Source organism: Triticum aestivum, chromosome 1B (assembly GCF_018294505.1).
Source record: "Triticum aestivum cultivar Chinese Spring chromosome 1B, IWGSC CS RefSeq v2.1, whole genome shotgun sequence".
In the NCBI taxonomy this organism is placed as follows: domain Eukaryota; kingdom Viridiplantae; phylum Streptophyta; class Magnoliopsida; order Poales; family Poaceae; genus Triticum; species Triticum aestivum.
In genome coordinates this window covers 35,078,576-35,150,664 of record NC_057795.1, presented here as the reverse complement: position 1 = coordinate 35,150,664, position 72,089 = coordinate 35,078,576, and the positions used below count along the sequence as shown (strand labels likewise).

Sequence of the window (72,089 nt, the reverse complement as noted above, 5' to 3'; positions counted from 1 at the left end):
AGTTTTTGAGGTGAATTTATTCCAAACCCTGCCAGACAAAGAAAACAATTACTTCATATCAGGAAATGAACAAATTGAAGTTGCCGATATGGTGCGATAATGATCGATTTAACTTACTTCTCTAGAATTACAGTCATGTCCGCATACTCCTTGGGATCTTTTCGTCTCGAGTCTAAGACGGTTACTAGTCCCTGCTCAAGCTTAATCTCTAGGAGAATATAGTGGAAGCTGCGCACGCATGCTTAATTCATCAATTACATTACTATAACCTCGACTAATAAGGGAAACCGAATATGCACAAGACAGTAACACTCACTCGAATTCGTAAGGGAAGAGTATTATAGCTTTGTTTTGATTTAATACAAACGATTATAGCAGCTTGGCCTCAGTATCTTTGGCCTGAAATTTAACCATATATGCATCTATGAGATTTGTGTTAATGAACCCAATATCACCGATTTGTCTTTTCTTCAATTCGGCGATCTTCAATCTGCATAATATAGTGAGAATAATTAAAAATACATGCAATGAAAGAGCTGACCTATATATAGAGACTTAATGACAGAAGTGGTACTACTTACAGGCAGTAGCAAGTGATCATTAACTTATCGAGGGCCTTTAGATTGAAAAACTCGAAGAACTCCTCAAATAGAACATTCAACAGTTCAATTCCAACGAGGTCATGCTCCTCTCTAACTCTCAGCGTCAAAATATTCCTCCCCTCAGACTCTCTGCAGGTTTTCATATACCAATCATGGAATCTTCGCATCATCGTTGTTAGAGATTTTTCATCTTTGACGAGAGCCTTCCCGTACACGTATTTGTGTTTGTCCACCTCCAAGAAATCAAAATGTGCATCGTCGGGAAGGTAATCTCCAAGATCATTATAACCGGGCACCGTCCCGCCCGGATGATTCACGACGACGCTAGACACATGGAGCGGGAGCAACGATTGGTTCGCTTGTTCGCCGAGCTGGGCAACTTTTTTCCCAACTGGTCATTCTGCTAACCTTTGACCGCTGAGAGTACTTCCCGACTGCTCCGCTTCGATAAATGACTTTGTAAGAATGTGCTCATAGTTTTCTTTCACCGGAGACTTTGGTGGTTTCGTCAGGGCAGCCAGAGTACGCTTCACTTTTACCGGGTCTATCTTCTCCTTCGGAGGTGGATTTTTCTTTGCTTTGGCCCCTTCAAAGAAGTTGGTCACTTTGGCTTGCACGATCTTCGCGTTTTCCTCCTGGCTCCTCTCGTATGGTAACTTCTCTGGAGTCTTCAGAGAAGGACCATATCTGTATTGCCTGCCTCTGGCTGTATTGCTAGACGCCGGAGCAGACGGAGCGGCTGCGGCTGTCTTTCCATTCTTACGAGGCGGAGGAGAAGGAGGATGCGCCGGAGCAGCCAGAGCGGCTGCGGGTGCTACGTCTTGAGCTAGCGTTGGTTTTCCCCGAAGAGGAGAGGGTGATGCATCAAGTGTAGCGTAAGTATTTCCCTCAGTTTTTGAGAACCAAGGTATCAATCTAGAAAGAAGGCTCCTCAAAAGTCCCACGCGCCTACACAAACAAACTGAGAACTCGCAACCAACGCAATAAAGGGGTTGTCAATCCCTTCATGGCCACTTACGAAAGTGAGATCTGATAGAGATAGTATGGTAAGATAAATTTGGTATTTTATGATATAGATGCAAAAGGTAAAGATGCAAATAAAAGTAGATTGAAAGCAAATATGATAAGAGATAGACCCGGGGGCCATAGGTTTCACTAGAGGCTTCTCTCGAGAGCATAAGTATTATGGTGGGTGAACAAATTACTGTCGAGCAATTGGTAGAAAAGTGCATAGTTATGAGATTATCTAGGCATGATCATGTATATAGGCATCACATCCATAACAAGTAGACCGACTCCTGCCCGCGTCTACTACTATTACTCCACACATCGACCGCTATCTAGCTTGCATCTAGAGTATTAAGTTCATAAGAACAGAGTAACACATTAAGCAAGATGACATGATGTAGAGGGATAAACTCATGCAATATGATATAAACCCCATCTTGTTATCCTCGATGGCAACAATACAATACGTGTATTGCAACCCTTTCTGTCACTGGGTAAGAACACCGCAAGATTGAACCCAAAGCTAAGCACTTCTCCCATGGCAAGAAAGATCAATCTAGTAGGCCAAACCAAACCGATAATTCGAAGAGACTTGCAAAGATAACTCAATCATACATAAAAGAATTCAGAGAAGATTCAATTAATATCCATAGATAAATCTGATCATAAACCCACAATTCATCGGATCTCGACAAACACACCGCAAAAAGAGATTACATCGAATAGATCTCCACAAGAGAGGGGGAGAACATAGTATTGAGATCCAAAAAGAGAGAAGAAGCCATTTAGCTAATAACTATGGACCTGTAGGTCTGTGGTAAACTACTCACAACTCATAGGAGGGGCAAGGATGTTGATGTAGAGGCCCTCCATGGTTGATTCCCCCTCCGACAGAGTGCCGTCAAAGGCTCCAAGATGGGATCTCGCGGATACGGAAGGTTATGGTGGTGGAAATTGTGTTTCGTGGTGCCCCTGGATGTTTTCGGGGTCTGTAGGTATATATAAGAGGAAGAAGTACGTCGGTGAATGCCCGAGGGGCCCACGAGATAGGGGGCGCGCCCTACAGGGGGGCGCGCCCTCCTATCTCGTGGAGGCTCCGGTTGTTTCTTGACTTGCACTCCAAGCTCTCCGGATCTTGTTCGTTCCAAAAATCACGTTCCCGAAGGTTTCATTCCATTTGGACTCCGTTTGATATTCCTTTTCTTCGAAATACTGAAATAGGCAAAAAACCAGCAATATGGGCTGGGCCTCCGGTTAGTAGGTTAGTCCCAAAAATGATAAAGATGTATAAAATAAAGCCCATAAACATCCAAAACAGGTAATATAATAGCATGGAACAATCAAAAATTATAGATACGTTGGAGACGTATCAAGCATCCCCAAGCTTAATTCCTGCTCGTCCTCGAGTAGGTAAATGATAAAAAGAGAATTTTTGATGTGGAATGCTACCTAGCATAATTCTCAATGTAATTTTATTTATTGTGGCATGAATGTTCAGATCCAAATGATTCAAAATAAAAGTTCATATTGATAAAAGAAATAGTAACACTTCAAGCATACTAATCAAAGTAATCATGTCTTCTCAAAATAACATGGCAAAAGAAAGTTCATCCCTACAAAATCATATAGTTAGGCTATGCTTTATTTTCGTCACACAAAGATGTTCCCAACTTCTATACCCCCGATGACAAGCCAAGAAATTGTTTCATACTTAAATAATCTCAAACTTTTTCAACCTTCATGCAATACATGAGCGTGAGCCATGGATATAGCACTATGGGTGGAATAGAATATGATGATGGGGATTGTGTGGAGAAGACAAAAAGGAGAAAGTCTCACATTGACGAGGATAATCAACAGGCTATGGAGATGCCCATTAATTGATGGCAACATGAGGAGTAGGGATTTCCATGCAACGGATGCACTAGAGCTATAAATGAATGCTTAAGAAAAGAAAACTAGTGGGTGTGCATCCAACTTGCTTGCTCACGAAGACCTAGGGCATTTGAGGAAGCCCATCGTAGGAATATACAAGCCAAGTTCTATAATGAAAAATTCCCACTAGTATGAAAAAGATAACTTATGAGACTCACAACATGGTGCTACTTTGAAGCACAATATATGAGACTTATTACATGAGGAACAAGGTGCTACTTTGAAGCACAAGTGTGGAAAAAGAGATAGTAGCATTGCCCCTTTTTTTATTTTCTTCTCTTTTTTCTCTTTTTTTTCTTTTTCTTTTTTTTCTTTTCTTTTTTTGGGACTTTTTTTCTTTTTCTTTTGGCCTTTCTTCTTTCTTTTTCTTTGGGCAATGCTCTAAAAATGATGATCTTCACACTTCTATTGATTACAACATATGAATTACAACTCGAAACTAGAACAAGATATGACTCTATATGAATGCCTCCGGCGTTTTACCGGGATGGTGCAATGAATCAAGAGTGACATGTATGAAAAATAATGCATGGTGGCTTTGCCACAAATACGATATCAACTACATGATCATGCAATGGCAATATGACAAAATGTATGTCATGATGATGATAAACGGAACGGTGGAAAATTGCATGGCAATATATCTCGGAATGGCTATGGGAATGCCATAATAGGTAGGTATGGTGGCTGTTTTGAGGAAGATATAAGGAGGTTTATATGTGATAGAGCGTATCGTATCACAGGGTTTGGATGCACCGGCGAAGTTTGCACCAACTCTCAAGGTGAGAAAGGGCAATGCACGGTACCGAAGAGACTAGCAATGGCGAAAAGGTAAAAGTGCGTATAATCCATGGACTCAACATTAGTCAAAAGAACTCATATACTTATTGCAAAAATTTAGAAGTCATCAAAAACCAAGTACTAGCGCATGCTCCTAGGGGGATAGATTGGTAGGAAAAGACCATCGCTCGTCCCCGGCCGCCACTCATAAGGATGCACAAGCCAGGTACACTTCATGTTTCAAATTTGTTACATAACTTTAACCATACGTACATGTGATGACTCACAAGTGTAGGGGATCTATCGTAGTCCTTTCGATAAGTAAGAGTGTCGAACCCAACGAGGGGCAGAAGGAAATGATAAGCGGTTTTTAGTAAGGTTTTCTCTGCAAGAACTGAAATAGTAGGTGATAGATAGTTTTGTGATAAGATAAATAGTAACGAGTAACAAGTAAGCAAAGTAAATAAGGTGCAGCAAGGTGGCCCAATCCTTTATGTAGCAAAGGATAAGCCTGGACAAATTCTAATAATAATAAAGGAGCTCCCGAGGACACATTGGGAATTATCGCCAAGCTAGTTTTCATCACGCTCATATGATTCTCGTTCGGTACATTGATAATTTGATATGTGGGTGGACCGGCACTTGGGTACTGCCCTAACTTGGAAAAGCATCCCACTTATGATTAACCCCTATTGCAAGCGTCCAAAACTACAAAAAGGAGTATTAAGGTAAACCTAACCACATCATTAAACATATGGGCCCATATGAACCCCAAACGAAGCAACGCATAAACTAGGGTTTAAGCTTCTGTCACTCTAGCAACCCATCATCTACTTACTACTTCCCTATGCCTTCCTCTAGGCCCAAATAATGGTGAAGTGTCATGTAGTCGACGTTCACATAACACCACCAGAGGAGAGACAACATACATCTCATCAAAATATTGAACGAATACTAAATTCACATGACTACTAATAGCAAGACTTCACCCATGTCCTCAGGAACTAAAGTAACTACTCACAAAGCATAATCATGTTCATAATTAGAGGTGTAATATTATGCATTAAGGATCTGAACATATGATCTTCCACCAAGTAAACCAATAAGTATCAACTACAAGGAGTAATCAACACTACTAGCAACCCACAGGTACCAATTTGTGGTTTTGGATACAAGATTGGATACAAGAGATGAACTAGGGTTTCAAAGGAGATGGAGCTGGTGAAGATGTTGATGGAGATTGACCCCCTCCCGATGAGAGGATCGTTGGTGATGACGTTGATGATGATTTTCCCCTCCCGGAGGGAAGTGTCCCCGGCAGAACAGCTCCGCCAGAGCCCTAGATTGATTCCACCAAGGATCCGCCTCGTGGCGGTGGAGTTTCGTCCCATAAGCTTGCCCACGATTTTTTATAGGGTAAAAGTGATGATATAGCAGAAGATGGACGCCGGAGGCCCACCAGGGGGCCCATGAGATAGGGGGCGCGCCCTATAGGGGGGGGGGGCACGCCCCCTGTCTCCTGGATAGGGTGTGGGCCCCCTGGCCTATTTCTTTCGCTCATAAATTCTTAATAAATTCAAAAAGTGGGTTCGTGGAGTTTCAGGCTTTTGGAGTTGTGCAGAATAGGTTTCCAACGTTTGCTCCTTTTCCAACCAGAATTCTAGCTGCCGGCATTCCCCCTCTTCATGTTAAACCTTGTAAAATAAGAGAGAATAGCCATAAATATTGAGATATAAAGTGTAATGACAGCCCATAATGCAATAAATATTGATATAAAGGCATGATGCAAAATGGACGTATCAACTCCCCCAAGCTTAGACCTTGCTTGTCCTCAAGCGGAAACCGAGATCGAGAAATATGTCCACATGTTTAGAGATAGAGGTGTCGATAAAAATAAAATACGGACATGAGGGCATCATGATCATTCTAATAACAACAACATATATAGATTTTGTCATATGATTTCTTATGCTCAAGTAATAAGCAATTCACAATGTCAAGTATGGTTCATAAACTTCATTGGGAACTAACAGACTATAATCTCAATCATTGAAGCAATTGCAATTTATCGTAACATCAGAAAGAGTCAGTAACAGAGCTTTTCAGCAAGTTCACATACTCAACTATCTCGTAGTCTCCTATAATTGTTAACACTCACTCAATACCTGTGGTTATAGAGTTTCAGCCGGACACTGAGAAAGATAGGGGCTTATTGTGTTGCCTCCTAACGTATTCACCTTTAGGTGATGTCAACAATAATAGCCTATGCCAACTTACATCCAATTGGATGTATGTATCATGATCTTTCAAACACGAGGAGCTTGCCAAAGGATAAAATGAAAAAGTGGGAAGGTGAGGATCACCTCGACTCAAGCATAAAGTAAACACATAAAGTAAAAGATAGGCCCTTCGCAGAGGGAAGCAGAGGTTGTCATGCGCGTTTAGGGTTGATGCACGAAATCTTAATGCAAAGGAACGTCACTTTATATTGCCCCTTGTATGTGGACCTTTATTATGCAATCGGTCGCTTTTATTACTTCCACAACAAGTTCGTACAAAGCTTATTTTCTCTGCACTAATAAGTCATACATATTTAGAGAGAAATTTTTATTGCTTGCACCGATGACAACTTACTTGAAGGATCTTACTCAATCCATAGGTAGGTATGCTGGACTCTCATGGCAAAACTGGGTTTGAGGGTATTTGTAAGCACAAGTAGTATCTCTACTTGGTGCAAGGAATTTTGGCTAGCAAGAGGGGGAAAGGCAAGCTCAACATGTTTGGAAGGTCAATGACAATATACTTTAACTGAGATGTCGGAAAACATAAACCATTACGTTGTCTTCCTTGTCCAACATCAACTCTTTTAGCATGTCATACTTAATGAGTGCTTCACAATCATAAAAGATGTCCAAGATAATATATCTATATGTGAACCCCTCTTTCCTTATCACTTCCTATTAATTGCAACGATGACCAAGGCTACGTTCATCAACTCTCAACAATTTTTATGCCTCATACTTTCTATGTGTGAAGTTATCACTATCCATAAGATCAGTATGAACTCTTTTGTTCTTTCTACTTTCTCAAGATCATAGCAACATAGCAAAGCCCATGACTGACCACTAATCTTTATTATAGATAGCACACAGACTCGCTTACATAAAGAGATCACAAAGCAAAACTCAAAACTACTTGATATCAAAACTTCAATCTACTAGATCAAGATACTACTAAAAGGATCGAACTAAATAAAGCAGTAAAGATAGGAGTGTGATGGTGATACGATACTGGGGCACCTCCCCCAAGCTTGGAGGTTGCCAAGGGGAGTGCCCATACCCATGTGATTATTTCTTCGGAGGTGATGGAGGTGGTGATGATGATGGTGGATAATCGCACATTGAGCATAAAAGCTCCTCCAACTTGCGGATAATGCCCTTGAGCCCAGCAATATGATCCTTCAACAAAATATTCTCATGTGTAAGATACTTGTTTTTTATGCGGGCTAACTCAATCATCTTGAAAGCTTCAATCTTTGTTGTAGTAAAAAGGTTAGGTAAAGGGTGAGGGATGTCTTCTTCTTTCACCACCGGAGCTTGAACCTCCACGGCCTTCTTGATCCCTTCATACTTGTTGATCTCTTCTAGTTCCTCTCTTTTCAACTCTATCTTCAATATCCAGGCATCCTTGTCTTCGTTGTTGTAGGAGGGAGAAGTCATGGTGCTCTAAATCTGCAATAGGAACGGCTCGAAATGAAAACAGAAGATATTTGCGTGATACGGTGGTCAAAACCTTCGGGAGTATATATAATGAATTTTTACCGACCAAAATACGTAACATACAAGAAAACGGAGTCCGGGAGGCACACGAGGTGCCCACGAGACAGGGGGCGCGCCCTACAGGGGGGCGCGCCCTCCTCTCTCAGGGAGCCTCGTGTCCCTTTTGGACTACTTCTGTCTTCCTAAAATTCTTAAATAATCCAAAATTGATAAAAATTGCCATTAGAGTTATTTTGGAGTTGGTATACTTACATACCACATACCTATGCCTTTTTGGAGTCTGGAACGTTCTGGAAAGTGTCTCTTATGTATTCCTATGGGGTTATGGTTTCAATAATATTTGTTTCAACATTGATAGGATTACCTGAAATATAATGCTTAATTCTTTGACCATTAATCACCCTCGGATTTGTGCCTTCGAAGTTGTTAATTTTTATAGCACCGGAACGATAGACCTCCTCGATAACGTAGGGACCTTCCCATTTTGAGAGAAGTTTTCCTGCAAAAAATCTTAAACGAGAGTTGAATAATAACACATAATGTCCTACGTTAAACTCATGCTTTTGTATCCTCTTATCATGCCAGCGTTTGACTTTTTCTTTGAAGAGCTTGGCATTCTCATAAGCTTGGGTTCTCCATTCATCAAGTGAGCTAATATCAAACAACCTCTTCTCACCGGCAAGTTTGAAGTCATAACTGAGCTCTTTAATAGCCCAATATGCTTTATGTTCAACTTCAGGAGGTAAATGACATGCTTTTCCATAAACCATCTTATATGGAGACATACCCATAGGATTTTTGTATGCAGTTCTATAGGCCCATAATGCATCATCAAGTTTTTTGGACCAATTCTTTCTAGATCTATTCACAGTCTTTTGCAAAATTAATTTGACCTCTCTATTGCTCAACGCTACTTGACCACTAGACTGCGGGTGATAAGGAGATGAAATTCTATGATTGACATCATACTTAGCAAGCATCTTATGGAAAGTGCCATGAATAAAGTGTGAACCACCATCAGTCATAAGATATCTAGGGACTCCAAACCTCGGAAAAATAACTTCTTTAAGCATTTTAATAGAAGTGTTATGATCAGCACTACTAGTTGGAATAGCTTCTACCCACTTAGTAACGTAATCAACAACAACTAAAATATGTGTATAGCCATTGGAGGCAGGAAAAGGTCCCATATAATCAAAGCCCCAAACATCAAACAGTTCAATAACAAGAGAGTAATTCATAGGCATTTCTTGACGTTTGCTAATGTTACCTATTATTTCACATTCATCACAAGATAATACAAATTTACGAGCATCTTTGAAGAGAGTAGGCCAATAAAACCAGATTGTAATACCTTGTGTGCAGTTCTATCTCCCGTGTGGTGTCCTCCATAAGATTCAGAGTGACACTTGTGTAGGATTTGTTCCTGTTCATGCTCAGGCACACAACGTCTAATAATACCATCTACTCCTTCTTTATAAAGGTGCGGATCATCCCAGAAGTAATGTCTTAAATCATAAAAGAACTTTTTCTTTTGCTGGTATGTGAAACTAGGCGGTATATATTTAGCAACAATATAATTAGCATAATCAGCATACCAAGGAGCAGTACGAGAAGCATTCACAATCGCTAATTGTTCATCAGGAAAACTATCATTAATAGGCAGTGGCTCATCAAGAACATTCTCTAACCTAGATAAATTATCTGCAACTGGGTTCTCAGCTCCCTTTCTATCAGTAATATGCAAGTCAAATTCTTGGAGCAAGAGAACCCATCTAATGAGTCTAGGATTAGCATCTTTCTTTTCCATGAGATATTTAATAGCAGCATGATCAGCGTGAATAGTAACTTTGGAATCAACAATATAAGGTCTAAACTTATCACATGCAAACACAACTACTAAGAACACTTTTTCAGTAGTAGCATAATTTCTTTGGGCAGTATCAAGAGTCTTACTAGCATACTGGATAACATTCAATTTCTTATCGACTCTTTTCCCTAAAACAGCACCTACAGCATAATCACTAGCATCGCACATAATTTCAAAAGGTAAGTTCCAATCAGGTGGCTGAACAATAGGTGCAGTGGTCAAAGCTTTCTTAAGTGTTTCAAATGCTTCTACACAATCATCATCAAAGACAAAAGGAATATATTTTTGCAATAAATTAGTCAGAGGCCTAGAGATTTTAGAAAAGTCCTTAATGAACCTCCTATAAAAACCGGCATGACCAAGAAAACTTCTTATACCTTTTATGTCCTTGGGACATGGCATTTTTTCAATAGCATCAACTTTGGCTTTATCAACTTCAATACCTCTCTCGGAGATCTTGTGCCCCAAGACAATGCCTTCATTAACCATAAAGTGACACTTTTCCCAATTCAGGACGAGACTAGTGTCTTCGCATCTCTGCAAAACTCGATCAAGATTGCCCAAACAATCATCAAAAGAGGATCCATAGACGGAGAAGTCATCCATGAATACCTCATAAATCTTTTCACAAAAATCAGAAAATATAGCCATCATGCATCTTTGAAAGGTAGCAGGTGCATTACATAAACCAAAAGGCATACGTCTATAAGCAAAAGTACCAAAAGGGCAAGTAAAAGTAGTTTTAGATTGATCTCGCATGGACACAGGTATTTGAGAGAAGCTAGAATAACCATCTAGAAAGCAAAACTGTGTGTGTTTGGATAGCCTTTCTAGCATTTGATCAATAAAAGGTAAGGGGTAATGATCTTTCTTGGTAGCTTTATTTAACTTACGGAAATCAATTACCATCCTATAGCCTGTAATAATTCTTTGTGGGATCAATTCATCTTTATCATTAGGAACAACGGTAATACCTCCCTTTTTAGGGACACAATGGACAGGGCTTACCCATTCACTATCAGCAACGGGATAAATAATACCTGCCTCAAGGAGTTTTAGAATCTTCTTTCTTACCACTTCCTTCATTTTGGGGTTTAATCGTCTTTAAGGATATCTAACTGGTTTGGCATCTTTCTCCATTGAAATTTTGTGTTGACATAATGTGGGACTAATGCCCTTAAGATCATCCAGAGTATAACCAATAGCAGCCCGGTGCTTCTTCAAAGTTTTCAATAATCTTTCTTCTTCTTTCTCTGAAATGTTAGCACTAATAATAACAGGATATATTTCTTTTTCATCAAGATAAGCATACTTGAGATTATCAGGTAAGGGTTTGAGTTCAAACACGGGATCACCCTTGGGTGGAGGGGGATCCCCAAGAATTTCAATGGGAAGGTTATGTTTTAGCATAGGTTCTTGTTTAAGGAACACTTCGTCTATTTCTTCCCTTTCCTTCATAAACATATCATTTTCATGGTCTAACAAATATTGTTCTAACGGATCAGTTGGGGGAACAACAATGGAAGCAAGACCAATAATTTGATCCTTACTAGGTGGTTCCCTTTCACGAGGTTGTCTACTAAACTTAGCGAAATTAAACTCATGAGACATACCATCTATGCCAACAGTGACAATATTCCTTTCACAATTAATCTTAGCGCTAGCAGTATCCAAAAAGGGTCAACCAAAAATAATGGGACAAAAATTATCTTGTGGGGAAGCAAGAACGAGGAAATCAGCAGGGTATTTAATCTTTCCACACAAGACTTCAACATCTCTAACAATCCCAATAGGTTTAATGGTGTCCCTGTTAGCAAGCTTAATAGTAACATCAATGTCCTCTAATTCAACAGGTGCAATATCGTGCATAATTTCTTTATAAAGATCATAAGGTATCACATTAGCACTAGCTCCTATATCACATAAGCCATGATAACAATGATCTCCTATTTTAACAGAAATAACAGGCGTGCCTACAACAGGTCTACGTGTCTTAGTATCGGGTCTAGCAATATTAGCAGTTTCATCCACGAAAGAAATAACATGCCCATCTAAGTCTTCATCCAAGAGATCTTTAATCATAGCAATACTAGGTTCAACATTAATTTGCTCAGGAGGTGTATAAGTCCTAGTATTACTCTTATGAACAACAATCAAAGCTTTAACATGATCTTTTATCCTAACAGGAAAAGGAGGTTTTTCGACATAAGCAGTAGGAATAATAGGATCACTATATGTAATAGTCTTTTCTTCGACTATAATAGGTGCAACTACTTTCACTTCAACAGGAGGATTATATTTAAACCACTTCTCTTTAGGGAGATCAATGTGAGTAGCAAAAGTTTCACAAAAAGTAGCTACTATCTTAGAGTCAAGTCCATACTTAGAGCTAAATCCACGGAAAGCATCGGTATCCATAAAATATTTAACACAATCGAACTTAGGTGTCATACCTGACTCCTTGCCATCGTCGGAACCCCAATCTTCAGAGTTGCGTTTAATTCTTTCCAACAAGTCCCATTTGAAATCAATAGTCTTCAGCATATAGGAACCAGCACAGGAAGTATCGAGCAGGTTGCGATTGTCAAGAGAAAGCCGAGCATAAAAAATCTGAATAATCATTTCCTGAGAGAGCTCCTGATTGGGGCATGAATATAACATGGATTTAAGCCTCCTCCAAGCTTGAGCGATGCTTTCTCCTTCACGAGGCCAGAAATTATATATGTAATTACGATCACGATGAACAAGATGCATAGGGTAGAACTTCTGGTGAAATTCCAACTTCAGTCGCTTATAATTCCAAAATCTCGTATCATCACATAGCCTATACCATGTCATTGCATCTCCCTTCAAAGATAAAGGGAAGACATTCCTTTTAACAACATCATCGGGGATACCTGCAAGCTTAAATAATCCACAAACTCCATCCACAAAGATAAGGTGTAAGTCGGGATGCAAAGTTCCATCTCCTGCAAAAGGATTAGCTAGCAGTTTTTCTATCATACCCGAAGGAATCTTAAAGCGAATATTTTCATAAGGTTCAGTAGGTTGAGGAGAATCTGTTTGATCTTCTGGTTGGGGTGAAGATACCCCAAACAAGCCCCTCAAAGGATTAGTTTCCATACTGACAAGTAACAAAAAATTTCAGCACACTAAATAAATATTTACTTACCAAGTTCCACTCACCAAAAGAGCTACACTCCCCGGCAACGGCGCCAGAAAAGAGTCTTGATGACCCACAAGTGTAGGGGATCTATCGTAGTCCTTTCAATAAGTAAGAGTGTCGAACCCAACAAGGAGCAGAAGGAAATGATAAGCGGTTTTCAGTAAGGTTTTCTCTGCAAGCACTGAAATAGTAGGTGATAGATAGTTTTGTGATAAGATAAATAGTAATGAGTAACAAGTAAGCAAAGTAAATAAGGTACATCAAGGTGTCCCAATCCTTTATGTAGCAAAGGATAAGCCTGGAAAAATTCTAATAATAATAAAGGAGCTCCCGAGGACACATTGGGAATTATCGCCAAGCTAGTTTTCATCACGCTCATATGATTCTCGTTCGGTACTTTGATAATTTGATATGTGGGTGGACCGGCACTTGGGTACTGCCCTAACTTGGACAAGCATCCCACTTATGATTAACCCCTATTGCAAGCGTCCGCAACTACAAAAAGGACTATTAAGGTAAACCTAACCACAGCATTAAACATATGGGCCCATATGAACCCCTAACGAAGCAACGCATAAACTAGGGTTTAACCTTCTGTCACTCTAGCAACCCATCATCTACTTATTACTTCCCTATGCCCTCCTCTAGGCCCAAATAATGGTGAAGTGTCATGTAGTCGATGTTCACATAACACCACTAGAGGAGAGACAACATACATCTTATAAAAATATCGAACGAATACCAAATTCACATGACTACTAATAGCAAGACTTAACCCATGTCCTCAGAAGCTAAAGTAACTACTCACAAAGCATAATCATGTTCATAATTAGAGGTGTAATAATATGCATTAAGGATCTGAACATATGATCTTCCACCAAGTAAACGAATAAGTATCAATTACAAGGAGTAATCAACACTACTAGCAACCCACAGGTACCAATTTGTGGTTTTGAATACAAGAGATGAACTAGGATTTGAGAGGAGATGGTGCTGGTGAAGATGTTGATGGAGATTGACCCCCTCCTGATGAGAGGATCATTGGTGATGACGTTGGTGATGATTTCCCCCTCCCGGAGGGAAGCGTCCCCAGCAGAACAGCTACGCCAGAGCCCTAGATTAACACTACTAGAAAAGCTATTATTAACGATGACGGACAAAAACTCTTGGTCGTTGAAATGCAGTCCCATCCGAGTCAGCCCCGTGCGACGGAAATCAGCTACCCAAGCAGAACCATGGGTGCGCTCATTATTTTTCTCATCTCCTATTTGTACGTAATAGCTTTATAACAAACAGAATCTCTCACCTTTATCTCACCCCGTAAACAGAAGATTAAAAGAGTAAAAAAATTGTTGGCGGTTCCCGAGAACATTTGCACTAAAGTCTCTTAAAGCAAACCAAGTCATGCAGATCCTCAATCCTCGTACAACTAGGCCACCTGCTCACGACATCCACCTCCAAGAATATATGGCCATTCTCCCCATCTCTGGTCGTTGCCGCTGACAAGCCCATTAAAATCGTCCGGTTGTGCCTCCTTTTCATCTCCTCGCCATCTCTTGTTAATCCTCGGCGATCCAGAAGATCTAGGAGGAGCAGAAAGAAAACGAATCTGGTAGGATCCATCTCCTTGCACCTCCTTTTCCTCTCCTCCCCTACTTTTTTTTAATCTGGGCGCCTCCATTGATCCCATCTCCCTGCTCTTGTCATACGACTAACGACCCTGGCGCTACTGCGCTGCAGCCTGCACCTCGCCGACTACCGACCCCGGCGCATACATGTCGCAGTCTACTCCTCGCAGCCGTCCTTGAACCCAGCGTGCACACGCTGTGGCGTGCACATCGCCGGCCGGTCACCTCGTCCTCGGCGCGCTCGAGCTGCATCCTGTATAGTCCACACTACCAGTTTCCACCATGGACGCTATTCCACTACAGGTTCATTGTTAGTCCTCATTCCTCTGTTTTTTGGTTGCTGGGCCTTTAACAACTATTGTTGATTCGTACCCAGTTCATGATTATTAAACACGTAGGTGCAATTTTATTTGCTTTATTTTGGTTTACAAATTTACTATGCCATGTTGAATACCATCCATTCATGTGTAGCTCTTATATGATCTGGTTTGTTTATAATTTGCTATGCCTTACATTGAACAAAAATGCAGGGCCACGACCATGATATCTCGGTCTCACATGGCTCCAACGCCCAGTGTCTGTACATCACAGGAACCCTCCGATTCTATCTATCCTTTATTTGTTTGTTGATTCAACAAGTGTATTGGCGCCGCCTCTCGCAGCGCCGCTTCTTCTTCTACCTTGGTGCTGCCTCTCACAGCTCCCTCTCTCTTTCTCTGGTTGTTTCTCTCTATCTTCTTCTCACAAGAACACACACACCCACATATGAAACTCTACACACACACGCAACCAAGGAGAAGACCAGCTGGTGCTTTGCCAAGAGGCTCTCCTCGTCGGTGGAACAAGAGACTACATTGTCTATTTTCCCAGCCCTCACGGCCTCTTCCATTACTAAATCAGATGACTATTTATACAAAGTTTGGCACTCAGCCAAGACCCACACTCACGCCATACTCCACTAACTCCACTAAACTCTCCATGCACTAACCACTAGCTAACACAACGGCCACTAACTTGACTCGGCCAAATCACTTGGCTGGCCACTCACATGATCCTACATGCATGGAAACTAAACACTTTTGTGCTGACCGAATCACTCGATCCACTCCTCGGTAACTACCTACGACTCAACCAAGCTAGCTACATGCAGACGCAGCCACTAATTATGTTCTAACAAAATGACAAGATTAATATCTGACAATCACCACCTTAATCTTGTCACGAGAACTCGTCAACTTGCCAAATCCTCGAAGCAGATCATCTGCAACCTCTTGCCGAGACTTTGCAGCGCCAAGACCACACCACCTTGCCTCACGCTGCAGCTTCACCATGCTGCACCATCGATCTCCACTTGCATGTTCTTCAGCGGCATCACACCACTGGTCACGTACATCTTGCCGCCGTCGTCGCAGCAGCTCACCTTGGGGATGGCGTCACACCACCCAAAACACCACCGTCAGCTAGCTTCACATCTATCCTCATGATGGCCTCGCACGCCGTACATCGATCTTCTCAGCGGCATCTCATCATCGTCTTGTCGGCATCGCACCGTCGTCGTGGCAGCATCGCACTGCCATCTCCTCCTAGCGGCATCACACCGCAACCACCTGTTCGCGCGGCATCACACCGGCGAAGACCTCCTTGTCGTGGACGACGCCGTCGCAGCGCCGGACACCACCGTGCACCATCTTGTCGTGGTCGACGCCGTCGCAGCGCCGGACACCACCATGCACCATCTTGTCGTGGTCGACGCCGTCACAGCGCCCATCACCACATCGTCCTGCCGCACGCAGCAGCCACCTCTTGACGTGGACGGCGCCTTCGCAACGCCGATCACCACGCCATCATCACCTCGCGGCATCGCACCGAAACCGGCCATCAGCGGTACCGCACCGCTGCCAGCCATCACCTCGCACCGACGTCCTCCACCTCACATGGAGTCCACCGCGTCACCACCGTCGCAGCCGTTGCCTCCGCCCAGCACCACAGCGGCCACCATAGCCGCCGGCACCGTCGTCGCCGCCACGGATCAACAAGGCTCCGATGCCAATTATTGGCGCCGCCTCTCGCAGCGCCGCTTCTTCTTCTACCTTGGTGCTGCCTCTCACAGCTCCCTCTATCTTTCTCTGGTTGTTTCTCTCTATCTTCTTCTCACAAGAACACACACACCCACATATGAAACTCTACACACACACGCAACCAAGGAGAAGACCAGCTGGTGCTTTGCCAAGAGGCTCTCCTCCTCGGTGGAACAAGAGACTACATTGTCTATTTTCCCAGCCCTCACAGCCTCTTCCATTACTAAATCAGATGACTATTTATACAAAGTTTGGCACTCAGCCAAGACCCACACTCACGCCATACTCCACTAACTCCACTAAACTCTCCATGCACTAACCACTAGCTAACACAACGGCCACTAACTTGACTCGGCCAAATCACTTGGCTGGCCACTCACATGATCCTACATGCATGGAAACTAAACACTTTTGTGCTGACCGAATCACTCGATCCACTCCTCGGTAACTACCTACGACTCAACCAAGCTAGCTACATGCAGACGCAGCCACTAATTATGTTCTAACAAAATGACAAGATTAATATCTGACAAAGTGCACATGCCCAGTAGATGTGTAGGTTCAGGTAGCTTGGGTTTTCTACATAGCTTGGGTTCAGGTTGTGAACTTGTGATGTCGTGATCTACTTGCTAATTTGCTTGTGATGCCCTGATGTACTTGCTTAAATTTATTGATATTTATCTGCTGAATTGAAAATCCCCTATTTTTTAAGAAAAATATGCACATGTACTAGTTTTGATCTCGAATATACATGTACATGTACTATGGCAGCGAAATGGGTTAGCGGCGCTAAATGAATTAGACCGCCATTTTAAACTTTGCACACACCTCATATGGGAGAACAGGACAATGGGGAGGTTACGACTTAGCTAGAAAAGGTATTAGTCAAACTGAAAAAATTATTCAAGCTATCTCGTATTGAATGATATAAAGAGGTTGCTTGTTTTCATATCTGCAAATGATGTGCCAAGAAAGGTACAATGCGAATTTAGTGCAAATTGGGATGTAGATGATTCGAAAAGTGAGTTTCTAACTAGCATGTAGCACATCAAGAATTTGTTTCTACACTTCATTGTCTTCACTTTACTCAAACATATTGCACACATGATGATTGAAGTTGATGTCAGCAATGACGGTGACAAAGAAAATGATAAGGATGAAAGTGATGGCATGAAAATAATGTCAAATTTTTATTTATTTTTCCATCATCCACCCTACTTACAATTGGTTGTATATTTTTCAGACAATGCCAATAGCGTAGATGAATTAGCAGGCAGGAGTGATGGTCCACTATAATATATAGAAGCATTAGGAGGGATTGTAATCAGCAATAGAGACTGATTCTCATTCAAAGAAAGATGGTGTCCAGATTGATAAATATTATCTTTTCTAGTTGTCTCGTTTTCCAGAAAGATATGAGCAAGTACATTGGTCATATAAGGAGTGTTTTTCACTCAATTTTCTAAATGATATTTTAATTCCAGAATTGTATGTCGAAATTTTGGTACTTTGATTAATAAAAGAGGAGATGTGCTTTCAATTCAGATTCTTTTGTTTCTATATTAATGTGGATGTTAATATTCAAATATTGGATGTTGAACCAACTGACTGTTGAATTGAAAGTCATACTAAATATAAGTGGTTCTGAAGGATATCAAAGTGGTGAGGCCGAATCATGTTTTTTTCACCATGGGTACATTATTAACGATGACAAAGTGGTCGTTATTTCCTTGGGATTGACGACGACACACCATCCCGTCGTTACAAGAATAACGACCACATAATGTGGTTGTTAGATTTTTAACGATGGAGCCTACTACGACCAGAAGATTGTGGTCGTTAAAGACATTTAACGACCATAATCTGACTTTTAACGACCACATATACCATCGTTAAAAACAATTTTCCTAGTAGTGTGATTCTGCCAAGGTTCCGCCTCGTGGCGGCGGAGTTTCGTCCCGTAAGCTTGCTCATGATTTTTTTTCCAGGGTAAAAGTGATGATATAGAAAAGATGGGCGCCGGAGGCCCACCAGGGGGCTCAGGAGATAGGGGGCACGCCCTATAAGGGGGGGGGGCTGTCTCCTGGACAGGGTGTGGGCCCCCTGGCCTATTTCTTTCGCTCATAAATTCTTAATAAATCCAAAAAGTGGTTTCGTGGAGTTTCAGGACTTTTGGAGTTGTGCAGAATAGGTTTCCAATGTTTGCTCCTTTTCCAGCCAGAATTCCAGCTGCCGGCATTCCCCCTCTTCATGGTAAACCTTGTAAAATAAGAGAGAATAGCCATAAATATTGAGATATAAAGTGTAATGACAGCCTATAATGCAATAAATATTGATATAAAAGCATGATGCAAAATGGACGTATCAGCATGCTACGGGACTTGCTAACTTCAACACAAGCATTCTTTAAATTCATAATCACCCAACTAGCATGACTTTAATACCACTACCTCCATACCTCAAAACAATTATCAAGTATCAAATTGATCATAGCATCCAATTCACTACCTATGATAGTTTTTATTATACCCAACTTGGATGCACACCATTCTAGGACCAACTTTGTAACCATAGCAAATACCATGATTTTCTAAAAGACTCTCAAAATAATATAAGTGAAGCATGAGAGACTAGCAATTTCTTCAAAATTATGATACCATCGTGCTCTAAAAGATATAAGTGAAGCACTAGAGCAAAAACTATCAAGCTCAAAAGATATAAGTGAAGCACATAGAGTATTCTAGCAAATTCTAATCAAATAAGCTTCTCCCAAAAGGTGTGTACAGCAAGGATGATTGTGGTAAACTAAAAAGCAAAGAATAATATAATACACGACGCTCCAAGCAAAACACATATCATGTGGCGAATAAAAATATAGCTCCAAGTAAAGTTACCAATGAACGAAGACGAAAGAGGGGATGCCTTCCCGGGGCATCCCAAAGCTTAGGCTTTTGGCTATTCTTGAATATTTTGGGGTGCCTTGGGCATCCCCAAGCTTAGTCTCTTGCCACTCTTTATTCCATAGTCCATAATAGCTTTACCCAAAACTTGAAAACTTCACAACACAAAACTCAACAGGAAATCTTATAAGCTCCGTTAGTGAAAGAAAACAAAACCACCACATAAGGTACTGTAATGAACTCATTCTTTATTTATTTGGATGTTAAACCTACTGTATTTCAACTTCCTTATGGTTTATAAACTAATTTATTAGCCATAGATGCATTGAAATAAGCAAACAACACACGAAAAACAGAATCTGTCAAAAACAGAACAGTCTGTAGAAATCTGTAACTAACGCAAACTTCTGGAACTCTAAACATCCTACCAAAATAGGACGTACTGGAAAATTTGTTTATTTATCAGCAGCAAAAAGAATCAATGCAAAATCACGTTTCTGTGATTTATTGAATTCTTTCTCGTGAGCGCAAAGTTTCTGTTTTTCAGCAGAATCAAATCAACCATCATCATAGTTTATCCTATAGGTTCTACTTGGCACAAACAGTAAACAAAAGATAAAAACACATCTAAACAGAAAGTAGAAACAAAATTTAACACTAAACAGGAAAAAAACAAAGAACATAAAGAAAATTGGGTTGCCTCCCAACTAGCACTATCGTTTAACGCGCCTAGCTAGGCATAAAAGCAAGGATAGATCTCACGAGTGCCATGTTTGGCACTTGATTCATAAGTGGCACGCATGATAGATTCATAAGGTAATTTAACTTTCTTTCTTGGAAAGTGCTCCATGTTGGGGAACATAGCAGAAATTCAAAATTTTCTACGCATCACCAAGATCAATCTATGGAGATTCTAGCAACAAGATAGAGAGGGAGTGCATCTTCATACCCTTGAAGATCGCTAAGCGGAAGTGTTACAAGAACGCGGTTGATGGAGTCATACTCGCGGCGATTCAAATCGTGGAAGATCCAATCTAGCACCGAACGGATGGCGCCTCCGCGTTCAACACATGTACAGCCTGGTGACGTCTCCTCCTTATTGATCCAGCAAGGTAAGAGGAGAAGTTGAGGGAGAGCTCCGGCAGCACGAAGGCATGGTGGTGGAGCTTGTGGTATTTCTGCAGGGCTTCGCCAAGATCTATGGAGGAGGAGGAGGTGTTGGGGAGGGAGAGGTTGCGCCAGGGACAAGAGTGTTGGAAATATGCCCTAGAGGCAATAATAAATGATTATTATTATATTTCCTTGTTCATGATAATTGTCTGTTATTCATGCTATAATTGTGTTATCCGGAAATCGTAATACATGTATGAATACATAGAACACAACATGTCCATAGTGAGCCTCTAGTTGACTAGCTCGTTGATCAACTAATAGTCATGGTTTCCTGACTATGGACATTGGATGTCATTGATAACGGGATCACATCATTAGGAGAATGATGTGATGGACAAGACCCAATCCTAAGCATAGCACAAGATTGTGTAGTACGTTTGCTAGAGCTTTTCCAATGTCAAGTATCTTTTCCTTAGACCATGAGATCGTGTAACTCTCGGATACCGTAGGAGTGCTTTGGGTGTACCAAACGACGCAACGTAACTGGGTGACTATAAAGGTATACTACGGGTATCTCCGAAAGTGTCTGTTGGGTTGACACGGATCGAGACTGGGATTTGTCACTCTGTATGACGGAGAGGTATCTCTGGGCCCACTCGGTAATGCATCATCATAATGAGCTGAAAGTGACCAAGTGTTTGGTCACGGGATCATGCATTATGGTACGAGTAAAGTGACTTGCCAGTAACGAGATTGAATGAGGTATTGGGATACCGAGGATCGAATCTCGGGCAAGTAACGTACCGATCGACCAAGGGAATTGTATACGGGGTTACTTGAATCCTCGACATCGTGGTACATCCGATGAGATCATCGAGGAGCTTGTGGGAGCCAGCATGGGTATCTAGATCCCGCTGTTGGTTATTAACCGGAGAGTCATCTCGGTCATGTCTGCGTGTCTCTCGAACCCGTAGGGTCTACACACTATAGGTTCGGTGATGCTAGGGTTGTAGAGATATGAGTATGCAGTAACCCGAAAGTTGTTTGGAGTCCCGGATGAGACCCCAGACATCACCAGGAGTTCCGGAATGGTCCGAAGGTAAAGAATTATATATAGGAAGTCAGGTTTCGGCCATCGGGAGAGTTTCGAGGGTCACCGGTATTGTACCGGGACCACCGGAAGGGTCCCGGGGGTCTACCTGGTGGGCCCACCTATCCCAGAGGGCCCCATGGGCTGAAGTGGGAGGGGAACCAGCCCTTGGTGGGCTGGTGCGCCCCCCCTTGTCCCCCCCTGCGCCTAGGTATGGGAAACCCTAGGGTTGGGGGCGCCTCCACCTGGCTTGGGGGGCAAGCCACCCCCCTGGCCGCCGCCCCCCCTTGGAGATCCCATCTACTAGGGCCGGCGCCCCCCCTAGGGGCCCTATATAAAGAGGGGGGAGGGAGGGCAGCCGCACCCATGCTCTTGGCGCCTCCCTCTTCCCCTCCTACACCTCCCCCTCTCGTAGAAGCTTGGCGAAGCCCTTCCGAGATCCCTGCTGCATCCACCACCATGATGTCGTGCTGCTGGATCTCCATCAACCTCTCCTTCCCCCTTGCTGGATCAAAAAGGAGGAGACGTCTTCCCAAACCGTATGTGTGTTGAACGCAGAGGTGCTGTCCGTTCAGCACTAGGATCATCGGTGATTTGGATCACGACGAGTACGACTCCCTCAACCCCGTTCTCTTGAACGCTTCCACTCGATCTACAAGGGTATGTAGATGCATTTCTCTCTCTCGTTGCTAGATGAACTCATAGATTGATCTTGGTGAAACCGTAGGAATTTTTTTATTTTCTGCAGCGTTCCCCAACAGTGGCACCATGAGCTAGGTCTATGCGTTGTTCTCTTTGCACGAGTAGAACACAAATTTGTTGTGGGCGTAGATGTTGTCAAATTTCTTGCCACTACTAGTCTTATTTTGCTTCAGCGGTATCGTGGGATGAAGCGGCCCGGACCGACCTTACACTTACGCTTACGTGAGACAGGTTCCACTGACTGACATGCACTAGTTGCATAAGGTTGCTAGCGGGTGTCTGTCTCTCCCACTTTAGTTGGAGCGGATTCGATGAAAAGGGTCCTTATGAAGGGTAAATAGAATTTGACAAATCACGTTGTGGCTTTCACGTAGGTAAGAAAATGTTCTTGCTAGAACCCTATTGCAGCCACGTAAAACATGCAACAACAATTAGAGGACGTCTAACTTGTTTTTGCAGCAATTGCTTTGTGATGTGATATGGCCAAAAGTTGTGATGAATGATATATAGGTGATGTATGAGATCATGTTCTTGTAATAGTAATCACGACTTGCATGTCGATGAGTATGAGAACCGGCAGGAGCAATAGGAGTTATCTTAATTATTGTATGACCTGCGTGTCAATGATTCAACGCCATGTAATTACTTTACTTTATTGCTAAACCGTTAGCCATAGTAAGTAGAAGTACTAGTTGGCGAGCAACTTTATGGAGACATGATGATGGAGATCATGATGATGGAGATCATGGTGTCATGCCGGTGACGAAGATGATCATGGCGTCCCGAAGATGGAGATCAAAGGAGCTATATGATATTGGCCATATCATGTCACTATTATTTGATTGCATGTGATGTTTATCATGTTCATGCATCTTGTTTACTTAGAACGAAGGTAGTAAATAAAATGACCCCTCATAATAATTTCAAGAATGTGTTCCCCCTAACTGTGCGTCGTTGCGAAAGTTTTCTGTTTTGAAGCACCACGTGATGATCGGGTGTGATAGATTCCAACGTCCACATACAATGGGTGTAAGACATATTTACACATGCAAAACACTTAGGTTAACTTGACGAGCCTAGCATGTACAGGCATTGCCTCGGAACACAGAGACCGAAAGGTCAAACATGAGTTGTATGGAAGATACGATCAACATGGAGATGTTCACCAATGATGACTAGTCCGTCTCATGTGATGATCGGACACGGCCTAGTTGACTCGGATCATGTATCACTTAGATGACTAGAGGGATGTCTAATCTGAGTGGGAGTTCATTAAATAATTTGATTAGATGAACTTAATTATCATGAACTTAGTCTAAAAACCTTTGCATAAATGTCTTGTAGATCAAATGGCCAACGCTCATGTCAACATGAACTTCAACACGTTCCTAGAGAAAACCAAGCTGAAAGATGATGGCAGCAACTATACGAACTGGGTCCGGAACCTGAGGATCATCCTCATAGCTGCCAAGAAAGCATATGTCCTAGAAGGACCGCTAGGTGAAGCACCCATCCCAGAGAACCAAGACGTTATGAATGCTTGGCAGTCACGTGCTGATGATTACTCCCTCGTTCAGTGTGGCATGCTTTACAGCTTAGAACCGGGGCTCCAAAAGTGTTTTAAGGAACACAGAGCATATGAGATGTTCGAGGAAATGAAAATGGTTTTCCAAGCTCATGCCCGGGTCGAGAGATATAAAGTCTCCGACAAGTTCTATAGTTGTAAGATGGAGGAAAATAGTTCTGTTAGTGAGCACATACTCAAAATGTCTGGGTTGCACAACCGCTTGTCCCAGCTGGACATTAACCTCTCGGACGAGGCGGTCATTGACAGAATCCTTCAGTCGCTCCCACCAAGCTACAAGAGCTTTGTGATGAACTACAATATGCAAGGAATGGAGAAAACTATTCCTGAAGTATTTTCAATGCTGAAATCAGCGGAGGTAGAAATCAAAAAAGGAACATCAAGTGTTGGTGGTCAATAAAACCACTAAGTTCAAAAAGGGCAAGGGTAAGAAGAACTTCAAGAAGGACGGCAAGGAAGTTGCCGCTAGGGATGGGCATAAAAACCGACCAACCGAATACTGGACCGATACCGAAACCGAATAAACCGAATTTTCGGTTTTTTGTGCTGCCACAATTAAATTCGGTTTTTATGTTTAATAACCGAATATAAATCAGTGAGTTCGGTATTAAACCGAAACTGAACAAAAAACCGAAGTGCAACGAGTTCCTGACTCCTATACGAGGCTCCCTCCGTATGCTCCCGCGCGTAGCGCCAAACGCTTGCGGCCGCGTGCGCTTCTCTAGGCTACAACCACACATCCTACGAAGGCCCATGCAATCCTATTTGTCCCATGTTCTGACTAGTACTTCTACTTTTCTTGACCTTGCCCCACCACTAACTGCAAGGACCAACGCAAAAACTAGTATTTCTTGCAGCCGGGTGGAGCGTGCAGCATTTGTTTAGTCCCACATCGCTTGCGAACACTCAAGGGGGCAAGGCGCTGGCTGATATAAGACCATGAGGTGTTTACTGCTCAGACCAGAAGCGCTTCTTGCTGCGTGGTAAGCACTGTTCGGTAATAAACCGGAAACTGAACCGAAGTATCGGTTAACCGAAAAATCGGTTAGCAATTTTGGTTTGCTATTTTCGATTTCTAGTTTTCAAAACCGAATTTAAAAATAAACCGAACGGTATAAACCGAATTTTCGGTTTCTACCAAATGCCCACCCCTAGTTGCCGCGTCCGGTAAGCCAGTTGCCAGGAAGAAGTCAAAGAATGGACCCAAGCCTGAGACTGAGTGCTTTTATTGCAAAGGGAAGGGTCACTGGAAGCGGAACTGCCCCAAATACTTAGCAGACAAGAAGGCCAGCAACACTAAAGGTATATGTGGTATACATGTAATTGATGTGTACCTTACCAGTGCTCGTAGTAGCTCCTGGGTATTTGATACCGGTGTCGTTGCTCATATTTGTAACTCAAAGCAGGAGATGCGGAATAAGCGGAGACTGGCGAAGGACGAGGTGACGATGCGCGTCGGGAATGGTTCCAAGGTCGATGTGATCGTCGTCGGCACGCTACCTCTACATTTACCTACGGGATTAGTTTTGAACCTCAATAATTGTTATTTAGTGCCAGCTTTGAGCATGAACATTGTATCTAGATCTCGTTTAATGCGAGATGGCTACTCATTTAAATCCGAGAATAATGGTTGTTCTATTTATATGAGAGATATGTTTTATGGTCATGCCCCGCTGGTCAATGGTTTATTCTTAATGAATCTCGAAGGTAATGTTACACATATTCATAGTGTGAATACCAAAAGATGTAAAGTTGGTAATGATAGTCCCACATACTTGTGGCACTGCCGCCTTGGTCACATTGGTGTCAAGCGCATGAAGAAGCTCCATGCCGATGGACTTTTAGAGTCTCTAGATTATGAATCATTTGACACATGCAAACCATGCCTCAAGGGAAAAATGACCAAGACTCCATTCTCCGGAACAATGGAGCGAGAAACCAACTTATTGGAAATCATACATACTGATGTGTGCGGTCCAATGAGCGTTGAGGCTCGCGGAGGATATCGTTATGTTCTCACTCTCACTGATGACTTAATTAGATATGGGTATGTCTACTTGATGAAACACAATTCTGAGACCTTTGAAAAGTTCAAGGAATTTCAGAATGAGGTAGAGAATCAATGTGACCGAAAAATAAAGTTCTTAAGATCAGATCATGGAGGAGAATATTTAAGTCATGAATTTGGTACGCACTTAACGAAATGTGGAATCGTTTCACAACTCACGCCGCCTGGAACACCTCAGCGTAATGGTGTGTCCGAACATCGTAATCGCACTCTATTGGATATGGTGTGATCTATGATGTCTCTTACCAATTTACCGCTATCATTTTGGGGATACGCTCTAGAGACAGCTACATTCACTTTAAATAGGGCACAATCTAAATCCGTTGAGACGACACCGTATGAATTATGGTTTGGGAAGAAACCTAAGCTGTCGTTTCTAAAAGTTTGGGGATGCGATGCTTATGTCAAGAAACTTCAACCTGAAAAGCTCGAACCCAACTCGGAAAAATGCGTCTTCATAGGATACCCTAAGGAAACCATTGGGTATACCTTCTACCTTAGATCCGAAGGCAAGATCTTTGTTGCCAAGAACGGATCCTTTCTGGAGAAAGAGTTTCTCTCGAAAGGAGTAAGTGGGTGGAAAGTAGAACTCGATGAAGTACTACCTCTTGAACAGGAAAGTGGTGCAGCTCAGGAAAGTGTTCCTGTGGTGCCCACACCGACTGCAGAGGATATTAATGATGATGATCAAGGTACTTCGGATCAAGTTGCTACTGAACTTCGTAGGTCCACAAGGACACGTTCCACACCAGAGTGGTATGGCAACCCTGTCCTGGAGATCATGTTGCTAGACAACGGTGAACCTTCGAACTATGAAGAAGCGATGGTGGGCCCAGATTCGAACAAATGGCTCGAAGCCATGCAATCTGAGATAGGATCCATGTATGAAAACAAAGTATGGACTTTGACAAACTTGCCCGATGATCGGCGAGCGATAGAAAACAAATGGATCTTTAAGAAGAAGATGGACGCGGATGGAAATGTTACCATCTATAAAGCTCAACTTGTCGCTAAGGGTTATCGGCAAGTTCAAGGGGTTTACTACGATGAGACTTTCTCTGCCGTAGCGAAGCTGAAGTCCGTCTGAATCATGTTAGCAGTTGCTGCATACTATGATTATGAGATATGGCAGATGGACGTCAAAATGGCATTCCTTAACGGCTATCTTAAGGAAGAACTGTATATGATGCAGCTGGAAGGTTTTGTCGATCCTGAGAATGCTAACAAGGTACGCAAGCTCCAGAGATCCTTTTATGGGCTGGTGCAAGCATCTCGTAGTTGGAACATTCGCTTTGATAAGATGATCAAAGTGTTTGGGTTTATGCAGACTTATGGAGAAGCCTGCGTTTACAAGAAAGTGAGTGGGAGCTCTGTAGCATTTCTCATATTGTATGTAGATGGCATACTTTTGATGGGAAATGATATAGAACTTTTGGACAGCATTAAGGCCTACTTGAATAAGTGTTTTTCAATGAAGGACCTTGGAGAAGCTGCTTACATATTAGGCATCAAGATCTATAGGGATAGATCGAGACGCCTCATAGGTCTTTCACAAAGCACATACCTTGATAAGATATTGAAGAAGTTCAATATGGATCAGTCCAAGAAAGGGTTCTTGCCTGTATTGCAAGGTGTGAAATTGAGCTCGGCTCAATGCCCGACACGGCAGAAGATATAAAAGAGATGAGTGTCATAACCTATGCCTCAGCCATAGGGTCTATTATGTATGCCATGCTGTGTACCAGACCTGATGTAAGCCTTGCCGTAAGTTTGGTAGGAAAGTACCAAAGTAATCCCGGCAAGGAACACTGGACAGCGGTCAAGAATATCCTGAAGTACCTGAAGAGGACTAAGGATATGTTTCTCGTTTATGGAGGTGACGAAGAGCTCGTCGTAAAGGGTTACGTCGATGCTAGCTTCGACACAGATCTGAATGACTCCAAGTCACAAACTGGATACGTGTATATGTTGAATGGTGGAGCAGTAAGCTGGTGCAGCTGCAAGCAGAGCGTCATGGCGGGATCTACATGTGAAGCGGAGTACATGGCAGCCTCGGAGGCAGCACATGAAGCAATATGGATGAAGGAGTTCATCACCGACCTAGGAGTCATCCCAATGCGTCGGGGCCGATCACTCTCTTCTGTGACAACACTGGAGCTATTGCCCTTTCCAAGGAGCCCAGGTTTCACAAGAAGACCAGGCACATCAAGCGTCGTTTCAACTCCATCCGTGAAAATTTTCAAGGTGGAGACATAGATATTTGCAAAGTGCATACGGATCTGAATGTCGCAGATCCGTTGACTAAACCTCTTCCGCGAGCAAAACATGATCAACACCAGAACTCTATGGGTGTTCGACTCATCACAATGTAACTACATTACTGACTCTAGTGCAAGTGGGAGACTGTTGGAAATATACCCTAGAGGCAATAATAACTGGTGATTATTATATTTCCTTGTTCATGATAATTGTCTGTTATTCATGCTATAATTGTGTTATCCGGAAATCGTAATACGTGTGTGAATACACATACCATAACATGTCCCTAGTGAGCCTCTAGTTGACTAGCTCGTTGATCAACTGATAGTCATGGTTTCCTGACTATGGACATTGGATGTCGTTGATAACGAGATCACATCATTAGGAGAATCATGTGATGGACAAGACCCAATCCTAAACATAGCACAAGATCGTGTAGTTCATTTGATAGAGCTTTTCCAATGTCAAGTATCTTTTCCTTAGACCATGAGATCGTGTAACTCCCGGATACCGTAGGAGTGCTTTGGGTGTACCAAACGTCAAAACATAACTGGGTGACTATAAAGGTATACTACGGGTATCTCCGCAAGTGTCTGTTGGGTTGACACGGATCGAGACTAGGATTTGTCACTCCGTATGACGGAGAGGTATCTCTGGGCCCACTCGGTATGCATCATCATAATGAGCTCAAAGTGACCAAGTGTTTGGTCACGGGATCATGCATTACAGTACGAGTAAAGTGACTTGCCAGTAATGAGATTGAACGAGGTATTGGGATACCGATGATCGAATCTCAGGCAAGTAACGTACCGATTGACAAAGAGAATTGTATACGGGGTTACTTGAATCCTCGACATCGTGGTTCATCCGATGAGATCATCGAGGAGCATGTGGGAGCCAGCATGGGTATCCAGATCCCGCTGTTGGTTATTCACCGGAGAGTCGTGTCGGTCATGTCTACGTGTCTCCCGAACCCGTAGGGTCTACACACTTAAAGTTCGGTGATGCTAGGGTTGTAGAGATATGAGTATGTAGTAACCCGAAAGTTGTTCGTTGTCCCAGTTGAGATCCCGGACGTCACGAGGAATTCCGGAATGGTCCGGAGGTAAAGAATTATATATAGGAAGTCAGGTTCCGGCCATCGGGAGAGTTTCGGGGGTCACCGGTATTGTACCGAGACCACCGGAAGGGTCCCGGGGGTCCACCGGGTGGGGCCACCTATCCCGGAGGGCCCCATGGGCTGAAGTGGGAGGGGAACCAGCCCCTGGTGGGTTGGTGCGCCCCCCTTGGCCCCCCCTGCGCCTAGGGTTGGGAAACCCTAGGGGTCGGGGCGCCTCCACCAGGCTTGGGGGGCAAACCACCCCCCTGGCCGCCCCCCTGGAGATCCCATCTCCTAGGGCCGGCGCCCCCCCTAGGGGCCCTATATAAAGAGGGGGGAGGGAGGGCAGCCGCAACCATGCTCTTGGCGCCTCCCTCTTCCCCTGCTACACCTCCCATCTCGTAGAAGCTTGGCGAAGCCCTGCCGAGATCCCTGCTGCATCCACCACCACGCCGTCGTGCTGCTGGATCTCCATCAACCTCTCCTTCCCCCTTGCTGGATCAATAAGGAGGATATGTCTTCCCCAACCGTACGTGTGTTGAACGTGGAGGTGCTGTCCGTTCAGCACTAGGATGATCGGTGATTTGGATCATGACAAGTATGCCTCCCTCAACCCCGTTCTCTTGAACGCTTCCACTCATCTACAAGGGTATGTAGATGCACTTCTCTCTCTCGTTGCTAGATGAACTCATAGATTGATCTTGGTGAAACCGTAGGAAATTTTTTTGTTTTCTGCAACGTTCCCCAACAAAGGGTGCAGCTGCCATGCGTCTCCCCACTATATATAGGGGTGGAGGGGGCTTATTTCTTGCCCTCCAAGTCCATTGGGGTGTTGGCAAAGGTGGGAGGAAAGAAATCCCAGCCTTTCCTTTCCCCACCGATTGTTATCCCCCCTTTTTAGGGATCTTGATCTTATCCCTTCGGGATATAATCTTATTCCTTCTAAGGGGGGATCTTGGTGCGCCTTGACCAGGGGTGTGGGGCCTTTCACCCACTACCCACGTTCATGTGGGTCCCCCCTTGTAGGTGGACCCCACTCCGGAACCTTCTAGAAACTTTCCGGTACAATACAAAAAAATCCCGAACATTTTCCGGCGGCCAAAATAGGACTTCCCATATATAAATCTTTACCTTAGGACCATTCTGGAACTCCTCGTGACGTCCGGGATCTCATCCAAGACTCCGAACAACTTTTGGTAACCACATACAATTCCCATAACGACTCTAGCGTCACCGAACCTTAAGTGTGTAGACCCTACGAGTTCGGGAATCATGCAGACATGACCGAGACATCTCTCCGACCAATAACCAACAGCGGGATCTGGATACCCATGTTGGCTCCTACATGTTCCACGATGATATCATCGGATGAACCACGATGTCAAGGATTCAAGCAATCCCGTATACAATTCCCTTTGTCAATCGGTATGTTACTTGCCCGAGATTCGATCGTCGGTATCCCAATACCTCGTTCAATCTCGTTACCCGCAAGTCACTTTACTCATTCTGTAATGCATGATCCCGTGACCAACTACTTAGTCACATAGAGCTCATTATGATGATGTATTACCGAGTGGGCCCAGAGATACCTCTCCGTCATACAGAGTGACAAATCCCAATCTCGATTCGTGCCAACCCAACAGACACTTTCGGAGATACCTGTAGTGCACCTTTCCAGTCACCCAGTTATGTTATGACGTTTGGTACACCCAAAGCATTCCTACGGTATCTGGGAGTTTCACAATCTCATGGTCTAAGGAAATGATACTTGACATTAGAAAAGCTTTAGCAAATGAACTACACGATCTTGTGCTATGCTTAGGATTGGGTCTTGTCCATCACATCATTCTCCTAATGATGTGATCCCCTTATCAATGACATCCAATGTCCATGGTCAGGAAACCATAACCATATATTGATCAACGAGCTAGTCAACTAGAGGCTCACTAGGGACATGTTGTGGTCTATGTATTCAGACATGTATTACGGTTTCCAGTTAATACAATATAGCATGAACAATAGACAATTATCATGAACAAGGAAATACAATAATAACCATTTTATTATTCCCTCTAGGGCATATTTCCAACAGTCTCCTACTTGCACTAGAGTCAATAATCTAGTTCACATCACTATGTGATTGTAATGAATCCAACACCCATGGGGTTTGATCATATCTCGCTTGTGAGAGAGGTTATTAGTCAACGGGTCTGAACCTTTCAGATCCGTGTGTGCTTTACAAATCTCAATGTCATCTTGTAGATGCAGCTACCACGCGATATTTGAAGTTATTCCAAATAACTGTTCTACTATATGAATCCGGTTTACTACTCATAGTCATCCAGATTAGTATCAAAGTTTGCATCGATGTAACCCTTTACGATGAACTATTTTACCACCTCCATAATCGAGAAAATTCCTTAGTCCACTAGTTACTAAGGATAAGTTTGACCGCTGTCCTGTGATCCATTCCTGGATCACTCTTGTACCCCTTGACTGACTCATGACAAGGCACACTTCAGGTGCGGTACACAGCATAGCATACTATAGAGCCTACGTCTGAAGCATAGGGGACGACCTTCATCCTTTCTCTCTCTTATGCCGTGGTCATGTCTTGAGTCTTACTCAATATTCACACATTATAACACAATCAAGAACTCCTTCCTTGCCGATCTATTTTGAACTCCTTCAGAATCTTGTCACGGTATGTATTTATTTGAAAGTACTATTAAGCGTTTTTGATCTATCCTTATTGATCTTGATGCTCAATGTCCAAGTAGCTTAATCCAGGTTTTCCATTGAAAAACACTTCTCAAATAACCCTATATGCTGTCCAGAAATTCTACATCATTCCTGATCAACAATATGTTAATAACATATACTCATCAGAAATTCTATAGTGCTCCCACTCACTTCTTTGGAAATACAAGTTTCTCATAAACTTTGTATAAATCTAAAATCTTTGATTATCTCATCAAAGCGTATATTCCAACTCCGAGATCCTTACTCCAGTCCTTAGAAGGATTGCTGGAGCTTTGCATACTTGTTAGCATCTTTTAGGATTGACAAAACCTTTTGGTTGTATCACATACAACCTTTCCTCAAGAATATCATCGAGGAAACAATGTTTTGACATCCTATCTGCAAGATTTCATAAATCATGCAGTAACTGCTAATATAATTCCAACAGACTCTTTAGCGTCGCTACGAGTGAGAAAGTCTCATCGCAGTCAACTCCTTGAAATTGTCGCAAAACATCTTAATGACAAGTCGAGCTTTCTTAATGGTGACACTTACCATCATTGTCCGTCTTCCTTTTAAAATCCATTTGTACCCAACAGCCTTATGACCATTAAGTAGTTTTGCCAAAGTCTACACTTTGTTTTCATACATGGATCCTCTCTTGGATTTTATGGCCTCGAGCCATTCATCGGAATCCGGGCCCACCATCACTTCTCCATAGCTCATAGGTCCATTGTTGTCTAGCAACATGACCTCCAAGACAGGATTACCGTACCACTCCGAAGCAGTACACGTCCTTATCGACCTACGAGGTTCGGTAGTGACTTGATCCGAAGTTTCATGATCACTATCATCAGCTTCCACTTCAATTGGTGTAGGTGCCACAGGAACAACTTCTTGTGCCCTGCTACACACTAGTTGAAGTGATGGTTCAATAACCTCATCAAGTCTCCACCATCCTCCCACTCAATTCTTTTGAGAGAAACGTTTCCTCGAGAAAGGACCCGCTTCTAGAAACAATCACTTTTCTTCCGGGGTCTGAATTAGGAGGTATACCCAACTGTTTTGGGTGTCGTATGAAGATGTATTTATCTGCTTTGGGTTCGAGCTTATCAGGATGAAACTTTTTTTCACATAAGCGTCGCAGCCCCAAACTTTCAAGAAACGACAGCTTAGGTTTCTCTAAACCATAGTTCATACGCTGTCATCTCAACGGAATTACGTGGCGCCCTATTTGAAGTGAATGCGGTTGTCTCTAATGCCTAACCCGTAAACGATAATGGTAATTCGATAAGAGACATCATGGTATGCCCCATATCCAATAGGGTGCATATATGATGTTCGGACACACCATCACACTATGGTGTTCCAGGCGATATTAGTTGTGAAACAATTTCCACAATGTCTTAATTGTATACCAAACTCATAACTCAGATATTCATCTCTATGATCGTATCATAGACATTTTATCCTCTTGTCACGATGATCTTCAACTTCACTCTGATATTACTTGAACGTTTCAATAATTCAGACTTGTGTTTCATCAAGTAAATATACTCAGCATCTACTCAAATCATTTGTGAAGTAAGAACATAACGACATCCACTACGTGCCTCGGCACTCATTGGACTGCACACATCAAAATGTATTACTTCCAACAAGTTGCTTTCTTGTTCCATTTCACTGAAAACGAGGCCTTTCAGTCATCTTGCCCATGTGGTATGATTTGCATGACTCAAGTGATTCAAAATCAAGTGAGTCCAAACGATCCATCTGCATGGAGTTTCTTCATGCGTATATACCAATAGACATGATTCGCATGTCTCAATCTTTTCAAAAACAAGTGAGTCCAAAGATCCATCAACATGGAGCTTCTTCATGTGTTTTATACCAATATGACTCAAATGGCAGTGCCATAAGTATGTAGTATTATCATTACTATCTTATATGTTTTGGCATGAACATGTGTATCACTACGATCGAGATTCAATAAACCATTCATTTTAGGTGCAAGACCATTGAAGGTATTATTCAAATAAACAGAGTAACCATTATTCTCCTTAAATGAATAACCGTATTGCGATAGACATAATCCAATCATGTCTATGCTCAACGCAAACACCAAATAACAAATATTTAGGTTTAACACCAATCTCGATGGTAGAGGGAGTACGCGATGCTTGATCACATCAAGCTTGGAAACACTTCCAACACATATCGTCATCTCACCTTTAGCTAGCCTCCGTTTATTCCGTAGCCTTTTATTTCGAGTTACTAACACTTAGCAACTGAACCGGTATCTATTACCATGGTGCTACTAGGAGTACTAGTAAAGTACACATCAATATAATGTATATCCAATATACTTCTGTCAACCTTGCCAGCCTTCTCATCTACCAAGTATCTAGGGTAGTTCTTCTTCACTGACCGTTCCCCTTATTATAGAAGCACTTAGTCTCGGGTTTGGGTTCAACCTTGTTTTTCTTCACTAGAGCAGCAACTGATTTGCCATTTCATGAAGTATCCCTTCTTGCCCTTGCCCTTCTTGAAACTAGTGGTTTCACTAACCATCAACAATTGATGCTCCTTCTTGATTTCTACTTTCGCGGTGTCAAACATCGCGAATATTTCAAGGATCATCATATCTATCCCTGATATGTTATAGTTCATCACGTAGCTCTAGTAGCTTGGTGGCAATGACTTTGGAGAAACATCACTATCTCATCTGGAAGATAAACTCCCACTCGATTCAAGTGATTGTTGTACCCAGACAATCTGAGTACAAGCTTAGCGATTGAGCTTTTCTCCCTTAGTTTGTAGGCTAAGAAACTCATCGGAGGTCTCATACCTCTTGACGTGGGCACAAGCCTGAAATCCCAGTTTCATCCCTTGGAACATCTCATATGTTCCCGATGTTTTGAAATCGTCTTCGGTGCCTCAATTCTAAACCATTTAACATCACTAAACTATCACATAGTTATCAAAACGTGTATGTCAGATGTTCGCAACATCCACATACGACGCTCAAGGTTCAGCACACCGAGCGATGCATTAAGGACATAAGCCTTCTGCGCAGCAATGAGGACAATCCTCAGTTTACGGACCCAGTCTACATAATTGCTACTATTAACTTTCAACTAAATTTTCTCTAGGAACATATCTAAAATAGTAGAACTAAAGCGCGAGCTACGACATAATTTGCAAAAACCTTTGGACTATGTTCAGGATAATTAAGTTCATCTTATGAACTCCCACTCAGATAGACATCTCTCTAGTCATCTAAGTGATACATGATCCGAGTCAACTAGGCCGTGTCCGATCATCACGTGAGACGGACTAGTCATCATCGGTGAACATCTTCATGTTGATCGTATCCACTATACGACTCATGTTTGACCTTTCGGTCTCTTGTGTTCTGAGGCCATGTCTGAACATGCTAGGCTCGTCAAGTCAACCTAAGTGTTTCACGTGTGTAAATATGGCTTACACCCGTTGTATGTGAACGTTAGAATCTATCACACCCGATCATCACGTGGTGATTCGAAACAACGAACTTCAACAACGGTGCACAGTTAGGGGGAACACTTTCTTGAAATTGTTATGAGGTATCATCTTATTTACTACCGTCGTTCTAAGCATATAAGATGCATAAACATGATAAACATCACATGAAATCAAATAGTGACATGATATGGCCAATATCATTTTGCTCCTTTTGATCTCCATCTTCGGGACACCATGATCATCATCGTTACCGGCATGACACCATGATCTCCATCATCATGATCTCCATCATCGTGTCTTCATGAAGTTGTCTCGCCAAATATTACTTCTACTACTATGGCTAGCTGTTTAGCAATAAAGTAAAGTAATTACATGGCATTATTCAATGACACGCAGGTCATACAATAAATTAAGACAACTCCTATGGCTCCTGGCGGTTGTCATACTCATCGACATGCAAGTCGTGATTCCTATTACAAGAACATGATCAATCTAATACATCACATATATATCATTCATCACATCCTTTTGGCCATGTCACATCACACGGCATATGCTGCAAAAACAAGTTAGACATCCTCTAATTGTTGTTGCAAGTTTTTACGTGGCTGCTATAGGTTTCTAGCAAGAATGTTTCTTACCTACGCCAAAACCACAACGTGATATGCCAATTGCTATTTACCCTTCATACGGACCCTTTTCATCGAATCCGATCCGACTAAAGTGGGAGAGACAGACACCTGCTAGCCACCTTATGCAACTAGTGCATGTCAGTCGGTGGAACCCGTCTCACGTAAGTGTACGTGTAAGGTCGGTCCAGGCCACTTCATCCCACAATACCGTCGAAACAAGATAGGACTAGTAACGGTAAGCATATTGAACAAAATCAATGCCCACAACAACTTGTGTTCTACTCGTGCATAGAATCTACGCAATAGACCTAGCTCATGATGCCACTATTGGCGAACGTAGCAGAAATTCAAAATTTTCTACGCATCACCAAGATCAATCTATGGAGATTCTAGCAACAAGATAGAGAGGAAGTGCATCTTCATACCCTTGAAGATCACTAAGCGGAAGCATTATAAGAACACGGTTGATGGAGTCGTACTCGCGGCGATTCAAATCGCGGAAGATCCGATCTAGCGCCGAACGGACGGTGCCTCTGCGTTCAACACAAGTACAGCCCGGTGACGTCTCCTCCTTCTTGATCCAGCAAGGTAAGAGGAGAAGTTGAGGGAGAGCTCCGGCAGCACGACGGCATGGTGGTGGAGCTTGTAGTATTTCTGCAGGGCTTCGCCAAGCTCTACGGAGGAGGAGGAGGTGTTGGGGAGGGAGAGATTGCGCTAGGGACAAGGGTGCAGCTCCCGTGCGTCTACCCACTATATATAGGGGTGGAGGGGGCTTATTTCTTCCATTGGGGCGTTGGCAAAGGTGGGAGGAAAGAAATCCCAGCCTTTCCTTTCCCCACCGATTGTTATCCCCCCTTTTTAGGGATCTTGATCTTATCCCTTCGGTATATGATCTTATTCCTTCTAAGAGGGGATCTTGGTGAGCCTTGACCAGGGGTGTGCGGACTTTCCCCCACTACCCACGTTCATGTGGGTCCCCCCTTGTAGGTGGGCCCCACTCAGGAACCATCTAGAAACTTCCCGGTACAATACCAAAAAATCCCGAACATTTTCCGGTGACCAAAATAGGACTTACCATATATAAATCTTTACCTCCGGACCATTCCGGAACTCCCCGTGACGTACGGGATCTCATCCAAGACTCTGAACAACTTTTGGTAACCACATACAATTCCCATAACAACTCTAGCGTCACTGAACCTTAAGTGTGTAGACCCTACGGGTTCGGGAATCATGCAGACATGACCGAGACATCTCTCCGGCCAATAACCAACAGCGGGATCTGGATACCCATGTTGGCTCCCACATGTTCCACGATAATCTCATCGGATGAACCACGATGTCAAGGATTCAAGCAATCCCGTATACAATTCCCTTTGTCAATCGGTATGTTACTTGCCCGAGATTCGATCGTCGGTATCCCAATACCTCGTTCAATCTCGTTACCGGCAATTCACTTTACTTGTTCTGTAATGCATGATCCCGTGACCAACTACTTAGTCACATTGAGCTCATTATGATGATGCATTACCGAGTGGGCCCAGAGATACCTCTCCGTCATACAAAGTGACAAATCCCAATCTCGATTCGTGCCAACCCAACAGACACTTTTGGAGATACCTGTAGTGCACCTTTACAGTCACCCAGTTATGTTGTGATGTTTGGTACACCCAAATCATTCCTACGGTATCCGGGAGTTGCACAATCTCATGGTCTAAGGAAATGATACTTGACATTAGAAAAGCTTTAGCAAACGAACTACACGATCTTGTGCTATGCTTAGGATTGGGTCTTGTCCATCACATCATTCTCCTAATGATGTGATCCCATTATCAATGACATCCAATGTCCATGGTCAGGAAACCATAACCATCTATTGATCAACGAGCTAGTCAACTAGAGGCTCACTAGGGACATGTTGTGGTCTATGTATTCACACATGTATTACGGTTTCCAGTTAATACAGTTATAGCATGAATAATAGACAATTATCATGAACAAGGAAATACAATAATAACCATTTTATTATTGCCTCTAGGGCATATTTCCAAAACTTCATGCCTTTCTCTAAGGGAAATTGGCATCTAATGTTCCCTTCTTTCATATAGATAATCGCATCGATCGTTCTAAGGAAAGGTCTACCAAGAATAATAGGGCAAGAAAGATTGCAATCTATATCAAGAACGATAAAATCTACGGGCACCAAATTTCTATTTGCAACAATAAGAACATCATTCATCCTTCCCATAGGTTTTTTAATGGTGGAATCTGCAAGGTGCAAATTTAAAGAGCAATCTTCAAAATCATGGAAACCTAGAATATCACATAAAGTTTTCGGAATCATGGAAATACTAGCACCCAAATCACACAAAGCAAAACACTCATAATCTTTAATTCTAATATTTATAGTAGGTAAACGCTCATCATTAAGTTTTCTAGGTATAGAAACTTCCAAATTAAGTTTTTCATCATAAGATTGCATCAAGGCATCAACAATATGTTTGGTAAAAGCTTTGTTTTGACTATAAGCATGAGGAGAATTAACAACGGATTGCAACAAGGAAATACAACCTTTTAAAGAGCAATTATCATAATCAAATTCCTTGAAATCCGAGATAGTAGGTTCAACATTATTAAAACTTAAGGATTCTCCAATCTCTCTTTTACCAAATTTAGCATTAAGATATAAAGACTCCAAATTCTTGGGACGCCTTCTAGGCAAAGTTGATTCATCATCAGTCCCATAATCATCAAAATTCATATTGCAAAACATAGATCTAATAGGAGATGCATCAATAACTTTAAGATCCTCATCATTATTTTCACGGAAACTAGAAGAACACGCTTTTATAAAGCTATCTTTCTTAGCACACAATCTAGCGGTTCTTTCCTTGCACTCGTCAATGGAAATTCTCATTACTTTGAGAGACTCATTGATATCATGCTTAGGAGGAGAAGGTCTAAGTTTAAGAGAATCAACATCAAGCGAAATTCTATCAACGTTCCTAGCCAAATCATCAACTTTGAGCAATTTTTCTTCAAGCAAAGCCTTAAAATTCTTTTGAGAAATCATAAATTCTTTCACACTATTCTCAAAATCAGAGGGAATCTTATTAAAATTTCCATAATTATTAGAGGAATTACTAGGGAACGGTCTAGCATTAAAATTTCCTCTATAAGCGTTGTTTCCAAAACTATTCCTACCAACAAAATTCACATCCATAGATTCATTATTATTCTCAATCAAGGAAGACAAAGGCATATCATTAGGATCAAGAGGAGTATTTTTAGTAGAAAACATCTTCATAAGTTCATCCATCTTTCCACTCAAAACATTGATTTCTTCTATAGCGTGCACTTTTTTACTAGAAGATCTTTGGGTGTGCCATTGAGAATAATTAGCCATAATATTATCAAGAAGTTTTGCAGCATCTCCTAACGTGATTTCCATAAAGGTGCCTCCCATGGCCGAATCTAAGAGATTTCTAGAATCAAAGTTCAAACCGACATAAAATTTTTGTATGATCATCCATAAATTCAAACTATGTGTAGGGCAATTGCGAAGCATCAATTTCATTCTTTCCCAAGATTGGGCAACATGCTCATGATCAATTTGTTTAAAATTCATAATATCGTTCCTAAGAGTGATGATCTTAGCGGGAGGAAAATACTTAGAGATAAAAGCATCCTTGCACTTGTTCCAAGGATCAATACTATTTTTAGGCAAAGATGAAAACCAAACGTTAACACGATCTCTAAGTGAAAATGGAAATAACTTCAGTTTGACAATATTGTTATCCGTATCTTTCTTCTTTTGCATATCACACAAATCAACAAAAAAATTAGATGGGTAGCGGCATCTTCACTAGGAAGGCCGGCAAATTGATCTTTCATAACAAGATTCAGCAAAGCAGCAGTGATTTCACAAGACTCAACATCATTAAGAGGAGCAACCGGAGTACTAAGGAAATCATTATTATTCGTGTTCGAGAAATCACACAATTTGGTATTATCTTGTGCCATGGCAACAAGTAATCCAACACACAAGCAAACAGAAAAAGGCAAGCGGAAAAGAGAAGAGGAGATTGGGAAAGAGAGGGCAAATAAAACGGCAAGGGTGAAGTGGGGGAGAGGAACACGAGAGGCAAATGGCAAATAATGTAAATGCGAGGGAGATGGGTTTGTGATAGGTACTTGGTATGTCTTGACTTGAGTGAAGACCTCCCCGGCAACGGCGCCAGAAATCCTTCTTGCTACGTCTTGAGCTAGTGTTGGTTTTCCCCGAAGAGGATAGGGTGATGCAGCAAGTGTAGCGTAAGTATTTCCCTCAGTTTTTGAGAACCAAGGTATCAATCCAGTAGGAGGCTCCTCAAAAGTCCCACGCGCCTACACAAACAAACTGAGAACTCGCAACCAACGCAATAAAGGGGTTGTCAATCCCTTCACGGCCACTTACAAAAGTGAGATCTGATAGAGATAGTATGATAAGATAAATATATTTTTGGTATTTTATGATATAGATGCAAAAGGTAAAGATGCAAATAAAAGTAGATTGAAAGCAAATATGATAAGACATAGACCCGGGGGGCATAGGTTTCACTAAAGGCTTCTCTCAAGAGCATAAGTATTACGGTGGGTGAACAAATTTTTGTCGAGCAATTGATAGAAAAGCGCATAGTTATGACATTATCTAGGCATGATCATGTATATAGGCACCACATCCATAACAAGTAGACCGACTCCTGCCTGCATCTACTACTATTACACCACACATCGACCGCTATCCAGCATGCATCTAGAGTATTAAGTTCATAAGAACAGAGTAACGCATTAAGCAAGATGACATGATGTAGAGGGATAAACTCATGCAATGTGATATAAACCCCATCTTGTTATCCTCGATGACAACAATAAAATATGTGTTTTGCAACCCTTTCTGTCACTGGGTAAGAACACCGCAAGATTGAACCCAAAGCTAAGCACTTTTCCCATGGCAAGAAAGATCAATCTAGTAGGCCAAACCAAACCGATAATTCGAAGAGACTTGCAAAGATAACTCAATCATACATAAAAGAATTCAGAGAAGATTCAATTAATATCCATAGATAAATCTGATCATAAACCCACAATTCATCAGATCTCGACAAACACACCGCAAAAAGAGATTACATCGAGTAGATCTCCACAAGAGAGGGGGAGAACATTGTATTGAGATCCAAAAAGAGAGAAGAAGCCATCTAGCTAATAACTATGGACCCGTAGGTCTGTGGTAAACTACTCACAACTCATAGGAGGGGAAAGGATGTTGATGTAGAGGCCCTCCGTGGCCGATTCCCCCTCCGTCAGAGTGCCGGTGAAGGCTCCAAGTTGGGATCTCGCGGATACAGAAGGTTACGGTGGTGGAAATTGTGTTTCGTGGTGCCCCTGGATGTTTTCGGGGTCCGTAGGTATATATAGGATGAAGAAGTATGTCGGTGGCCGCCTGAGGGGCCCACGAGATAGGGGGGGCGCCCTACAGGGGGGGCGCCCTCCTATCTCGTGGAGGCTCCGATTGTTTCTTGACTTGCACCCCAAGCTCTCCGGATCTTGTTCGTTACAAAAATCACATTCCCGAAGGTTTCATTCCGTTTGGACTCCGTTTGATATTCCTTTTCTTCAAAATACTGAAATAGGCAAAAAAACAGCAATATGGGCTGGGCCTCCGGTTAGTAGGTTAGTCCCAAAAATGATAAAGATGTATAAAATAAAGCCCATAAACATCCAAAACAGGTAATATAATAGCATGGAACAAACAAAAATTATAGATATGTTTGAGACGTATCAGCGGGTCTCTTCCGCCCTTGTTGATGAGGCGGAGAAGGAGGAGGCTGGCTGCTCGGGCCCGCCGGCACAGGCGGCGGAGAAGGAGGCGGAGTGCCGCCACGCGCCGGAGAAGGAGGCTGAGTGCCCTGATCACTCGCCGGAGGAGGCGGAGGAGGAGGCGGAGTGCCCTGACTTGCCGGAGGAGGAGGAGGAGGCGGAGGCGTCCAGTTCGGAAGGTTGATGAGCTCCTTCCGCCATAGGCATGGAGTCTTCAGAGAAGAACCCAGCCGAATCTCCCCTTCACCTGTAGGGTGGTCAAGCTCAAGGTCCTCAAATCCGCCCATTATTTGATCCACCATCACCCTAGCATATCCTTCTGGAATCGATCGAACGTTGTAGATTGTGCCAGGTCCATTAGGTAAAACAGAGCCAACAGCCACCTTCACTTTCAATGTCATCCATCGCGCCATAAGGAGGCAATGTTGAGACTCCGTGATAGCATCCACGGGGTAGCTAGCAGGAGCCGTGAAGACAGGCTCCAGCTGCTGAGTCTACTCGGTGGAAGCCACCTGCTTCTCCGCTAAGATGGCAGGGTAGCTTCAGGGGAAGCTTCGGCAGGTCGTTTCATGCGATCTGCTTCTCGTTCCTCTAGCCCTTGTACCCTTTCATGCAACGCCTGCAGTTGGCTGTGCTCCACTTCCTTCCTCCTCTCCTGGCTTTTGTAACCCCCTACGTACGGAAACCCAACCTTCCACGAAACGGAGCCTGGCGTGCCTCGTGTCCGTCCAGGGTGCTCAGGATTCCCGAGGGCCATTGTGAGCTCGTCCTTCTCTCTGTCTGGAATGAACATCCCTTGCTGCGCTTTCTTGATATACTCCTTAAGTCTCGTGACGGGTATTCATAGTTGCTCTTCCGTCCAAACGCACTTCCCTGATACAAGGTCCAAGGTTCCACCAACCCCGAAAAACCAAGTCCGGCAACAGTCTGGCCAGTTCAATATCTCTGGTTCGACCCCTTTAGCAATTAGGTCATTCTCAGCCTTGTCCCACAAAGGTCGGGCTTTGAGGTAACCACCTGACCCCGTGCAATGGTGATGCTTCTTCTTCGCAGCATTAATCTTGTTTGTCGCTGACATCTTCTTACTCTTTTCCAATGTCTTGTGGGCCACAAATGCGGGCCATTGATCTCTGATCTTCTCATACTTTCCAATGAATTCGGGTGTCTTTTCTTTGTCGACAAACGTTTTCAGCTCATTCTTCCACCTCCTGAATAGTTCTGCCATCTTCTTAAGAGCATGAGACTTGATCAATTGCTCTATAACTGGCTTCTCCGGATCCTCCTCTGGCGGTAGGGTGAAATTTTCCTTAAGCGTTGTCCAAAGATATTCTTTCTGCATATCGGAGACATAAGACACCTCAGGGGCTTCCTTCTTAGGCTTTAACCATTGCTGGATACTGATCGGGATCTTGTCCCTAACAAGAACCCTGCACTGAGCATGAAATGCGTCCCTTGTACGGATGGGTTCAATAGGCTTGCCATCGCGCGCGATTGCTGTGATCTCAAACCTTTCATCCGAGCGCAACTGTTTCTTCAGGCCTCGTTTCTTTACCGAAGTTGAGCTCGATCCGGAGGGCTAGAGAAAAGAAGAAAGACGAGAGTTAATTAAATGTGTACATATGAAAACAATGAATGCATCAATTAGCTAGTCAGCACGGGCTTAACTAATATATATATACCTGGCCAGACTCGGTTCGGTCACCGGAGCCGTCATCGCGGTCTCCTTCTTGTACCTCCATTGGGTCACCAGAGCCATCATAGCCCTCTTCTTGTACCGGCATTAATGGGTCACCGGAGCCATCATAATCATAGCCTTCTTCTTCATCCTGTCCTTCCAGACCATCGGTGTCGTTGAGAAATGACGCAACGACATCACTTCCTTTTGCGATTGTGTCCCCCAACATCGCTTTTGTTGCTTCGTCTCGGGGGTGCTCCATTATTTCTGCAAATATTTGCAACATGTCAATTATTATTCAAACATGATAGATGGATATATATTAGTGGCAAATGTAGAACTAGCTAGCTAATCACAATAAGGAATCATATTAGTGGCCTCGACGCTACTTCTCTAGGGTTTGGGGTGGCCTTGACAATGCTTCAAGGGTTTGGGATGGCCTCGACACAAAGCTTCAAGGGTTTGGGGTGGCCTCGACGACAACACTCTTTTAACTTGGTAAATTTGGGTGGCCTCGAGAGAGTTTGTCGGGTAGGGGCGAGGCGGGAGGGGGTAGGAGACCAACGGTGTCCTCGAGAGTTCTGGTCGAGCGAGAGGGTCGGGGTGTGCTCCCGTGGTATAAGTTATCACGGTCGAGAGGGTGACCCTCGACCCTCTGCCCTAGCTAGTTCCCGACCCTCGACCCTCTGCCCTAGTTCGCGATAAAAAAGAAGAAGAAAAAAGAGAGGAGAAGAAGAAGGAATAGAGGAGTAGAAGAAAAAAGTCTTCCACTCCTCTATTCCTTCTTCTTCTCCTCTTTTTTTTTCTTCTTCTTCCTCTTCTTATTTTTTCCGACGTCCCCCCTCATGTAAATGCGGTCGAAACACTTTATGAAAATGCGGTGGTGGCCGAGCCGGACGGTTTTCTTTTCCTTATTCATTTTTTCCTTTGTTTTTTCTTATATGTTTGTTTTCCTTTTCACTCTACATTTTCGTACATATGAAAAAAAAAGTGTCTATACAAAAGTGCACAATTTTTAAGAACAAATTACAACATCTAAATTAACTACACATATAAATAAATATAATTACACATCTGAAAATTTCCAAATCTTAATACTAAACTAAACATAAACTAAAATAATCTATATATATGAACATATACATAAATTGACAAAAAATCCATTTACAACAACAACAACAACAACAAAGCCTTTAGTCCCAAGCAAGTTGGGGTAGGCTAGAGGTGAAACCCATTAGATCTCGCAACCAACTCATGGCTCTGGCACATGGATATCAAGCTTCCACGCACCCCTGTCCATAGCTAGCTCTTTGTCGATACTCCAATCCTTCAGGTCTCTCTTAACGGACTCCTCCCATGTCAAAATCGGTCGACCCCGCCCTCTCTTGACATTCTCCGCACGCTTTAGCCGTCCGCTATGCACTGGAGCTTCTGGAGGCCTGCGCTGAATATGCCCAAACCATCTCAAACGATGTTGGACAAGCTTCTCCTCAATTGGTGCTACCCCAACTCTATCTCGTATATCATCATTTCGGACTCGATCCTTCCTCGTGTGGCCACACATCCATCTCAACATACGCATCTCTGCCACACCTAACTGTTGAACATGTCGCCTTTTAGTCGGCCAACACTCCGCGCCATACAACATTGCGGGTCGAACCGCCGTCCTGTAGAACTTGCCTTGTAGCTTTTGTGGCACTCTCTTGTCACAGAGAATGCCAGAAGCTTGGCGCCACTTCATCCATCCGGCTTTGATTCGATGGTTCACATCTTCATCAATACCCCCATCCTCCTGCAACATTGACCCCAAATACCGAAAGGTGTCCTTCCGAGGTACCACCTGGCCATCAAGGCTAACCTCCTCCTCCTCACAGCTAGTAGTACTGAAACCGCACATCATGTACTCGGTTTTAGTTCTACTAAGCCTAAACCCTTTCGATTCCAAGGTTTGTCTCCATAACTCTAACTTCCTATTTACCCCCGTCCGACTATCGTCAACTAGCACCACATCATCCGCAAAGAGCATACACCATGGGATATCTCCTTGTATACCCCTTGTGACCTCATCCATCACCAATGCAAAAAGATAAGGGCTCAAAGCTGACCCCTGATGCAGTCCTATCTTAATCGGGAAGTCATCAGTGTCGACATCACTTGTTCGAACACTTGTCACAACATTATTGTACATGTCCTTGATGAGGGTAATGTACTTTGCTGGGACTTTGTGTTTCTCCAAGGCCCACCACATGACATTCCGCGGTATCTTATCATAGGCCTTCTCCAAGTCAATGAACACCATATGCAAGTCCTTCTTATGCTCCCTATATCTCTCCATAAGTTGTCGTACCAAGAAAATGGCTTCCATGGTCGACCTCCCAGGCATGAAACCAAACTGATTTTTGGTCACGCTTGTCATTCTTCTTAAGCGGTGCTCAATGACTCTCTCCCATAGCTTCATTGTATGGCTCATCAGCTTAATTCCACGGTAATTAGTACAACTCTGAACATCCCCCTTGTTCTTGAAGATTGGTACTAATATACTCCGTCTCCATTCTTCTGGCATCTTGTTTGCCCGAAAAATGAGGTTGAAAAGCTTGGTTAGCCATACTATCGCTATGTCCCCGAGACCTTTCCACACCTCAATGGGGATACAATCAGGGCCCATCGCCTTGCCTCCTTTCATCCTTTTTAAAGCCTCCTTCACCTCAGACTCCTGGATGCGCCGCACAAAACGCATGCTGGTCTCATCAAAGGAGTCATTCAGTTCAATGGTAGAACTCTCATTCTCCCCATTGAACAGCTTGTCGAAGTACTCCCGCCATCTATGCTTAATCTCTTCGTCCTTCACCAAGAGTTGGCCTGCTCTGTCCTTGATGCATTTGACTTGGCCAATATCCCTCGTCTTCCTCTCCCGGATCTTAGCCATCTTATAGATGTCCCTTTCACCTTCCTTCGTGCCTAACCGTTGGTAGAGGTCCTCATATGCCCGACCCCTTGCTTCACCAACAGCTCGCTTTGCGGCCTTCTTCGCCATCTTGTACTTCTCTATGTTGTCTGCACTCCTATCCAGGTATAGGCGTCTGAAGCAATCTTTCTTCTCTTTAAGCGCCTTCTGGACATCATCATTCCACCACCAGGTATCCTTATCTTCGCTTCTCCTTCCCCTGGACACTCCAAACTCCTCCGAGGCCACCTTACGAATGCAAGTCGCCATCTTCATCCACACATTGTCCGCATCCCCTCCTTCCTCCCAAGGGCCCTCCTTAAATACCCTCTCCTTGAACACCTGAGCTACCTCCCCCTTGAGCTTCCACCACTTCGTTCTAGCGACCTTGGCACGCTTATCCCGCTGGACACGAATCCGAAAGCGGAAGTCAGCAACCACCAGCTTATGCTGGGGTACAACACTCTCCCCAGGTATCACCTTACAGTCTAGGCACGCACGCCTATCTTCTCTTCTCGAGAGGATGAAATCAATCTGGCTAGAGTGTTGGCCACTACTAAAAGTCACCAGATGTGATTCTCTCTTTCTAAGGAGGGTGTTAGCTACAATCATGTTGTAGGCTAGAGCAAAGCTTAAGACATCTTCTCCTTCTTGATTCCTGATGCCATAGCCAAAGCCCCCATGCGCCCCTTCAAAACCTGTGTTAGATGTACCCACGTGGCCATTGAGGTCTCCTCCTATGAAGAGCTTCTCACCAATCGGTACACTCCTAACCATGTCTTCCAAGCCTTCCCAGAACTCCCTCTTGGTGTTCTCATTGTGGCCAACTTGCGGGGCATATGCGCTGATAACATTGAGAACCAAGGCCTCAGCTACCAGCTTGACCAGGATAATCCGGTCCCCACGTCTCCTGACGTCTACCACTCCATACTTGAGGCTCTTGTTGATCAAGATGCCTACGCCATTTCTGTTTGCAGCCGTCCCCGTGTACCACAGCTTGAAGCCGGTATCCTCCACCTCCTTCGCCTTCTGTCCTCTCCATTTGGTTTCTTGGACGCAAAGGATATCAACACCTCTCCTCACTGCTGCATCAACTAGCTCCCGAAGCTTCCCTGTTAGAGACCCTACGTTCCAGCTACCTAAGCGAATCCTCCTAGGCTCGGCTAGCTTCCTTACCCTTCGCACTCGTCGAGTCAAATGCGAAGACCCTTGCTCATTTTCCACTACATCCGGGCGCCGATGTAGCGCGCCACTAAGGATGCGACGACCCGATCCTCGCTCACTTGCCACCGTATCCGGATCAAGATACGGCACGCCACTTAGGGGGTGACGGCCCGGCCCTTGCCCATTTTCCACCACACCCGGGTTCCGATGTGGCGCGTCGCTGAGAGGGTTACGCCCCAACAAAAATCTTTTGGGTTTCATCTCCATAAGAGTGGCTGAGTTTTTACGTTGGCTCGCCAAGCCTATCACAACCCTCCTCCTTTACCCGGGCTTGGGACCGGCTATGTTGAGACAACATAGGCGGAGTTGACAAAAAAATCCATTTATGAAAAAAAAATTCTATATATACGAACATATACATAAGTTGACAAAAAAATACATTTATGAAAAAAATACTATGAACACGTACATACATATATAGACATACAAACACATATACACAAAAAAAAATACAAAAAAATGCTATGATAAATGCAGGGCAGGGGCGGCGGGGCGGCGCGTCGCCAGCGCAGGGCAGGGGCGGCGGCACGGCGTCCGCGCAGGGCAGGGGCGGCGGCGCGGCGGCCGTGCAGGACAGGGGCGCAGGGGCGCGGGACAGGAGGGGCGCGGGAGCAGGCTGTGCTCACAGGGGGCGGCGGCGACGACAAAGGCGAGCAGCCTGACGGCGTCGGTGGCGGCGGCGACGACGAAGGCAAGCAGCCTGACGGCGTCGGTGGCGGCAGCGATGATAAGGTGGAGCAGGGGCATCGGGCGGCGACGACGACAAGGAGGAGCAGGGGGCGTTGGGCGAGAAGTGGGGGATTTGGTCGAAACTGCTAAGTGCTGCTTATATAGCAAAGCCTTTAGTCTTGGTTGGTAGCACGAACCGAGGACTAATGCACCCCTTTAGTCCCGGTTGGTGCCACAAACCGGGACCAAAGGTCACTTTTCGGCAGCCCAAAGGGTGGGAAGCAGAGGCCTTTGGTCCCGGTTGGTGGCACCAACCGGGACTAAAGGGTGGGCATTGGTACCGGTTGGTGCCACCAACTGGTACCAATGCCCACCCTTTAGTCCTGGTTGGTGCCACCAACCGGGACCAAAGGACCCTGTGCTGCCCGCGTCGCGGCCAAAGTTTAGTCCCACCTCGCTAGTTGAGAGGGGCGCGCAGTGGTTTATAAGCCCCACTACCGCACCCCTCTCGAGCTCCTCTCCACTACAGGCTTACGGGCCTACATGCTACTACTTTGCCTGATGGGCCTTCTAGGCCTACTACGGGCCTGAATCCTGGCCCATGGATGGGTTTCTAGTCGTATTCAGGCCATGGTGGCCCAGTTGGTGGCAATTTTTTTTATTTTTTCCAGTTTTTTTGTTTTATTTTTGCTATTCTTTATTTTGTTTTGTTTCTACTTACAACAAAATACTTATTTATTTTATTTTATTTTGTTTGTAATTACTTATTAATTTTATTTTATGATAATTCTTTTTGCTATTAAAGTTTTGAACAAAAAAGTTCTTTATGAAAATTCTTTTTGCTTTTAATGATTTTGAATAGAAAATACTTTGACAATTTTAGTTGCATCAATTTTATATAATTTTAGTTTCAATAATACTAGAGGTTGCTTATAATGTTTTGAACAGGAAATACTTTGATAATTTTAGTTTCATAAATTTTACTTATTTTATTAAACTTTATTTTTTTATTTTTTTTGTTTCTACTTATCTAGTTTATTAAAGTTTACATTATTTTGTTTCAAATTACTTATTTTATTTTATTTTATTTTGTTTCTGACTTCATTTGTTATTTTTCATGCATTTACTGATTATTTTGAGCTATCAGACCATGAAATTGAAAAGCATTTCAAATGAACTCTAGAAAGGTTCCAAGTTGGCATGGTATCATCATTTCACCCACATAGCATATGCAAGAAAGTGCAGAGGCTTACGGCAAAAACTGGATGCACTTCATGTACAAAACACACAATCTCCTTCGAAGTATCGGGGTTTCATACGGAAACTCGTCTGTTACAAAGGGATTTCATTTTTTTGAACTTATTTGAACTCCTAGTTTTTCTGTGTTCAAAATGCACCATTCAAAGCCACATCATCAATTTACAACCCTTTCCGACTTCATTTGTTATTTTTCATGCATTTACTGATTATTTTGAGCTATAAGACCATGAAATTGAAAAGCATTTGAAATGAACTCTGGAAAGGTTCCAAGTTGGCATGGTATCATCATTTCACCCACATAGCATGTGCAACAAAGTACAGAGGCTTACGACAAAAACTGGATGCACTTCGTGTACAAAACAGACAATCTCCTTCGAAGTATCAGGGTTTCATACGGAAACTCGTCTGTTACAAAGGGATTTCATTTTTTGAACTTATTTGAACTCCATAGTTTTTCTGTGTTCAAAATGAACCATTCAAAGCCACATCATCAATTTACAACCCTTTTCTACTTCATTTGTTATTTTTCATGCATTTACTGATTATTTTGAGCTATAAGACCATGAAATTGAAAAACATTTGAAATGAACACTGGAAAGGTTCCAAGTTGGCATGGTATCATCATTTCACCCACATAGCATGTGCAAGAAAGTACAGAGGCTTACGGCAAAAACTGGATGCACTTCTTGTACAAAACAGACAATCTCCTTCGAAGTATCGGGGTTTCATACGGAAACTCGTCTGTTACAATGGGATTTAATTTTTTTGAACTTATTTGAACTCCATAGTTTTTCTGTGTTCAAAATGCACCATTCAAAGCCACATCATCAATTTACAACCCTTTCCGACTTCATTTGTTATTTTTCATGCATTTACTGATTATTTTGAGTTATAAGACCATGAAATTGAAAAGCATTTGAAATGAACTCCAGAAAGGTTCCAAGTTGGCATGGTATCATCATTTCACCCACATAGCATGTGCAAGAAAGTACAGAGGCTTACGGCAAAAACTGGATGCACTTCGTGTACAAAACAGAAAATCTCCTTCGAAGTATCAGGGTTTCATACGGAAACTCGTCTGTTACAAAGGGATTTCATTTTTTGAACTTATTTGAACTCCATAGTTTTTCTGTGTTCAAAATGCACCATTCAAAGCCACATCATCAATTTACAACCCTTTCCGACTTCATTTGTTATTTTTCATGCATTTACTGATTATTTTGAGCTATAAGACCATGAAATTGAAAAACATTTGAAATGAACTCCAGAAAGGTTCCAAGTTGGCATGGTATCATCATTTCACCCACATAGCATGTGCAAGAAAGTACAGAGGCTTACGGCAAAAACTGGATGCACTTCGTGTACAAAACAGACAATCTCCTTCGAAGTATCAGGGTTTCATATGGAAACTTGTCTGTTACAAACGGATTTCATTTTTTTTGAACTTATATGAACTCCATAGTTTTTCTGTGTTCAAAATGCACCATTCAAAGCCACATCATCAATTTACAACCCTTTCCAACTTCATTTGTTATTTTTCATGCATTTACTGATTATTTTGAGTTATAAGACCATGAAATTGAAAAGCATTTGAAATGAACTCCGGAAAGGTTCCAAGTTGGCATGGTATCATCATTTCACCCACATAGCATGTGCAAGAAAGTACAGAGGCTTACGGCAAAAACTGGATGCACTTCGTGTACAAAACAGACAATTTCCTTCGAAGTATCGGGGTTTCATACGGAAACTCGTCTGTTACAAACGGATTTCATTTTTTGAACTTATTTGAACTCCATAGTTTTTCTGTGTTCAAAATGCACCATTCAAAGCCACATCATCAATTTACAACCCTTTCCAACTTCATTTGTTATTTTTCATGTATTTACTGATTATTTTGAGTTATAAGACCATGAAATTGAAAAGCATTTGAAATGAACTCCGGAAAGGTTCCAAGTTGGCATGGTATCATCATTTCACCCACATAGCATGTGCAAGAAAGTACAGAGGCTTACGGCAAAAACTGGATGCACTTCGTGTACAAAACAGACAATTTCCTTAGAAGTATGAGGGTTTCATACGGAAACTCGTCTGTTACAATGGGATTTCATTTTTTGAACTTATTTGAACTCCATAGTTTTTCTGTGTTCAAAATGCACCATTCAAAGCCACATCATCAATTTACAACCCTTTTCTAGTTCATTTGCTATTTTTCATGCATTTACTGATTATTTTGAGCTATAAGACCATGAAATTGAAAAACATTTGAAATGAACTCTGGAAAGGTTCCAAGTTGGCATGGTATCATCATTTCACCCACATAGCATGTGCAAGAAAGTACAGAGGCTTACGGCAAAAACTGGATGCACTTCGTGTACAAAACAGACAATTTCCTTCGAAGTATCGGGGTTTCATACGGAAACTCGTCTGTTACAATGGGATTTCATTTTTTGAACTTATTTGAACTCCATAGTTTTTCTGTGTTCAAAATGCACCATTCAAAGCCACATCATCAATTTACAACCCTTTCCGACTTCATTTGTTATTTTTCATGCATTTACTGATTATTTTGAGTTATAAGACCATGAAATTGAAAAGCATTTGAAATGAACTCTGGAAAGGTTCCAAGTTGGCATGGTATCATCAGTTCACCCACATAGGATGTGCAATAAAGTACAGAGGCTTACGAAAAAAACTGGATGCACTTCGTGTACAAAACAGACAATCTCCTTCGAAGTATCAGGGTTTCATACGGAAACTCGTCTGTTACAAAGGGATTTCATTTTTGTGAACTTATTTGAACTCCATAGTTTTCTGTGTTCAAAATGCACCATTCAAAGCCACATCATCAATTTACAACCCTTTCCGACTTCATTTGTTATTTGTCATGCATTTACTGATTATTTTGAGTTATAAGACCATGAAATTGAAAAGCATTTGAAATGAAAGAAAGGTTCCAAGTTGGCATGGTATCATCATTTCACCCACATAGCATGTGCAAGAAAGTACAGAGGCTTACGGCAAAAACTGGATGCACTTCGTGTACAAAACAGACAATCTCCTTCGAAGTATCAGGGTTTCATACGGAAACTCGTCTGTTACAATGGGATTTCATTTTTTTGAACTTATTTGAACTCCATAGTTTTTCTGTGTTCAAAATGCACCATTCAAAGCCACATCATCAATTTACAACCCTTTCCGACTTCATTTGTTATTTTTCATGCATTTACTAATTATTTTGAGCTATAAGACCATGAAATTTAAAAGCCTTTGAAATGAACTCCGGAAAGGTTCCAAGTTGACATGGTATCATCATTTCACCCACATAGCATGTGCAAGAAAGTACAGAGGCTTACGGCAAAAAATGGATGCACTTCGTGTACAAAACACACCATCTCCTTCGAAGTATCAAGGTTTCATACGGAAACTCATCTGTTACAAAGGGATTTCATTTTTTTGAACTTATTTGAACTCCATAGTTTTTCTGTGTTCAAAATGCACCATTCAAAGCCACATCATCAATTTACAACCCTTTCCGGCTTCATCTGTTATTTTTCATGCATTTACTGATTATTTTGAGCTATAAGACCATGAAATTTAAAAGCGTTTGAAATGAACTCTAAAAAGGTTCCAAGTTGGCATGGTATCATCATTTCACCCACATAGCATGTGCAAGAAGATACAGAGGCTTACGGCAAAAACTGGGTGCACTTCGTGTACAAAACAAACAATCTCCTTCGAAGTATCAGGGTTTCATACGGAAACTCGTCTTTTACAAAGGGATTTCACCCACATAGCTTGTGCAACATATAACTCTCCGGAGCATCTAATTAAACCATACATTGAAATTATGAAAATCATTTATATGCAAAAACAAATGCGATCATAATCACAACCAAGGTAAGAACTGATCCAACTGCATAATGATACCAAGCCTCGGTATGAATGGCATATTTTCTAATCTTTCTAATCTTCAACCGCATTGCATCCATCTTGATCTTGTGATCATCAACGACATCCGCAACATGCAACTCCAATATCATCTTCTCCTCCTCAATTTTTTTAATTTTTTTCCTTCAATTAATTGTTTTCTTCTTCAACTAAATTTAACCTCTCGACAATAGGGTCGGTTGGAATTTCTGGTTCAACCACCTCCTAGATAATTAAAATCTATGTCACATTGGTCGGCATAATTGTTATAAACAATAAATGAACCAAATAGTTATCAAAAAATAATATATACCACATCCGAATCATAGACAGGATGAGGGCCGACGGGGGCGGATACCAAAACCATCGCACTGTATAATAACAAGAAATAATAAAAGTAAGAAAATTACACAAGTATCTATCTGAAGTAAGATTTTTTTTTTCGGAAAGAAGATAAGAACAAGAGGCTCACCATGGTGGTGTCGGCGACGAGATCGGCGCAATCGACGGCGGTGAAGACGGGGACAAGACGTGACAGACCGCTAAACCTAGACAAATCTCGAGGAAAATGGAGCTCGGAGGTCGAGTTTCGAGAGGAGAATGATTAACTAGCGTGGCTCGGACATTTCATCAAACACCTCATGTGCATAGGAGGTGAGCTAGAGAACCCAAATGCCCTCCCCTCGCCGGCCAGAAAAAACAGAGTGCTCTGCCGTGGCGATGGATATATATAGGCAACCTATTTGTCCCGGTTCGTGGCACGAACCGGGACTAAATCCCTCCCTTCTATACCAGTTTGTGGCACGAACCGGTACCAATGGCTGTGGGCCAGGAGAGTGGACCATTGGTCCCGGTTCTTGCCTAGAACCGGGACAAATGGATACAGACGAACCGGGACCAATGCCCATGAGGCCTCGGCCGGCCCCCTGGGCTCATGAACCGGGTCTAATGCCCCCCATTGGTCCCGGCTCATGAAGAACCGGGACTAATGGGTTGATCAGGCCCGAACCAAAGCCCCGTTTTCTACTAGTGATGTAAGGCAGCATGCATAACACGTAGTCTTATACACCTTACAATAAGATTTTTTTTTTCAAGTTCACATGCCACAGAGAACCAACCAAGGAAGAACCAAAAAGGCCATGTGACTACCAATACGAATACCAGTGAGGCACCCTAAGATACCACTTCTCCCCTTTGGCATAAAGTACCAAAAAGGTTGAAGGGAACCACTACCGGAATCGCACCCTATGCCGACGACCAGGGCCGTCGGCATAGCCCTGACTAGCCGTCGGGACAGGCCTATGCCGACAGCCCCCGTCGGCATAGGGCCGTCGGCATAGAAAGGCCGTCGGCATAGACCCTATCCCGACGGTGGCCGTACATCTATGCCGACGGCCCTGGCTGTCGGCAACGCCATCGCCTAACGGCGGCTGCCGTCAACTGCTGACCAACGGTGTCTCGCCATGTGGCACCTCTATGTCGATGGCCTGGCCGCCGGCTTAGTTTAGAACTATGCCGATGGCCAGGCCGTCGGGGCATAGAGGTGCCATGTGGCGAGACGTCGTTGCTCCTGGGGGCTTGCCTATGCCGACGGCCTAGCCGTCGGCTTAGTTTAGAACTATGCTGACGGCTAGGCCATCGGCATAGACGTGCCACGTGTCGGCAACTGGGCACTCCTGGGGCAGAACTAAGCCGACGGCCAGGCTGTTGGCATAGACGGCCACGTGTCAGCTACTGGGAGCTCACGCCAGGCCTATGCCGACGGCCAGGCCGTCGGCATAGGTTTTGTCCAGTTTTTTTTCTTTTTCTGTTTCTTTTCAGCTCAATTCATTTGAATATACACAACATATATAAGAAGCAACAAATATAAGAAGCAACATCACGTAACAGTAAGGAGCAGCATCACACAACAAATTCATCATCACACATCATAAGAAACATCCTGAAGCATAAACATATAAGTATCATCACCACCAAGCATATAAGAATCTCACAAACAACAATAAGATAAGAAACATCACAAGCATATAAGTATCAGAACATCGAGAACCGCCACAATGTGACCCAAAGGCTTAAGCGCCAAGATGTCGAGCACCGCGGAGGTCGTCACCGCCAAGAGCGCCGAAGCTGAGGTCGTCAGTGCTTCCGCCAGCGCTACCGCCAAGACCGCCTCCACCTCCGCCTCCGCCTCCGTGGATCGGAGTGGTCGGGCTCCGTGTCTCCGGAGTGCTACGAAGACCACCGCCAATGGTGGATCCACCTGTTCCCTGGATGTTGAAAAGACATATTAATGGGATATATGACTGTGTTGAAAGGCATGACATGCTTTGGGTGAATAGATTGGGGATGAACTAACCGGCGAGGGGCCAGCGTTCTGTGCCACAAACTCCTCAAAGGTCAGCAGCACTGGTTGTGCTGGAGGGCATTGTGCTGGCTGCAACTGAGGACACCTGCCGGCCGCCATTTCCTGAAAAGCCTGCTCCAGCTGGCGATCCCTCTACACTTGGTGTTCATGAAGCCTATGATGCCACGCCATGTTCTCCTGGCGTGTGTACTCTAGGTAGGCCTATGGTATGACATGATGGAACTCATAAAACTACTAGATGCGGAAAATAAAGTGAGCAATGAAGATAAGAGGGAAAATACTTACAGATTGTTGCTCCTGAAAGAGGGACTGTGAACTGGACACTGGCTGTCTCGTGCGCTGGCTCAGGCTCGGGTCGATCTGACGGAGCTGTGTGTAGGAGATAGTCGGAGTGACGACAGCATCGAGAACCGCCTCCCGACCGTGCTCCTTGGGCCCCATGCTCACCACCGCCCTGTCGTCCAGATCCGCCGCAATGGGGTCAGGTGTGTCAGGATGTAACTTCAGATACGCTGCGGAGTAGGCCTCCTTCCTCCATGCGGTCTTCTTGCCGTAGTACTTGGGCTCGCCAGGCTTGGGGTCCTTCCGCGTATGGGCGATCTCCCACGCCTGCATGTGTGAGAGCGGCCGCTTCAGTTTCTCCTCCTGCACCACCAAACAGATGTTAGTCATACATAAGAAAGTGATGGTAAATAGAAGAAGAAGAATGTTTAATGGGGTTAGTCATACATTAACTACCTTGTGGAGATAGTGGTTTCGGTTTCCCTGAGCATGTACTCCCTCCTTCCCTCGGTTAGCCTTATTTTTGATTCTCATAGCCGCCCAGGCTCCAGCCTCATCACACCAAAGATCCACCAATGCTGCCTAGGACTCGTCTTTTCCATAACACCAATTTGGACACACCTACATAATAAAAGCATAATGGCATGTCAACATGAAATGGTGAAATGTACCACATGGTAATGAAAGCATAATATATGAAAGCATAATGAAAAATCGTTTATACTTACCGCCAAGTACTCAGGCCTCTCCAAGGTAATGCCCATCCTCTGTGCTTCTTCCTTGGTCATCTTCACACCAAGAATGTCGTGGTAGTATGTTGAGATGGCCACATAGCGCACCTCGTACTGCATCTGGCGGGCCTTCTTCTTGCATTGGCGCAGCACGATCTGGTCCGCTCTAGCCCTGTGCTCCGGAAGAACTCGATAGAATTTCTAAAATCATGCATGAAACAAGAATAGAAGAAGCCATGAGTTAAATCATTCATGAAACTAGAATGGACTTGTGCTTCTGAAGAGAACTCGCCCAGAAAGTAGTGATCACGGCCTTGGCGTGGGTCTCATGGTCCGCGTGGAGGGCCGCTTCCCAGTGGTCCCAGCTCATGGCCAAAACCCGATGGTCCGGCTGCCTGACTAGATCCGGACAGTACAACCCCGGCCAGTATAACTTCAGCAAGACGGTGATGAGGCCGTTGGGAATACGGACCCCTTTAGAATATATCCAGTTGCTGCAAAAGAATGAACTATTAGCATGTGACAAGCAAAATAAATAACAACCGGAATATGCATGTGACAAGCAAAATAATGAACCACTTACTCTTTTCCCGTGGGCTCAATGAGCCACTTCTGCTCCTTAGTAGCAGGAACCTGCTTTGGTAGCTTTGTGTTGCCACGCAGCCATCCCTTGTTGTCAACCCCCTTCCCGTCACCACCATCATCCCCGCCACCACCCCCTCCTCGCCTGCCTCCCCCTCCCCAACCTCCTCCCCAACCTCCTCCCCCTCCTCCTCCTCCTCCTCCTCCTCCTCCTCCTCCTCCTCCTCCTCCTCGCGTGCCTCCTCCTCCACCACCACCACCTCCTCCTCCTCCTCCTCCTCCTCCCTAGAGTGTACCTCACTAGAGGAGGGTACCTCACTAGAGGAGGGCCTCGAAGACAACACCCCTAAGTCGGTGAGGGTGCGCTCTTTCTGGCCGCGACCCCCTGTAGTGGCTCTCCCCCCAGCACCTCGTCCTCTAGAGGCTCTCCCCCGCCCCTCCTCCTCTAGGGGCACCTCTCCCTCGACCTCCCTGTGAGGAGTCATCGTCAAGTAGCCGAGGGGGAGGATTACGTGCTCGACCACTCCGACTAGGCAGGCCGACGACCTTGCGTAAGAAACCCACGCCGTCGGCCTTCCCCTTGCCCATGTTCCACGAACCTGCATTGAAAAGAGAAAAGGCAATTAGTAAATTAATGAAATGAAGAAAAAGGCATGATAATAAACACATTAATAAAAATGCATAAAAAGGCATAGTCCTAAACTATAGAAAAAAGACTTGAAATGTACATCTGCTAGAACCCATATGAATCATCACTGTTGTAACCTCTTTCTCGGTCCGTCTCATCAACACTATCAATCATATCATCTTCGTTGTCTGACGGAGGTGGAGGCTCTTCCTTGTCGTCAACGTCTTTGTTTAACTTTTCTAGCATAAGTATGTCATTTTCATTGACAATGGTCTCTGTTGGGGAACGTAGCAGAAATTCAAAATTTTCCTACGTGTCACCAAGATCTATCTATGGAGAGACCAGCAACGAGTAGAAAGAGAGTGCATCTACATACCCTTGTAGATCGCTAAGCGGAAGCGTTCAAGTGAACGGGGTTGATGGAGTCGTACTCGTCGTGATTCAAATCACCGATGATCCTAGTGCCGAACGGACGGCACCTCCGCGTTCAACACACGTACAGCCCGGTGACGTCTCCCACGCCTTGATCCAGCAAGGAGAGAGGGAGAGGTTGAGGAAGACTCCATCCAACAGCAGCACAACGGCGTGGTGGTGGTGGAGGAGCGTGGCAATCCAGCAGGGCTTCGCCAAGCACCATGGGAGAGGAGGAGTAGGAAGAGAGGTAGGGCTGTGCCAGAACTTCGTATATAGCTCCCATGCGCCTCCCCACTATATATAGGGGTGGAGGGGCTGGTTTCTTGCCCTCCAAGTCCATTGGGGCGTTGGCCAAGGTGGGAGGAAAGAAATCTCATTATTTCCTTCCCCACCGATTGTTATCCCCCCTTTTTAGGGATCTTGATCTTATCCCTTCGGGATATGATCTTATTCCTTCTAAGGGGGATCTTGGTGCGCCTTGACCAGGGGTGTGGGGCCTTGCCCCCACTACCCACGTCCATGTGGGTCCCCCCATGCAGGTGGGCCCCACTCCGGAACCTTCTAGAACCTTCCCGGTACAATACCGAAAAATCCCGAACATTTTCCGGTGGCCAAAATAGGACTTCCCATATATAAATCTTTACCTCCGGACCATTCCGGAACTCCTCGTGACGTCCGGGATCTCATCCGGGACTCCGAACAACATTCGGTAACCACATACAAACTTCCTTTATAACCCTAGCGTCATCGAACCTTAAGTGTGTAGACCCTACGGGTTCGGGAGACATGTAGACATGACCGAGACGTTCTCCGGTCAATAACCAACAGCGGGATCTGGATACCCATGATGGCTCCCACATGTTCCACGATGATCTCATCGGATGAACCACGATGTCAAGGACTTAATCAATCCTGTATTCAATTCCCTTTGTCTATCGGTATGTTACTTGCCCAAGATTCGATCGTCGGTATCCAATACCTTGTTCAATCTCGTTACCGGCAAGTCACTTTACTCGTTCCGTAACACATCATCCCGTGATCAACTCCTTGGTCACATTGCGCATATGATGATGTCCTACCGAGTGGGCCCAGAGATACCTCTCCGTTTACACGGAGTGACAAATCCCAGTCTCGATCCGCATAAAACAATAGATACTTTCGGAGATACCTGTAGTGCACCTTTATAGTCACCCAGTTACGTTGTGACGTTTGATACACCCAAAGCACTCCTACGGTATCCAGGAGTTACACGCTCTCATGGTCGAAGGAAGAGATACTTGACATTGGCAAAGCTCTAGCAAATGAACTACACGATCTTTTGTGCTAGTCTTAGGATTGGGTCTTGTCCATCACATCATTCTCCTAATGATGTGATCCCGTTATCAACGACATCCAATGTCCATAGCCAGGAAACCATGACTATCTGTTGATCACAACGAGCTAGTCAACTAGAGGCTCACTAGGGACATATTGTGGTCTATGTATTCACACGTGTATTACGATTTCCGGATAATACAGTTATAGCATGAATAAAAGACAATTATCATGAACAAGGAAATATAATAATAATACTTTTATTATTGCCTCTAGGGCATATTTCCAACAGTCTCCCACTTGCACTAGAGTCAATAATCTAGTTCACATCGCCATGTGATTAACACTCACAGGTCACATCGCCATGTGACTAATACCCAAGAGTTTACTAGAGTCAGTAGTCTAGTTCACATCACTATGTGATTAACACTCAATGAGTTTTATGTTTGATCATGTTGCTTGTGAGAGAGGTTTTAGTCAACGGGTCTGAACCTTTCAGATCCGTGTGTGCTTTACAAATCTCTATGTCATCTCCTAGATGCAGCTACCACGCGCTATTTGGAGCTATTCCAAACAACTGTTCTACTTGGAGCTATTCTAAATTATTGCTCCATTATATGTATCCGGTCTCTCTACTCAGAGCTATCCGGATAGGTGTCAAGCTTGCATCGTCGTAACCTTTACGACGAACTCTTTTACCACCTCCATAATCGAGAAAATTCCTTAGTCCACTAGTTACTAAGGATAACTTTGACCGCTGTCCTGTGAGCCATTCTTGGATCACTCTTCAGGTGCGGTACACAGCATAGCATACTGAAGAGCCTACGTCTTAAGCATAGGGGACGACCTTCGTCCTTTCTCTCTATTCTGCCGTGGTCGAGCTTTAAGTCTTAACTTCGTACCTTAGAACTCAGGCAAGAACTCCTTCTTTGACTGGTCCATCTTGAACACCTTCAGGATCATGTCAAGGTATGTGCTCATTTGAAAGTATTATTAAGCATTTTGATCTATCCTTATAGATCTTGATGCTCAATGTTCAAGTAGCTTAATCCAGGCTTTCCATTGAAAAACACTTTCAAAATAACCCTATATGCTTTCCAGAAATTCTACGTCATTTCTGATCAACAATATGTCAACAACATATACTCATTAGAAATTCTATAGTGCTCCCACTCACTTCTTTGGAAATACAAGTTTCTCATAAACTTTGTACAAACCCTAAATTTTTGATCATCATCAAAGCATACATTCCAACTCCGAGATGCTCACTCCAGTCCTTAGAAGGATTGCTGGAGCTTTGCATACTTATTAGCATCTTCCGGGATTGACAAAACCTTCCGGTTGTATCACATACAACCTTTCCTCATTAAAATCGTCGAGGAAACAATGTTTTGACATCCTATCTGCAAGATTTCATAAATAATGCAGTAATCGCTAATATAATTCCAACAGACTCTTAGCATCGCTACGAGTGAGAAAATCTCATCGTACTCAACTCCTTGAACTTGTCGGAAAACATCTTAACGACAAGTCGAGCTTTCTTAATGGTGACATTTACCATCATTGTCCGTCTTCCTTTTGAAATCCATTTGTACTCATTAGCCTTACGACCATCGAGCCGTTCTGCCAAAGTCTACACTTTGTTTTCATACATGGATCCTCTCTCGGATTTTATGGCCTCAAGCCATTTATCAGAATCCGGGCCCACCATCGCTTCTCCATAGCTCGTAGGTTCATTGTTGTCTAGCAACATGACCTTCAAGACAGGATTACGTACCACTCTGAAGTAGTACACATCCTTGTCATCCTACGAGGTTTGGGAGTGACTTGATCCGAAGTTTCATGATCAATATCATAAGCTTCCACTTCAATTGGTGTAGGTGCCACAGGAACAACTCCCTGTGCCCTGTCACACACTAGTTGAAGAGACGGTTCAATAACCTCATCAAGTCTCCACCATCCTCCCACTCAATTCTTTCGAGAGAAACTTTTCCTCGAGAAAGGACCCGATTCTAGAAAAAATCCATATTGCTTTCGGATCTAAATTAGGAGGTATACCCAACTGTTTTGGGTTTCCTATGAAGATGCATTTTATCCGCTTTGGGTTCGAGCTTATCAACCTGAAACTTTTTCATATAAGCGTCGCAGCCCCAAACTTTTAAGAAACGACAACTTAGGTTTCTCTAAACCATAATTCATACGGTGTCATCTCATCGGAATTACGTGGTGCCCTATTTAAAGTGAATGTGGTTGTCTCTAATGCCTAACCCATGAACGATAGTGGTAATTCGATAAGAGACATCATGGTACGCACCATATCCAATAGGGTGCAACTATGATGTTCGGACACACCATCACATTATGGTGTTCCAGGCGGTATTAATTGCGAAACAATTTCCACAATGTCTTAATTGTGTGCCAAAACTCGTAACTCAGATATTCATCTCTATGATCATATCATAGACATTTTATCCTCTTGTCACAATGATCTGCTACTTCACTCTGAAATTACTTGAACCATTCAATAATTCAGACTTGTGTTTCATCAAGTAAATATACTCAACATTTACTCGAATCATCTGTGAAGTAAGAACATAATGATATTCACTGCATGCCTCAACACTCATTCGACTGCACACATCAAAATGTGTTACTTCCAACAAGTTGCTATCTTGTTCCATCTTACTGAAAATGAGGCTTTTCAGTCATCTTGCCCATGTGGTATGATTTGCATATCTCAAGTGATTCAAAATCAAGTGAGTCCGAACGATCCATTTGCATGGAATTTCTTCATGCATATACACCAATAGACATGGTTCGCATGTCTCAAACTTTTCAAAAACGAGTGAGTCCAAAGATCCATCAACATGGAGCTTCTTCATGCGTTTTATACCATTATGACTTACATGGCAGTGCCACAAGTAAGTGGTACTATCATTACTATCTTATATCTTTTGGCATGAAAATGTGTATCACTACGACCGAGATTCAATAAACCATTCCTTTAGGTGCAAGACCATTGAAGGTACTATTCAAAAATAGAGTAACCATTATTCTCCTTAAATGAATAACCGTATTGCGATAGACATAATCCAATCATGTCTATGCTCAACGCAAACACCAATCTCGGTGGTAGAGGGAGCGTGCGATGCTTGATCATATCAACCTTGGAAACACTTCCAACATATATCGTCAGCTCACCTTTAGCTAGTCTCCGTTTATTCCGTAGCTTTTATTTCGAGTTACTAACACTTAGCAACCGAACCGGTATCCAATACCCTGGTGCTACTAGGAGTACTAGTAAAGTACACATTAACATAATGTATATCCAATATACTTCTATCGACCTTGCCAACCTTCTCATCTACCAAGTATCTAGGGTAATGCTGCTCCAGTGGTTGTTCCCCTTATTACAGAAGCACTTAGTCTCGGGTTTGGGTTCAACCTTGGGTTTCTTCACTAGAGCAGCAGCTGAATTGCCGTTTCATGAAGTATCCCTTTGTTCCCTTGCCCTTCTTGAAACTAGTGGTTTCACCAACCATCAACAATTGATGCTCCTTCTTGATTTCTACTTTCGCGGTGTCAAACATCATGAATATTTCAAGGATCATCATATCTATCCCTGATATGTTATAGTTAATCATGAAGCTCTAGCAGCTTGGTGGTAATGACTTCGGAGAACCATCACTATTTCATCTGGAAGATCAACTCCCACTCGATTCAAGCGATTGTTGTACTCAGACAATCTGAGCACAAGCACAACAATTGAGCTTTTCTCCTTAGTCTGCAGGCTAAGAAAATCGTCGGAGGTCTTATACCTCTTGACGTGGGCACGAGCCTCAAATCCCAATTTCAGCCCTCGAAACATCTCATATGTTCCGCGATGTTTCAAAAACGTCTTTGGTGCCTCAACTCTAAACCGTTTAACTGAACTATCACGTAGTTATCAAAACGTGTATGTCCGATGTTCACAACATCCACAGACGAGGTTTGGGGTTCAGCACACTGAGCGGTGCATTAAGGACATAAGCTTTCTACTGTCCGCATAATCGCTACTGTCAACTTTCAACTATATTTTCTCTAGGAACATAACTAAATAGTAGAACTAAAGCGCGAGCTACGACATAATTTGCAAAGAGTCTTTTGACTATGTTCAAGATAATTAAGTTCATCTTATGAACTCCCACTTAGATAGACATCCCTCTGGTCATCTAAGTGATTACATGATCTGAGTCAACTAGGCCGTGTCCGATCATCACGTGAGACGGACTAGCCAACGTCGGTGAACATCTTCATGTTGATCGTATCTTCTATACGACTCATGCTCGACCTTTCGGTCTCCGTGTTCCGAGGCCATGTCTGTACATGCTAGGCTCGTCAAGTTAACCCTAAGTGTTTTCGCGTGTGTAAATCTGTCTTACACCCGTTGTATGTGAACGTAAGAATCCATCACACCCGATCATCACGTGGTGCTTAGAAGCGACGAACTGTAGCAACGGTGCACAGTTAGGGGAGAACACTTCTTGAAATTTGTGTAAGGGATCATCTTATTTACTACCGTCGTCCTAAGTAAACAAGATGCATAAACATAATAAACATCACATGCAATATATAGTAGTGACATGATATGGCCAATATCATATAGCTCCATTGATCTCCATCTTCGGGGCTCCATGATCATCATCGTTACCGGCATGACACCATGATCTCCATCATCATGATCTCCATCATCGTGTCTCCATGAAGTCGTCTCGCCAACTTATTACTTCTACTACTATGGCTACCGGTTAGCAATAAAGTAAAGTAATTACATGGCGTTGTTCAATGACACGCAGGTCATACAATAAATAAAGACAACTCCTAAGGCTCCTGCCGGTTGTCATACTCATCGACATGCAAGTCGTGAATCCTATTACAAGAACATGATCAATCTCGTACATCACATATCATTCATCACATTCTTGTTGGCCATATCACATCACATAGCATACCCTGCAAAAATAAGTTAGACGTCCTCTAATTGTTGTTGCATGTTTTACGTGGCTGCTATGGGTTTCTAGCAAGAACGTTTCTTACCTACGCAACACCACAACGTGATATGCAAATTGCTATTTACCCTTCATAAGGACCCTTTTCATCGAATCCGTTCCGACTAAAGTGGGAGAGACTGGCACCCGCTAGCCACCTTATGCACCAAGTGCATGTCAATCGGTAGAACCTGTCTCACGTAAGAGTACGTGTAAGGTCGGTCCGGGCCGCTTCATCCCACAATATCGTCGAAACAAGATTGGACTAGTAACGGTAAGCATATTGAACAAATCAACGCCCACAACTACTTTGTGTTCTACTCGTGCAAAGAATCTACGCAATAGACCTAGCTCATGATGCCACTGTTGGGGAACGTAGCAGAAATTCAAAATTTTCCTACGTGTCACCAAGATCTATCTATGGAGAGACCAGCAACGAGTAGAAAGAGAGTGCATCTACATACCCTTGTAGATCGCTAAGTGGAAGCATTCAAGTGAACGGGGTTGATGGAGTCGTACTCGTCGTGATTCAAATCACCGATGATCCTAGTGCCGAACGGACGGCACCTCCGCGTTCAACACACGTACAGCCCGGTGACGTCTCCCACGCCTTGATCCAGCAAGGAGAGAGGGAGAGGTTGAGGAAGACTCCATCCAACAGCAGCACAACGGCGTGGTGGTGGTGGAGGAGCGTGGCAATCCAGCAGGGCTACGCCAAGCACCATGGGAGAGGAGGAGTAGGAAGAGAGGTAGGGCTGTGCCAGAACTTCGTGTATAGCTCCCATGCGCCTCCCCACTATATATAGGGGTGGAGGGGCTGGTTTCTTGCCCTCCAAGTCCATTGGGGCGTTGGCCAAGGTGGGAGGAAAGAAATCTCATTATTTCCTTCCCCACCGATTGTTATCCCCCCTTTTTAGGGATCTTGATCTTATCCCTTCGGGATATGATCTTATTCCTTCTAAGGGGGATCTTGGTGCGCCTTGACCAGGGGTGTGGGGCCTTGCCCCCACTACCCACGTCCATGTGGGTCCCCCCATGCAGGTGGGCCCCACTCCGAAACCTTCTAGAACCTTCCCGGTACAATACCGAAAAATCCCGAACATTTTCCGGTGGCCAAAATAGGACTTCCCATATATAAATCTTTACCTCCGGACCATTCCGGAACTCCTCGTGACGTCCGGGATCTCATCCGGGACTCCGAACAACATTCGGTAACCACATACAAACTTCCTTTATAACCCTAGCGTCATCGAACCTTAAGTGTGTAGACCCTACGGGTTCGGGAGACATGTAGACATGACCAAGACGTTCTCCGGTCAATAACCAACAGCGGGATCTGGATACCCATGATGGCTCCCACATGTTCCACGATGATCTCATCGGATGAACCACGATGTCAAGGACTTAATCAATCCCGTATTCAATTCCCTTTGTCTATCGGTATGTTACTTGCCCGAGATTCGATCGTCGGTATCCAATACCTTGTTCAATCTCGTTACCGGCAAGTCACTTTACTCGTTCCGTAACACATCATCCCGTGATCAACTCCTTGGTCACATTGCGCATATGATGATGTCCTACCGAGTGGGCCCAGAGATACCTCTCCATTTACACGGAGTGACAAATCCCAGTCTCGATCCGCATAAAACAATAGATACTTTCGGAGATACCTGTAGTGCACCTTTATAGTCACCCAGTTACGTTGTGACGTTTGATACACCCAAAGCACTCCTATGGTATCCAGGAGTTACACGCTCTCATGGTCGAAGGAAGAGATACTTGACATTGGCAAAGCTCTAGCAAATGAACTACACGATCTTTTGTGCTAGTCTTAGGATTGGGTCTTGTCCATCACATCATTCTCCTAATGATGTGATCCCGTTATCAACGACATCCAATGTCCATAGCCAGGAAACCATGACTATCTGTTGATCACAACGAGCTAGTCAACTAGAGGCTCACTAGGGACATATTGTGGTCTATGTATTCACACGTGTATTACGATTTCTGGATAATACAGTTATAGCATGAATAAAAGACAATTATCATGAACAAGGAAATATAATAATAATACTTTTATTATTGCCTCTAGGGCATATTTCCAACAGTCTCACCATCATTCCGTGCATCGTCGATGTTTGGGTCCACATCATCATCACCCAATGGTCTAGCGTCATCGTTTCTAACCACATCATCATCATCATCATCAGGTTGCTCCTGATAGAACACTCCCTCGTATGTCATGGGGTTAATGTTGTAGTAATCGTCTTCATTCGGGTCTGGTAGCTTACCATGTGGCGACACCTTGAACACAACTTCCCAACCCTTTAGATACACTTTCTAGCATGGGTAAGGCAGATAATATACTTGTGTAGCTTGGCTAGCCGCAATGAAGAGATCGGCTCCGGCATAGACGGTTGATGGTTTAACTTCGACCAAACCAATGGAAGGCGTATGCTTTACCCCCTCCCGTGGATCGAACCATCGGCATTTGAACACAGGCAGACTTAGGGTGTCACGCCCCTGGCAGAATTTAACCTCCTATATATTTTGTACCCTTCCGTAGTAGTCTACTGAATTTTGACCGGGGGTGTACTCTCCAGTATTTATAGTTTTCGGATCAGGGCGGCTATTTTGGTGCTGCTCTATATGGAAGCGATACCCATTCACATCATACTTTGTACATGTCAAGACGGCAGGGTCAAAACCCATGGAAACCCATCTCAATTCATCATCCATAGATATGTTCGGATCTTTTCCCTACAAGTATAATGGAAATTGTTGTGTGCATTAGTTTGGTTAACTAATAAATGTTGAAGTAGGTATTTAATAGGGGAGTGTGGAAATTTACTTTCTCCATGAACCAAGCAACAAAATTTTTACGTCCAGGGTTTCCATGACGGAGAAGAGTAAGTGCCTCCACCTCAGTAGGAGGATTCACTCCCGTCCATTCCTCTTGAACGAAATCACTAAAAAAGATAAGCGGTGTTAGACCAGGACTAAGTGAACATGAAACATGATGATGTGGAAGACATAAAGGAATGGTGTAGTGGTATTACCTCATCCACACTTCCTCAAATTCCTTGATGTTGTGCAAGATATAGAACATGAGGTCCTCCCACTCTTGTCGTGGCATGTTATAAGATTTCGAGGCCCCAGCCCTCCCACCTTGCGTGTTGAATAGATCGAGCCTGGTTGATACTTGGGCTCTTCTATATTGTATCAAGGCACCTTGTTATGAAGATGGGGAATGTGGTCTGGATAGTATGATGTCCTGAGGTCTGACACCTCCTCTAGGATAACTGCCTCAGCTATGGAAGCTTCAATCTTAGCTTTGTTTCCACATTTCCGTCGGAGATGCTTGTTCTGCCTCTCAGGGCCGTACTGCCACCAATTTTGCATAGGGCCCCCCAACAATACCTCGTTCGCGAGGTGCAGAATGAGATGTGTCATCGGACTAAAGAAGCCTGGCGGAAAGATCTTCTCTAGCTTGACTATCAACTCCGGTGCCTTCTTATGCAATTTTTCAATCACCTCTTTACTTACTTCTTTAGCACAGAGTGTGCGGAAGAAATGGCTAAGCTCGGCAAGCACTCGCCAGACATGCTCGGGGACATAGCCTCGAACCATCACCGGCATTATCCGCTCAATCCATACATGGTAGTCATGACTCTTCAGGCCGGTCACTTTGCCCGTTGAAAGATTGACTCCCTTACTTATATTTGATGCATAACCATCGGTGAACTTCAAAATTTGTTTCAGCCAGATAAGTACTTCTTTTTTTTCTGGCGGTTTAAGGACAAAGTCAGCATCTGGCTTGAACCAGTTTTTTCGACCGCCTGTGGGAGGCTTCATGTTCAGGCGTGGTCTATCACAAATTCTCTGTTGATCGTCTCTAGCTTTTACGTTATCCTTCGTCTTATCAGGAATGTTGAGGATCGTGTGGAAAAGGGACTCTGCCACATTCTTTTCGGTGTGCATCACATCAATATTGTAAGGAAGTTTGATGTCCTTGAAATAGGGAAGCTGCGAGAAGGGGGTAATGTGAGTCCAGTTGTGCGTCTCGCCATATCCCTCGAAGCCTTTGGCTTTGGCTTTGCCTTTGCCTTTGACTTTAGGCTTGAGAGATTTTAGCTGAGCAAGAACATCTGCCCCCGAAAATGTTGGAATCTCGGTTACTTCATGAACAACCCGGCCTTTCGTGAAGTTCTTCTTGTCTTCCCTATCTGGATGGTCTGGAGGGAGGAACTATCGATGCAGGTCAAAGGCTACATACTTGCCACCCTTACTCAGCCAAATCATTTGCAGAGCCTGCATGCACACTGGGCATGGCATCTTACCACTTGTACACCATCCGCAGAATAGAGCATAGCCAGGAAAGTCATGCATGCAATAGTGCAACCAAACTTTCATCAAGAAATTTCTCTGCAGATCCCGGTCGTATGTCAACCTCAGAAAGTACCAAGAATGGTGCAAGGCATCCACAAGCGGCTGCATAAACACACCCAATTGCTTCCCCGGGTAGTCAGGCCCCGGAATGATGAGCGACAAGAACATGGTCTTCCGTTGCATTAGGGCACCGGGAGGAAGATTGAGCGGAATTACAAACACAGGCCAGCAGCTGTATGGATTGGACGACATACCATATGGATTCAACCCATCACCTGATATGGCTATTCTAACATTCCCAGCCTCGGCTGCTTCCTCGGGGTATTCTTCATACAATGACTTCCATGCTTCCCCTCCCGATGGATGTATGATTTTTTTGGATTGTACCTTATACCTTCCTTGTGCCACTTCATCATTTTGGCAGACTCCTTCGTGATGAAAAGGCGCTGCAGTCTTTTTATAAAATCAAGATACCGAAGAACCTTAACGGGGATGGTTAGCTGCTTTTTCTCACCATCCTCACCGACCACCTCAATGTACCGAGACGAACCGCACTTCCTACAGTACTTGTCATCCGCATACTCGTGCCTAAACAAAAGGCAATTCTTCGGGCAAACATCTATTTTCTCATAATCCATAGAGAGTGCCTTCATGATTTTCTTTGTATCGTACATGCTTTTCGACAGTTCATGACCCTCAGGGAGGCTGTTAGCCCATAGTCCCAGGAATGCTTCGAAGCATTTCTGGCTACAGCCGTACTCAGCCTTGACTGCAATCAGTTGCGAGATGGCATCCAGCTGAGATATTTTCGCACCCGCATATAGAGGTTTCTTCGACGAGGCCAAGACCTCCAAGAAGGCCTTTGTGGTTGCCTCCGGCTCCTCCGGTTCATTCTCTGAAGGTGTCGCATTTGTCGTTTCTGCAACAATGACATCATCTAGCATGTCCCTGACCCCGTCGTCCTCATATCCATCGATGCGTTGTCGCATCACCTCCTCTCTACCACGGTCCTGCTCGGCTATGTTTATCGGCGGCATTTCAAAGTTTGGCATATATCCGTGTGTGCGAAGGTGCTCACTCATGTCTGTCTGATTTCTATAGTGACGTCTGGCACATCTCGCACAGGGGCATGGTGGGATAATTCTCATTGGACAAAATATCTCCTTCAAATACACATCGGTTTTCGCGATCCACTCTGATGTTACTCGATTCCGACGGATAAAACCACTGTACATCCACTGATTATCTGCCATCCTCTGCTTTTTTGCAACCCACACAACATAATTAAGGATTCACTTAAATTAATCACATCAAATTTTCAGTTTCTACCGTGTTTAATCCACCTACATCTCTAATAGGTAAAGATGGGTCCTAATCCCACCCGAGGATGTGTAGATTGAGTACGTTCTCCATTCTACCCCGTTCCGAGACAAAATTTCGGCACCACCTCCCCGCTGTTCTCCAGATACATGTCTCGGCAAATAGCTGAGAGAATGTGCTCCGGAGAACAATGGGGAGGCGCCGCCGAAATCCTGTCTCGGAACGGGGTAGAACATTGAGAACATACCCAATCTACACATCCTCGGGCTGTCCATGGAAAATGATGGACAATCCGAAAGAGCTGCGGTGATAAATATGCAATTGAATGCATATTTATCGATGCAACCCTTTCGGACGTGAGACGCCTAGGTTACATCAGTTGACTTGAGAATGAAATATAGTCACATGATTCTTAGCTCACCCTCGGCTGTAGAGGAAGTAGTCGAACACCGGAGGGACAACCGGGGACCAACAGCTCCTACGACGATCACTCCACCGAGATGGAACACCACAGAACCTGCACCGTGACAATAATTAAGTACATCACAATATATTCATCATCAACATATAACAATCATCGAATCATAAAAATCAGCATCCTATATCATCTCTTCCGCAAAAAAATCATTATCTATAATCAACATCATCATCTATCATCATTAACATCATCATCTATCATGTAACAATCATCATACATTTGCAACTATCATCAAAAAATCTATCATCTAACGTCATGCCCCTTGTTAAAAAAATGCTTTTCTTGCATTTCTCACATTTGTAACTATCATCAAATCATCTATCAACTAACTATGCATCCATCCATCTAGTTACATAACTATGAACAACAACAAAATCATCAAAAAAAATCTACAGAGAGGGAGGGAGGGAGCTCACCATGGGGGAGGGACGGCTTGGGGGGAGGGGCAGGCACGGACGACG

At 43.6% G+C, this 72,089-nt stretch overlaps 1 long non-coding RNA gene across 2 annotated transcripts; it reads left to right on the top strand.

Annotated features, from left to right (window-relative positions):
* The first annotated feature begins 14,590 nt into the window (after positions 1-14,590).
* On the top strand, positions 14,591-18,320 carry LOC123085792 (uncharacterized). Of its 2 annotated transcripts, none has more exons than XR_006439917.1 (3): positions 14,591-14,752; positions 14,881-15,078; positions 18,090-18,320. It is a non-coding gene; the product is annotated as an uncharacterized lncRNA (long non-coding RNA). The 2 variants fall into 2 exon arrangements; XR_006439912.1 differs by having other exon boundaries at positions 14,881-15,071; positions 18,090-18,312.
* Positions 18,321-72,089: the final 53,769 nt, after the last annotated feature.